At 36.6% G+C, this 72089-nt stretch overlaps 5 protein-coding genes across 11 annotated transcripts; all 5 read right to left on the bottom strand.

Annotated features, from left to right (window-relative positions):
• Positions 1-33073: 33073 nt before the first annotated feature.
• LOC113308907 (secoisolariciresinol dehydrogenase-like) lies at positions 33074-34051 on the bottom strand. The gene is made up of 2 exons (XM_026557356.1): positions 33967-34051; positions 33074-33863 (listed from the first exon to the last, which is right to left on the bottom strand). The coding sequence occupies exons 1-2, from the start codon at positions 34002-34004 to the stop codon at positions 33074-33076; spliced, it is 828 nt and encodes a 275-aa protein (XP_026413141.1). The 5' UTR covers positions 34005-34051.
• A 970-nt stretch (positions 34052-35021) lies between these two features.
• Positions 35022-41182, bottom strand: LOC113308101 (phosphatidylinositol N-acetylglucosaminyltransferase subunit C-like). Of its 7 annotated transcripts, XM_026556584.1 has the most exons (4): positions 40916-41182; positions 36488-36642; positions 35983-36171; positions 35022-35883 (listed from the first exon to the last, which is right to left on the bottom strand). In XM_026556584.1, the coding sequence occupies exons 3-4, from the start codon at positions 36098-36100 to the stop codon at positions 35189-35191; spliced, it is 813 nt and encodes a 270-aa protein (XP_026412369.1). In that variant the 5' UTR covers positions 36101-36171; positions 36488-36642; positions 40916-41182; the 3' UTR covers positions 35022-35188. The 7 variants fall into 7 exon arrangements, with proteins under 7 accessions (XP_026412369.1, XP_026412363.1, XP_026412365.1 ...); XM_026556578.1 differs by having other exon boundaries at positions 35022-36171; XM_026556580.1 differs by having other exon boundaries at positions 35022-36171; positions 36488-36614.
• Positions 41183-41667: 485 nt separating this feature from the next.
• On the bottom strand, positions 41668-42445 carry LOC113313940. The gene has a single exon (XM_026562715.1). The coding sequence runs from the start codon at positions 42270-42272 to the stop codon at positions 41904-41906; it is 369 nt and encodes a 122-aa protein (XP_026418500.1). The 5' UTR covers positions 42273-42445; the 3' UTR covers positions 41668-41903.
• Positions 42446-50761: 8316 nt separating this feature from the next.
• Positions 50762-51739, bottom strand: LOC113308790 (WUSCHEL-related homeobox 5-like). Its single transcript, XM_026557244.1, has 2 exons — positions 51362-51739; positions 50762-51161 (listed from the first exon to the last, which is right to left on the bottom strand). The coding sequence occupies exons 1-2, from the start codon at positions 51732-51734 to the stop codon at positions 50911-50913; spliced, it is 624 nt and encodes a 207-aa protein (XP_026413029.1). The 5' UTR covers positions 51735-51739; the 3' UTR covers positions 50762-50910.
• A 6884-nt stretch (positions 51740-58623) lies between these two features.
• Positions 58624-62540, bottom strand: LOC113313217 (eukaryotic translation initiation factor 3 subunit F-like). Its single transcript, XM_026561958.1, has 6 exons — positions 62161-62540; positions 61850-61929; positions 60264-60493; positions 59389-59510; positions 59154-59267; positions 58624-59050 (listed from the first exon to the last, which is right to left on the bottom strand). Exons 1-6 carry the CDS (start codon positions 62380-62382, stop codon positions 58961-58963), a joined length of 858 nt encoding a protein of 285 aa, XP_026417743.1. The 5' UTR covers positions 62383-62540; the 3' UTR covers positions 58624-58960.
• Positions 62541-72089: the final 9549 nt, after the last annotated feature.

Genomic DNA, 72089 nt, shown 5'->3' with positions numbered 1-72089 from the left:
GACATGGGTCTCTCATCGAATTCTCAACGGAGAGTACTTTCTCTCAGAGTACATGTAGATATGTAGTCTCACGACTGGACAACGACATATCTCATGAACACTGACTACTTTCAGTGATTATTTCTATATAGCATCACAAGATGGACGGCTCCTAGACAGCTTGCTCTGCTAGTATAGAGCGATAACGTTTTCAGGAACAAACAACAAGTTTACCCTGACTATATAAAGGATATGACTTACCGGCAAGCTCATATCGGGATAATTAATGCTCCTAGACAGCTTGCTCTGCTAGTATAGAGCCACAAAGTTAATTATTCCTAATTACAATTGCTCTTATTCCATGGTCGAATCCACGAATGGTCCCATGGAATGGCAATAACGATTGTTCTGATTCTATGATCGAATCCACGACTTGATCCTATATAATAGCAATAACTATATTATCCCATTACTCCGATTTCATGATCGAATCCACAACTGGTCTCATAAATTGTAATAGATAAATCTTAATTACTCTGATTCTATGGTCGAATCTACGATCCCGTGGAATGGTAATGCTCACTTTATTATTATGAATTCGTAGTCGAATCCTCAGCTGATCCTATGAATTAATAATAAACATCTTATTACTCAGTTTTGTGAATTATTCTCCACTGAATTCCACAATTAGTAATAAATAATCAACAACCCGACGTCTGAGCTACCTCTAAGTAAGCCCCGATTCAAATGGTGAAGGTGTATTCAACGATGATACACTAACAATCACCGCACGAACGAGTATTTCAAAAATACAACGAAACGATGAACCTATGCAAAATAGAGAAGAAAATAATAAATAATTAAAAATATTGACCAGGGTGCTGGGAGCATGGACACAAGACCGACCGACCGTGTCGTGGTCAATCCCACGCCAGTTTTATATTTTTAATGCATTTTTATTATTTTCCATGATTTGATGAAAATTCTCTCATTTTATCAAATCTCATTCATCTCGAGGAAACTCCTCGGTTTCATGGTACTTCCATAAATCCATAAAAAATAATATAAAATTAAGGAAAGGAGTGTGGGGCGTGACCATTGGCCAACCGGCCATGCCTTGGTCCCAACGGGCCCCACACCCCACGGTTCCTTATTATTTTTTATTATTATTATTATTTCTCTAATTTCATGAAAAAACTCCTTGATTTCATGGTATTTTGCACAAATCATCAAATAATAATAAAATAAAATAAATTATGAATACTTGTGGGGCCGGGCCTTGGTCGTCCGGCCATGCCCTAGCCGGTCCCACACGCCCCTTTGTTTTATTATTTTATTATTAGTTTTCCTTGAATTCATCAAATTCCTTGATTTCATGGTATTTCTCTCAAATTGGGAAAAATTCTCTCAAATCATCAAAATACCTAAAAATATTAAAAAATTAGGGAAACTCGTGGGACCGTTCCCTAGCCGTCCGACCATGCCTTCCACGGTCCCACACATCCTTTTTTTTATATTTTAATTTTTTTTGCTTCCTTGAACTCATGAAAACTCCTTCAATTCACGGAAACTCCCTAAATTCATCAAAATTCCCAAAATTCATGAATTTTTCATAAAATCATCAAAATATTATAAAATTAAGGAAAAGGCACCACGGAACCGTGGTCACGACCGGCCGACCATGCCTTGACCACGGCGGTCCCACGCCTCCTCATTCCTCATTTTATAATTATTTTTCATCATCTCATGGTTTCCCTCAGTTTCGTCGAAACCCTAATTTTGGCATATTTTCTCGAATGGATGCTCAATTGCACGCCAGAAAATATCAAAATTCTCAGGACTGAGACGCGGACGCCTTGGGGACACGAGCATGCTATCTTGACCGACCAAGATTGGCTCTTTGGCTCACGGAAGCCGGTCCCATTGATGTAGTTTTGAGATAGTGGTAAAAGTGGTTCGATTCTCAGACTTGCGAAGGATAAAATATAGACTTAAATTCTAAAACTAAAATAGAAAACAAACTAAAAATTGTCACAAACTCAATCAAAGATGATATCAATATTAAAAGAACACTGAGGCTAAGATTCCACTATTTTCCAAGTTCAAAGTGACTTAATCCCAATATTTATATTTATGCAATTTTCTCGTTCAAGTTGATTCTAACTTATTGCAACTAGTAGATTCTCAAAATAACAAGTGTAAATCCAAAGCATAGAACATCAAAAACCTAGGTCCAAGTATGTTCTATCAAAAGAAATCACAAATCCTTAACAAGGATCATTCAAACAATTTTCAACCAAGGCAAATAATCATAAAATAATTGCAAATAAATAAATAAAATAGAATATACCACTTCTTGTTGGAAAAATAGCTTCCTCTATCGCCTCAGCAATGGGGTTTAGCTCCTCAAATTAATCACTTGCTCAAAATACATGTTTGTTGCTCAAAATTTGATTAAAGATGAAAAACTATAACACTGGATGTTTGCAACCATGTATTGGCGTTGCAAGACAAAGGACTGACTGTTACAAATAAGTCACTATAGCAGCGTTACAAGTTTGAGACATTGTTCTTATTTGCAGCGGATGTTCTTCAGCAGCAGCAGCAGCAGAATACGGTTTCCTGCAACTTGATCAATATGGATCTGTAGTGTTTCTAACTCCTCTGCAACTGCTCCAATAACTTCGTTACCTTTCCTGGGACTTAAACACACCTTTTATACTACTCAGAAACCTAAAAATAGCGATTAATTCTCGCTTTTTCTTTACGTGAAAGTCACGGCAATAATCTCTTCTGCCGACTTCCCTAGCCAGTTCTGAGCTTTCCCGATTGTCTTAAACTCTTTCTTAGATAGAATACTACCTTAGGAAACAATTTCACGCGTTTAGTCTCCCTGAATTACCAAAAATCAATCCAAACAGAGACCCGTGCAAAACTCAAACTCTGTTTCCTTATTTTGGATTATCCAGCCCAATTCGATTGATTCCAGCGCACATACCAGACTTGTTTAGTTGAATCACGTCTAGCCCAGAAAATTTCAGCGATTCAATCTCACTCAAACATCTTCGAAATCCAAACGAAAATTTGGTTGCTCACTGGTTATTTTTCCCGCCAAAAAATATTCGAATTTTGAGAAGAAAGTGACTTCCCCATATCCTGTGGTGGTCTCCCTTTAGCAGCTGCCTGGAAATGGATGCCCCTTAGTTATTAGGTCACCCCTTATCCAAAGTGAGAGTCCGTATAGTAATTTTCTCCCACGAGCGCAAAAACCACTTTTTTAGCCAATTTCGCCGCAAAAGCTTATTTCTCCAAAAATACCTACAGGGACATAAAAAGCCATAATAAATATAAAATCGAGCACTAATAATATATACAATTGAGATTATATAAGACACAAAAATGTGCCTATCAAATACCCCCAAACTTATTATTTGCTAGTCCTCGAGCAAATCAAATAGAAAATAAAATCCTAACTCACTGTCGCAGGCATCGTCGATTGCATTTAGCGTATGCAATAAGCCTTTAAACCCCTAAGTGTCCCTAGTGGCGGAGTGTTGTCTCCGGAGGGCTTACAAGAGGTATACCCACAAAACCTTTACTCCAGACCTTAGCTATCTACGCAGAACCTTGGAAGGCACTAAAGAATCTCCTTGGTTGGCATACTTATTGACTACAGGAGAAAGTACCCTGATGCGAAATTCCAATTGATGTACATGAGTTTGCACTCAAGCATACTAAAATTCATATCAAGTGACAGAGCTCCACTCAAATAGTTGCACTATGGACATCAATATCCGGAGTCACAACTAATCACATGGATAGATCAAGAAGATGGATATAGAAAAACATAGATGGTTTTGATGTTTACTAAGTGAACGGCGTTTCCCATATCTGTCTGAAGGCCTCCACCAAAATGAACCTATCCTAATGGATTGAGGTATTAGTCTGACTAATATCAACACACTAGCATATACAAGGGAACCAGTGGTCGATAACTTAACTCTAGGTCAACACAACTGGCATATACAAGGGTAAAAGTGGTCGACTTTATTGAATTTATTCCTTTTGGTCAAATGGTCTGGTCTCAATTTTTTTTTCTTTGTTTTTTCATAATAATTTTTTTTTCAACTTTTTGGTAACTACCATTTTTTTTTTCATCTCTTTTTTTTTTTTCTCTTTTTCTTTTTCAACTTTTTTTTTCATGGTTTCTCAATCACTCTAATTCACCCTAGAATTGGTAACAACTTGAATCGTGAGCCCCACCTAATCACTTAGAGTACATAGTTTAAAAACAAAATAAAATAAAAATAGAAGTGAAAAGGACTCAACGAGATATGGTGAAACTACCATGTTATTTCTAACACCTGAGCTCTGTGCTTTTATGAATAGACTCTTTAGATGTTTCCATCTAATCAGATTGGTTTCTCAACTCCTACAACCAAAATGCTTCCATCCACTTAGATTGGTTAGTGCCATCCTTAATAAACATAAATTTCTAGGCTCTGGAGTTTATTAATGCAACTAAAAAGTTTCTCCCCTACCCCCAAACTTAAATCTAACATTGTCCTCAATGTTCTAAAGATGAAATTAAAAGCATGAACAAGGAGAAACAGTTACCATTGAAGCAAAAGAGTTAAGGAAAGATATTACCGTGTTGCATGAGATTGGGTTACATCCCAAGAAGTGCTAAGTTTAAAGTCTTCAGCCAGACATCGGAAGGAATTAGTCACCTCATAGAATCATATAGAAGTAGCCGGAATAATTGTGGGTCATCTGGATCAAAAAGTGTTAACCACAAGAAGAGGAAACTGTAACAGACCAAGAAGATACCGAACATACCCTTATTTAACTTTTTGTTTTGAGATAGTGGTAAAAGTGGTTCGATTCTCAGACTTGCGAAGGATAAAATATAGACTTAAATTCTAAAACTAAAATAGAAAACAAACTAAAAATTGTCACAAACTCAATCAAAGATGATATCAATATTAAAAGAACACTGAGGCTAAGATTCCACTATTTTCCAAGTTCAAAGTGATTTAATCCCAATATTTATATTTATGAAATTTTCTCGTTCAAGTTGATTCTAACTTATTGCAACTAGTAGATTCTCAAAATAACAAGTGTAAATCCAAAGCATAGAACATCAAAAACCTAGGTCCAAGTATGTTCTATCAAAAGAAATCACAATTGCTTAACAAGGATCATTCAAACAATTTTCAACCAAGGCAAATAATCATAACATAATTGCAAATAAATAAATAAAATAGAATATACCACTTCTTGTTGGAAAAATAGCTTCCTCTATCGCCTCAGCAATGGGGTTTAGCTCCTCATATTAATCACTTGCTCAAAATACATGTTTGTGGCTCGAAAGTTGATTAAAGATGAAAAACTATAACACTGGATGTTTGCAACCATGTATTTGCGTTGCAAGAAAAAGGACTGACTGTTACAAAGAAGTCACTGTAGCAACGTTACAAATTTGAGACATTGTTCTTATTTGCAGCGGATGTTCTTCAGCAGCAGCAGCAGCAGAATGCGGTTTCCTGCAACTTGATCAATATGGCTCTGTAGTGTTTCTAACTCCTCTGCAACTGCTCCAATAACTTCGTTACCTTTCCTGGGACTTAAACACACCTTTTATACTACTCAGAAACCTAAAAATAGCGATTAATTCTCGTTTTTTCTTTACGTTCAAGTCACGACAATAATCTCTTCTGCCGACTTCCCTAGCCAATTCTGAGCTTTCCCGATTGTCTTAAACTCTTCCTTAGATAGAATACTACCTTAGGAAACAATTTCACACGTTTAGTCTCCCTGAATTACCAAAAATCAACCCAAACAGAGACCCGTGAAAAACTCAAACTCTGTTTCCTTATTTTGGATTATCCAGCCCAATTCGATTGATTCCAGCGCACATACCAGGCTTGTTTAGTTGAATCACGTCTAGCCCAGCAAATTTCAGCGATTGAATCTCACTCAAACATCTTCGAAATCCAAACAAAAATTTGGTTGCTTACTGGTTATTTTTCCCGCCAAAAAATATTCGAATTTTGAGAAGAAAGTGACCTCCCCCTATCCTGTGCTGGTCTCCCTTTAGCAGCTGCCTGGAAATGGATGCCCCTTAGTAATTAGGTCACCCCTTATCCAAAGTGAGAGTCCGTATAGTAATTTTCTCCCACGAGCGCAAAAACCACTTTTTTAGCCAATTTCGCCGCAAAAGCTTATTTCTCCAAAAATACCTACAGGGACATAAAAAGCCATAATAAATATAAAATCGAGCACTAATAATATATACAATTGAGATTATATAAGACTAAAAAATGTGCCTATCACCCATCAATTGACTAACAAACCACGAGACGTCAATCGTGTCACTTGGGGGGATATCACTTAGGGTTTTGGTCTTGCGGTCTACGGCACGTGTGTTCAAACACACGATGGAATGTGAACAAGTCGTGCAATCAGTTGAAGGAATTCACGAGGTAGTGGGTGGAAAATCGACCAAGTCTCCATACGTTGAGCAACTGGTTTCAAACACGATCTCCACTTCCCCACTCCTTGATTCCATCAACTGTCACACTTCATGGAATCATGGTGTATATAATTTCAACAATATAAATAAGTCTCTGAATCATGATTGAATCAGCATCAGCAGTATCATCAATCTCACGTCTCATCGACAACACGAGATCATTAACTCGTCAATTGAGCAACTACTCTCAATTGAGCAATTTCAATCATTCAGGGCTTATCATATTCAGGATTCACACACCAGAATCTTTGATTACCATTGATTCCACACATTTCCCAGCTTCCCTCCTACAGATCAACCCATCCTCTCTTGTGACTGAATTTACTCTGGAACGGTCATTGTCTTGATTTAGGCCGGAGTACTACAGATTGATCTCTCGAATCTAAAGCACCCCCTTTGAAGCGGTGGTTTTGTGAGGTTTAACATTTCGCTCGGTTCAAGGAGTCTCCTCCATACGGTCGTCTTCTCAATTCCTTAAAAACCAGCAAATCGTTTTTCCCCATCTACATATTGGCGACCACAGTGGGAGATCATTCTCTCGGTTGTAATCTTACAATTTCACAAGATGGTTGATCTCAGGTCAGGTTCAGTTACGAATCCTAACACAAACCGTGCTAGCACTAGAAACAACAACAATCAGAATATCACGGGGACAATTCCGACCTCCAACACTGATGGTGGTGACACTACTCCTCCTCACGCCGAAGGTCATCCACTGTCCGGAAGACACCCTGAAGAAGTCAGAGGAGATCCACCGCCTACCATTGCTGATCTTATCAAAGCGCAGGAGACTTTTGCAAAGAACCAGACTGACATGGCTGCTAGACAGAAGGAGCTGTGCAATTATCTCAAAACTCTTACTGACAAGATGTCAGAGAAGACTCAAGAGAAGGGAAAGGAGAAGGAGAAATCCTCAGACGACAGTCCTGAAGTAATTCCAATCCATAAAGTAGAAGACGATTAAGTCCACAAAACTGCTGCAGACAACTCATCAGCGAAGGGACCATCGAATTTCATCACTCGCGAGGATCTGGAGCACCTCTTAGAGAACCATGGAAAAGGCAAGACATCGCATGACCATCGTCATCAACCTCTTTATCCTGCCGCCACGCAGAGGATTCCACTCCCCAAAGGTTACGTTTCTCCAACTTTCACCTTGTATGATGGAACTGGCAATGCTCGGGAACATGTCTCTCGTTTTCTCGAAGCTCTAGGAGAACATGAACATAATCATGTCGTCCGTCTCAAGGAATTCTCAAAATCTCTGAAAGGCAGGGCATACACCTGGTATAACAGCATCACACCAGGGACCATCAAAAATTGGGGAGAAATGGTTAACACATTTTACAGGAAATACTTCTTCGTGTCAGAACAAGTCACCCTCTACAACCTTGGAAGAATGTTTCAGAGGGTCAGTGAAAATCCCAATGATTATGTGAAAAGGTTCAGAGTCCAATCCCTGGATTGTCATGACCCAAACGTCACGGAGCAATAAATGGTGGACTTGTGCATCAATGGCATGCTCCCGGTCTACAGGGCCTTGCTGGAGAACCTTCGATTCCAGACTTTCTCAGAGCTTCACGAAGCTGCGAAAAGGTCGGCAACCACTGCACTCACTCTTTTGTAAAGAGCAAAGTCTACAAAGACTGAAGATTCAAAAGACACTCGAGGAAGCAGGCGTTTGATCAACAAGCAGTACAACCTGCAACCTTCAACAAATGCTGTCGCAGAAGGGAGTAAGCGAAAAGCAGAACCACAGCACAAGCAGACTTCCTCCACCCCTTCGAAGGCACACAAAAGGGATAATTCGAAAGTCCCTCCTCAGCATACGGAAGATCCAGAAGCGCCTTATTTTCCCTGTTCAATGGAAGAAGTTAATGAATTACTCGATGCCTAGATCCAAGATGGTGCAATCAAATTGCCTTATGTCAAGAAGGAACCAACTAATGAAGCCATGGAAAATCCTCGGCATTGCCGCTTCCATAGATACGTCATCCATCCCACAAGTGATTGCAAAATTTTGAAGCGCATATTTAAAGAAAAGGTCGAATCAGGAGAGCTTAACCTGGGAACTGAGGGAGTACACAAAAAACCCCTCCCAGTCAGAACTTTTACCATCTCTGAACCTCCTATCAAGGAAGCGGTCCAATCTCTGATCGAACATGTCTGCGAGTTGTTGTATCTTTCGAAAGCTCAAAGGAAAGACATGTTTTCTGCATTGAACCACATCGTGTCCGGAAGACGTCCGCTGATCCAAGAGACCACCACCGGACCTTCAGCCACCGACACAGAAATGTATGACTGGGGACTGCTCACCATAGTGCACATTAAAGAAAATGAGTTCAAGAGGGCGTTCGTCGATGTTGGTAGCGCTGTCAACATCATCCCTTTGAAAACTCTCAGAGCTGCTGGTATTACTCGACGGGAAGACACCCACGCTCCCATAGAAATCAAGGACCACGAAGGAATCTCCAGAGACGCATACGGCTTCATCACTCTCAAAGTTACAGAAAGATTGATCTTCACTGAGGCCAAGTTTTTCATAATCCGGGAAGACCCTGGATACGACATGGTCCTTGAGAGAAATTGGATTCATGCTGGAAGGACAACGATGCCTTCAACACATCCTGTCATCGACAAGGATTCCGAGTCGGAAGACGAAGCAGAGGACGAACTACTGTTTGAGCATCTGGAAGAAGTAAAAATTCTGATGGGGCTTACGCAGGAACTTGGAGAAGATCCGCACACCTTTGTCAGAAGGTTTCGAGCTCAGGCAAGTCTTATTCCTCCTCTTGCTCCAATATTACCAATGCTCAACACGCTACTATGGTCCAGGGACTTCTCCCCGTGAACAATTTAGAAGTCATCAAAAGCTACGAGTGGGTAACTTCACCTCAACAATATTACACTCAATGGTTGGGTTCAGAACTTCTTCAAATCGGTCGCTCCATTGAGAGGTTTATTGCTGAAGACTTGGCTAAGCATGATCAACACTATGTTGGATACTCTCTTCTGCGCGAGTGTCCATATGTGCCACAATCGTGGAATTCCATCAAACAGGGAATTTCGAGTTAGCGGAAGATATTCAAGGCACGATCGATCAATCCTAACAAGTTTCATGAAGGGGACCTGGTTCTCAAAGCAGTTCAGCGCGGTCTTCATTCTACAAGGAACTCCAATTGGGAAGGACCATTCATGGTCGCTGAGTCCGTGGCCGGAGGATACTACAAATTGATCAACACATATGGCAGAACCCTACCAGTAATTCACGAAAATTGGTTCAAGGCGTTTATATGAAATTATTGGACATTTAAGGTATTGGGCGTTTGAAGCATTCATGGCGTTGGGATTTAACATTTAGGATTTTCTTTCATTTGTATTTCAATTCCTCCAAAACATTTGCAATACTTGCAATCAGTATTTGAATTCAGCAATTTATCAAAATTCAGTTCATATTTCGTAAAAGAAAATCTCTATCAAATCTACAAGAAAATCCTTAACCATCAGTCAATCCAAAACCATCCAAATATCAAAACCCAAGTATAAACCTCACATCTCTCATAAGTTCAGAAGTTCAAGAGATCAACAAGAAAAGGTTTTTGCTCATCAGCATCCTTCAAGATTTGCAAAGCCGCCCTCTCCTTATTCAACTCCTCGGTCAGCTTGGCAATCTTGTCCTCCTTCTCCTTCACAGCATCATTGGGAAAGGGTATGTTCTTCTCACATTAATCCTTGATAACGTTTACTTGCTTACGAAGCCATTTCACATTGAGGCCAAGTCTTTCTGAATTCTCCAAGTTAAACTCCCAATCAAAGAGTATATCTGGAGTCACGGTATTCCTGGGTCTCGTATGCATATAACTCACGACACGCAAGATAACGCCTACTTGCATGGTTAAAGCATAAGCACGCCCAGAGTTCCTGTCAACGATCATGTGGCCAAACTTCTTCCATATCGTCTCGTACAAGCGTGCATATCCAATGGGAACGTTGAATCCACCGACCAGTTCATGATACGGGAGTGAAGTGTTAAAGGGAGGATCGAAATCAACCCCTGCAGTTGGATATTCATACACTATTATACGGTTCTCAGTCGCTGGAGCAGCTTCCAAGACCAAAGCAACAATTCCTTCGGTATTCTCCGTTGCTATCTCGGTTTCTTCTATCACTGAGGCAACAACCATCTGGTTTTCCATAACATCAGCAGAGACCATCTCATGGCATATAAGTGCAGGGATGGTTGTCTCTTCATCAATAACCTCGGAAGGGTTAGAGTTGTCATCATTGGCTCCAGTATCCTCAACTTCGGTATTTAACACCTAATACGAAGATTACATGAGGTTAGAGTCACGAAGCCAAAGAAGATTATGAAACACAGTATACCCGCAATAAAATATCATCAAAGTTCATCATATTACATTCAAGTCACGAGCAAATAACATGAAAGTCATGAAAACACATTTTACGATGAGTCCGTCTGAAGAAACTGAACTCTGCCCTGTACTAAGAGACGAACTGGGAGCAATCTACAAGGAATCTGAGGATGGGTCATATTCCATTCTCTTCGTATGGATGTCCTCTATGACATTTCAAGATTTCATGACAATTCGATGAACGAGCGAGTATATGTGGCCAAAATATCAAGTGACGTGCACTCTGAAAAAGTTCTGGAAGTCTCCTAGAAGTTTACTATTTCGCCTTTTTCAGGCTCTTAACGTGCTCAAAACTTAAAAATATTCTCTTCCAAAGCTTGGAAATTTTCCGGGATTGAATTTTCACATGCAGATCATCAAAATCCGACTCCAGACGAAGATTCTACAACGTTTCTACTAAAACGCTGGGTTCAGAATTTTCTGACGACAAAATTCGACTAAGTTTTCACATATTCACATGGGTTCTCATTCATTCATTTACAAGTCAGCACTTTTATACTTTTATGAAGAATGTACAAGATATATACTTACTCGAGGAGTCTCCAAAGTGTCCAAGGGGTTGGAATTGTCCGCATCAACGACAAGAGGAACATCACTTCCATCCGGCTCCGAATCTTGGGAATTACCTCCATTCCCATTCCCAGAGGATGATTGAGTTCCAGAATTCTCCATCTCCATGAAGACATCCTCTTGTACACGTCCTTTACAATCAATATTTTCATCTATGAAGCACCCATTTGAACATGTGAAGAAATACTTACAGTTTCTTCGTCACTCAAATCAGCGATTGCTTGTTCAGTAGCAGAAAATTGAAGACCTTCAAGACTTGATGGAGTAAAATTCTGCAACAAAATTAACAACGTTGGCTTCATGATTCTAATGCTAATAGCAATGAAATTCACGGTGAGAAATATTGGGAACTCACCAAAGCACCAACTGGGGACTTTACGGTATTAGGTAACAGCTTATAACCTTTATGCATGCCTTCTCCGCCATGAATAACCGCCTCAGTCTCTGAGAAAAATACACCGATTCGAGGTCGTATATTACGACCGTCCTGTGGTGAAATCCAGTAATATAATCAGAATACAGTTCTTATAATTTCGTGAAGATTATATGAAGAAACATACCTGAGAGCATCCTGGAGACGACTTTCGTTTATCACCAGAAAGATACTTCAATCTTGGTCGACTGAAAATCATCTCAGCCGAAGGAAGATCCTTGAATGGAGGTCTGAGAAATCTTACAAAGCCACGCAAACGCCCAAGTTGCTGATCCCAGAATTCTACATAACCTGGGGTTACATAGGCGAATCTATCAGAACCAGGAAACCAGTAACTACTCCCTTCCACGTGAGTATGATCCAAATGAGTCCTGAGTTGCTCAACTGATGGCTTCCTTCTCCTTATGGTTGGAACACACTGATCCATACCCATTTGTCGAGATGCTCTATCAATATTATACTCCCCCACTGAAAATTCTCCAAACGTGGATGATAGCAAATGACCAGGGGTGCAACTCAACATGAAAGATCTTTCGCCATCACTCAGATGCGCACCATACGTCAAACTCGTACTTTCTCCAGTATTGAAAGTCATCGGCTGAGAAACATAATCAGGGACTGACACCCACGGGCGAAAATTGAACTCAGATTCTTCATCTAACACATCAATGAAGCGTATTTCAGAACGAGGTTGTTTTGTGGACCAACGCATGATCCTAGCGTTATTTTCTCAGGGAAAGTATGGCGCGCATCAGTATTCGGTCCTTGCAGAACATTACGTGGAGTAGGTGCATAATTCTTAAAGTGCTCCCACATCAAAGCTTGAAGAAACATCGTGTTGGCATAACACTCAATCTTCATAGAGCCGTTCGACACACTGGAGTCTATAATCAAGGAGTCCAGGTTGTAATACAAGGAGCCTAAGAATAAACTACCTATCAGAAGTTGCTCTCCTTGAGCCATCTTAATAGCAAAGGGAATCACAAAAGGCTTCAAAGTTTCCACGTCTTCAAAAACGTCTCTGGACAACCATAAACATAAGAAAGCAGCAATGGGTAACATACCGTCGATGGGTTTATCAGAAACCTCGTCTTTGGGCCACCAGTGTGTCAACCAGGAAGCATAGCATCCTTTACTACCAGCCTTATTCGCTTTCTCCATTGCAGCTGTCAAGACATGAGAAACGGCGGTCTCCTCATCTGAAAGATCCCCAGGAAGATTGCCCGTGATCGGGAGATGCATCAGAGCCGCCACGTCTTCCAAGGTAATGGTAAACTCTCCCCATCTACATATGAAAGTGTGAGTGGGAATGCACCAGCGAGCAAACAGAGCCACAATACCACTTGCGTCATGATAAATGAACAACTCTCCAGAAGCTTGAATAGCTCTCGTCACCTGCGCCTGGTCGAGCATAGTCCTCACATGAGGAAAACCCAACATATGCCTCGCCCAGCCGGCAAATTTCTCCAAAGGTCGTCGAGAAAGCTTAAACTCTATGATTGATGAGGCGAAGACCCTCGTTCAAGACAAAATCGAATCACTGTCTTAGGAGTCACCAATTTCTTCTGAGTAACAGTTCTGGGATTTATCAAAAGACGATACACTGGGGATTTCAAATGTTGCTCAGCTCCTGGAATATCTTTTTCAAAGAATGCATCATCTATGTTCGGGACATTCTTAATCCCAGGGATTTCGTCTTCGTCTCCCCCAACGGAAGTTTCATCCATGCATGTCTCATCTCTGGAGATACCATCATCAACGCACATCTCTTCCCTCGAGGTCGTCAGCTTGGGAATTGGACATCTTTGCTAAGTAGCTGAAAAGGTTCACACTACATTCTACTTCAGTATGCCGTTCAGATATAAATCAAGGAAATACAAGAAAAAAAATGGTAATTGTTAACTCTTACCTTTTATACTTCCACTAACAATAGTGATAGTAATGCTAGAGTTAACACCTCAAAATCGTTCGTCTCTTCGGAAACTGCAAAAAATGAACGAGACTTTATTAATTTCCGAGACTGATTTTCATGAAATCGCGAACACAATTTTCATAATGTTAACATTCACACAAGTGACCTATGAAGTTTATAACAATAAAATATTTCATCATAAATATATTGTCTATCTTCGAAGGTTCCTCAAAACACACGTTTTGATTTTTTTCAAAAACAGCAATTAATGCAACTTGCATACATAAATTCTCAAGGATTTTTATCTAATGAAAACAAATTCATGCAAATAAAATATACCATCATATTTTGCACAATATATGTCGCGGCTGCATATAAAAAAAACTAATTTTCCTTCGTATCGTTGTTATTTGTCTTTAAAACGAAGGTTTATTTCAAAAATATTGTGAAATCTCACATCTCATACATATGATAAAGTTTTGTATTTACATGAAATCTCATAGGCAAAATTTTATCACTGGACACAAGTTCATCATACATATTTTCCTTCGTGTCATCATTATTTGTCTTTAAAACGAAGGATTATTCCAATTTCATGAAAATTCACTTCTTTTATGATGAAACCTTGGTATACATGAAAGATCATACACTAAGTTTTATCACTGGACCTAGGTTCATATTTAAAAAAAAAAATCTCTCCTAAATCAGGGATTATAGTTAGTTTTCAAAACTAACGATCGAACGAACATACGTTTTCAAAAACGAAGGTTTTTTCAAAAAACTCACACTAATATAGACACATGTATATAACTTCATCATGATCAAAACATGAAAAACTCATGAGGATCATAAACATCAACATCAAACAAAAAAAAATACACGTACCTGGTCGGCCGGAATTGCCGACGACAACGACGGCGACCGGCGGCGGCGGGAATCTTCTCCTGCTGGCATGAAGGTGCAGAGATGATGGAGAGCTGGTCGCAGGAAAAAAAAAAGGATTAATCCCTTTTATATCAATTTTATTTCCAAAACCTAATTTTCTAAGGATTTCCTTATTGGGCCCGACTCGCGAATCCTAACCGACCACGGACTCGTCGTCCAAACCAGCGGTTCAACACCAATTTATGCTCATAAAATGACGCTCCAACCATGACGTTGAAGCCTTCATCAAGTCGTTGTTTGCTCATGCTCTCTAAATCCGGTAATGTCTCAACTTACGACTAAGTTCAATTACTGGTATTATTATTTACGGCCGGAAAATCACCATTTAATGCTGACTGAGGAATACTTTCAGTGATTATTTCTATATAGCATCACGAGATGGAAGGCTCCTAGACAACTTGCTCTGCTAGTATAGAGCGATAACGTCTTCAGGAACAAACAACAAGTTTACCCTGACTATATAAAGGATATGACTTATCGGCAAGCTCATATCGGGATAATTAATGCTCCTAGACAGCTTGCTCTGCTAGTATAGAGCCACAAAGTTAATTATTCCTAATTACAATTGCTCCTATTCCATGGTCGAATCCACGACTGGTCACATGGAATGGCAATAACGATTGTTCTGATTCTATGATCGAATCCACGACTTGATCTCATAGAATAGCAATAACTATATTATCCCATTACTCCGATTTCATGATCGAATCCACAACTGGTCCCATAAATGGTAATAGATAAATCTTAATTACTCCGATTCTATGGTCGAATCTACGATCCCGTGGAATGGTAATGCTCACTTTATTATTATGAATTTGTAGTCGAATCCTCAGTTGATCCTTTGAATTAATAATAAACATCTTATTACTCAGTTTTGTGAATTATTCTCCACTGAATTCCACAATTAGTAATAAATAATCAACAACCGGGCGTCTTAGCTATCTCTAAGTAAGCCCAGATTCAAATGGTGAAGGTGCATTCAACGATGATACAATAACAGTCACCGCACGAACGAGTATTTAAAAAATACAACGAAACCATGAACCTATGCAAAATAGAGAAGAAAATAATAAATAATTAAAAATATTGACCAGGGTGCTGGGAGCACGGACACACGACCGACCGACCGTGTCGTGGTCAATCTCACGCCAGTTTTATATTTTTAATGCATTTTTATTATTTTCCATGATTTGATGAAAATTCTCTCATTTTATCAAATCTCCTTCGTCTCGAGGAAACTCCTTGGTTTCATGGTACTTCCATAAATCCATAAAAAATAATATAAAATTAAGGAAAGGAGTGTGGGGCGTGACCATTGGCCAACCGGCCATGCCTTGGTCCCAACCGACCCCACACCCCACGGTTCCTTATTATTTTATTATTATTATTATTATTTCGCTAATTTCATGAAAAAACTCCTTGATTTCATGGTATTTTGCACAAATCATCAAATAATAATAAAATAAAATAAATTATGAAAACTTGTGGGACCGGGCCTTGGTCGGCCGGCCATGCCCTAGCCGGTCCCACACGCCCCTTTGTTTTATTATTTTATTATTAGTTTTCCTTGAATTCATCAAATTCCTTGATTTCATGGTATTTCTCTCAAATTAGGAAAAAATCCCTCAAATCATAAAAATACCTAAAATTATTAAAAAAATTAGGAAAACTCGTGGGATCGGGCCCTAGCCGACCGGCCATGCCTTCCACGGTCCCACACGCCCTTGTTTTTAATATTTTAATTTTTTTTTGCTTCCTTGAACTCATGAAAACTCCTTCAATTCACGGAAACTCCCTAAATTCATCAAATTTCTCAAAATTCATGAATTTTTCATAAAATCATCAAAATATTATAAAATTAAGGAAAAGGCACCACGGGACCGTGGTCACGACCGACCGACCATGCCTTGACCACGGCAGTCCCACGCCTCCTCATTCCTTATTTTATAATTATTTTTCATCATCTCATGGTGTTTCCCTCAGTTTCGTCGAAACCCTAATTTTGGCATATTTTCTCGAATGGATGCTCAATTGCACGCCAGAAAATATCAAAATTCTTAGGACTGAGATACGGACGCCTTGGGGACACAAGCACGCTATCTTGACTGACCAAGATTGGCTCTTTGGCTCACGGAAGCCGGTCCCATTAATTTTCACAAGTTTTGACCTAATTTGCACAATTGCTCGTATTAGGTCCAAAACTCTCCCAAACACTTTGGTATTTCATGAAGTGATCGTCAGGCGGTCACGAGATAACCCAGGGCCGGTTTCATGACTCCATGGTCGGTCTCTCGCCTCGTCATAATTAATTAGGTTTTCTCACCTAAGGCTCAGACGAGCATTTTTGAATAAATGATTAAGCCAGCATTTAATCATTCTTCCGCCAACAAATCGTCATCTCTTCAGGAGTTCTTCGTATTTGCTCACGTGAGCATATGGACACTACATGGTTGATCCACGGTCCCATGTAGTCGCTCCCTCCTTCGTCCCATGGTTGAAATTCTGACGAACCATGAATTGATCATCAATTGATCAAATTAGGGTTTCTGAATCCAAGGATCATCATTCCAGATTATAACCTTAATAATTTTACGACGAACTCATGGTCATTAATTTTACTAATTATGCTCGGTTCAACGACCAGTATTCTAATTAATATTTTGGTACACTGCCAATAATCCATCAGACGAACAACACATGCTCAGACGATCAAATATTCAACAATTCATCACATGAGCAACACTTGCTCAGATGATAAATATTTTTTCAAACCAAGGAATATTGGTTCAACAATCAATATTCAACGATCCACCGAATGATCAATACATGCTCACTTCATCGTAAGAACTGTACCTCTGTCTCATGACATGTTCAATTCATGAGTTTCAGAACATCATGTTCGACAATCAGCAACTACATGGACTCATCGTCCCATCAAACCACGAAGTCATCAATTAACTAACAAACCACGAGACGTCAATCGTGTCACTTGGGGGGATATCACTTAGGGTTTTGGTCTGGCGGTCTACGGCACGTGTGTTCAAACACACGATGGAATGTGAGCAATTCGTGCAATCAGTTGAAGGAATTCAAGAGGTAGTGGGTGGAAAATCGACCAAGTCTCCATACGTTGAGCAACTGGTTTCAAACACGATCTCCACTTCCCCACTCCTTGATTCCATCAACTGTCACACTTTATGGAATCATGGTGTCTACAATTCCAGCAATATAAATAAGTCTCTGAATCATGATTGAATCAGCATCAACAGTATCATCAATCTCACGTCTCATCGACAACACGAGATCATTAACTCATGAATTGAGCAACTACTCTCAATTGAGCAATTTCAATCATTCAGGGCTTATCATATTCAGGATTCACACACCACAATCTTTGATTACCATTGATTCCACACATTTCCCAGCTTCCCTCCTACAGATCAACCCATCCTCTCTTATGACCGAATTTACTCTGGAACGATCATTGTCATGATTTAGGCGGGTGTACTACAGATTGATCTCTCAAATCTAAAACACTCCCTTTGCAGCGGTGCATCTGTGTGAGGTTTAACATTTCAATCGGTTCGAGGAGTCTCCTCCGTATGGTCGTCTCCCAAATTCCTTAAAAACCAGCAAATCGTTTTCCCCCATCTACAGAAAGTCATGAAAAGTTTCAATCACTTTGAGAATTGCTCTGACGTGAATCGGTCTGTGAATAACGGCTACATAGCGTCCTTTGAGAATGTCTCAATGATTGAAATGAGAGTTTAGATTACATAACCATGTATTCCTTGTACCGAAGTTTTCGAACTTTGTTGATCAAAAGAAATCGGGAGGATTGTGGAATTGGCTTGCCAAGTCCGCGAACCCAGTCCGCAGACTCAGTCCGCGAACTGTCGGAAGTTCTCGACCGAGAATTTCTGCTGGATTTTCCAAAAACTCGTTTGTGTGCTAAGTCCGCGAACCTAGTCCGCGAAATGGCGTAAGTTCTCTTTCCAAGAATTTATGCCGAGTTTAGAAAACTCAACCGATTAAGTTAAGTCCGCGAACTTGTTTGTGAACTTAAGAGGTTATGATCTAAAGATGTGCTCTGAACATGAAACATTAAATTACTAAGGAATGTTTTATGCAAACCGTGGCTATAATGTTCATGAGCCGATTCAATCGAATCGAATCATCTTTGTTTTAATTGTGTCTTGTGTAGTTACATAAGATCTCATAGCAATTGAAAAACTCTTTAACTAGTTCATTTGAGTCAATTGAACTAGTTATAGTGAAGAAGAACAAGGTTAATATGAAATGCTCATGTGGTTAACCTTTTGGGTTACTATGTTGAACCAACATACACGTACACGTTTGGGCATGGTTTTCACGAACCCAGTAAATGTCTACCCAAGTGTGTGTGACAAGCTAAGTTTTCGATCTAACGGTTGAGAAATATTAGCTTAAATCCAAATCAGGTTTTCATCTAATGGTGAATATGGATTGCTTTGTAACTAAGTCAAAACCCTGATTTGAAGCCTATATATAGGAGACATCTAGCATTGTGCAAAACTAATCCCCACACGTCTGTGTGCTACTAGTGCGCCGCTAGAGTCGATCTCCATTAACCTTTGATTTTCTTCTCTAAAATCAGGTTAACAACTTAAAGACTTCATTGGGATTGTGAAGCCATACCGATACTACTTTATCGTAGTTGTGTGATCTGATCTTGCATCTTCTATCGTACGAGTACAATCAATTGATTGGCTTGAGATCGTGAGATTTCTCCGATAGGCAAGATAAATAAGTCACAAACATCTTCGTCTCACTGTTTGTGATTCCTCGACAATCTGCTTGTGTATTCAGGAAGGATTGTAGAAAGGTGATTGATTAATCTAGGTTGTTCTTCGGGAATATAAGACCGGATTATCAATTGGTTCCTGTTCACATTGATTTTATATCAAAAGACGGAACAAAACCTAGGGTTTATCTGTGGGAGACAGATTTATCCTTTGATAGACTTTTCTGTGTGAGACGGATCTGTTTATTATCAAGTCTGTGATTTTGGGTTGCAGCAACTCTTGGTTGTGGGTGAGATCAGCTAAGGGAATCAAGTGCGCAGTATCCTGCTGGGATCAGAGGCGTAGGAGTACAACTGTACCTTAGATCAGTGGGAGACTGATTGGGGTTCAACTATACTCCATTCCGAAGTTAGTTTGCAGTAGGCTAGTGTCTGTAGCGGCTTAATACAGTGTGTATTCAATCTGGACTAGGTCCCGGAGTTTTCTGCATTTGCGGTTTCCTCGTTAACAAAATTTCTGGTGTCTGTGTTATTTCGTTTCCGCATTATATTTTATATAATTGAAATAATATAGGTTGTGCGTTCGTGATCAATCAATTAGAAATCCAACCTTTGGTTATTGATTGATATTGATTGATCCTTGGACATTGGTCTTTGGTACCGTCCAAGTATTCCTAGTATTTGATAAAGACCCGCTATTGTTTTTAGCTTGAGTAAAAATCAAATCAAGAGAGAGATATTAACTCCTTGAGATACTTTTTATCTAGATTGAGTCTGACTGTCTAGTTGATTCTCTAGCAAAGTATTTCGGAGTTAGTCCATACAGATTGCTAAGCGAAATATTGGGTGGTGTTGTTAAACTCCCGCTTTTTCAAATACAACAACAAGATATTTACTTGACAATAGTTATGGAAATAACTGATTGACTTTTAAGACCAGTGTCAAGTAATTCGAATTAACGTACGTCTGTAATTTAATTAATTATAATAACAATTATAATGTGGATAACAAAGTAAATGACACAGCAAAATTTTATTAACGAGGAAACTGCAAATACAGAAAAACCCCGGGACCTAGTCCAGTTTTGAATACTCCCAGAATTAAGTCGTTATACAAAATATAATACCAACTTCGTATAGTTGAGACCAAGTACACTACCTCTAGCTACTTAGTTTCCTTAGTATCCCTGCGTCTTTGCTTTCTAGAGTCACGCACGTGAATACCAAGTCCTTTGGATCGTACAACAAAAGAAGAATCTGTTTGGTAACCACTCTAATCAATCTTTGCTATAATGATATGTGAGTAGTTGACAAAGTATTTTCCAATTAAACTAATGAACCCCTTTTTCTGGTTAGATCATTCTAAACTTTGATTACAAAAATAACCAATATTTAGATTTTCAATCAATCAATATTAATCTCAAAGATAAACAATAAAGCGATGCCGATCTCATGCAACTAGCAAATCAAGTCTATCAAAGATAAACACGATTCTAGTTGGATCCCAGCCAATCAAGGTTTGTGCACTAAATGCACAAGATACGAATAATAATAAGAAATCTTCTTCGTCTTCAAATCTTATATTGTCTTCAATAACCTGCACAATACAACTTGAATCCTCTTGTGATTAATCAAACACCGAACGAAGTCTGTGAACAGTGGATTATGACAAGATGTCTTTAGATCCGAAAATGGTTCTAAAGATCCCGTCGATACTTTGATCTAGTTTGAGTGAGCCTTATATCAGAAGAGAAGGTTCTCAAGAATAATCAAACTAGGTGCAATCAAAGTTTCAACAACCGTTAGTCAATCAAATCAATAATCGAAAACTAACATAACAATGCAATTATCTAGTCTCCCACCAACAGTAATCGTAGAGCTTCTTGATCCCACATAAGTATTTGAACGAGCGGTCATAAGAGATTTCGCCTAATTAGGGTACTTTCCTCTCCGGATAGACGGCTTCACCAGAATGAATTTTTCCTAGCTCTTAGGGTAGTTTGCAAGAAATGCAAACTCAAGTATTTATAGACCAAGGTTGTTTGGACAACAAGGAAATTCCAAAACCAAAAGTATTCTCAAGATATTAACATTAAAGTGCCTAATTTCGGTTTTCCTATTTCCACTTAAATGCCAAACCACATTTTCCGAAAGCTCTCATAAAAAACTTCTATTATTTTTGTAGCACATAAACTAATAATATTTTCCATAGGATATGCTTTAATTGTTGGTAATTAAAACATATATGATGAAAATCATAATTAAATGCTTTTCAATTTTTCGGTATGGGATCTCCTTGAGCATCAAGGATTATCTTTGAACAATTAATGATAAGAGTTATGTACATGTTTAAATGATGTTGACATCTAGAAATTTCTTTCAGCAAACCCTAATTCCAAGTTCACACAAAACATAAAGAGATATGTGGATATTGGAAACTCGGTTTTTCTCTTTGGGATCAGTTGTACCAAACTCACAATGTAAGTTGTAACTGGTTATACCATGCTTCCAAAACTAGGTTGTGACCGGTTACACCAAGCTTCCAAAAGTAGCTTGTGATCGGTTACACCTTACTTCCCGAGACAGCTTGTGATCGGTTACACCTTGCTTCCAAAGGTAGCTTGTGATCGATTACAACTAACTTCCCAATGTAGCTTGTGACCGGATACACCTTGCTCCACAAAGTAGCTTGTGACCGATTACAACTTGCTACATCCTATAAGCCATGACCGTTATACCTCAATTCTCAGCATATGTTATGATAGGTTTTACCTTGTCACCTTGTATTGGTCATTCAAAAGATATTCAATAAAGAACGTGACCAATCATGATTTCTTTTCGATTACCAAACAAGTTCGTATGTGTACTTCCTTTAAAAAAAATGTTACAAAAGATTGTTTCCTAGGATAAAATCAACACATTTAGTTTACACATAATCAAGTAACTAAATACAAATATTATGGTGATGTCGTATTTACGAAGTTCCAAAAAATAAGCGTTTATACTTCGTAATAATAAATTTCTTGACACTATGATCATAATGAAATGACCAAGTCTAATCACTAGAGTATTATATATATATACAGCTTCGCATGCTATGTTTTCAATATAATACAACTTGAAGGATACATTAGGAATGGAAACAAGTTAAGTTAGTATTACTAACCTCAAGTGGAAGGTTGATTTCCTCGTTGCAGTCGTTACTTCTTCTCATTCTTCAGGTTTTTGGACTAATTATTGTACGTCTCAACATTCCTAGATTTTCTAGTCTAACCTAAACGAAGTTGTCTCTAGTATTTAATCAAGCGACTCTAGATGATTTTTTATACCAAAATATGACAACCAAACTTGACATACCAATGCTTGGTGAGTTCAACCGAGCTATGCTCTAACAAATGTCATATTTTATTGGACTTGAATCCTTACAAACATGTGATAAAGTGTTTGTCTCTCAGAAGAAGTATGCATATCTTGAAACAGTTCAAGATGAAATCATGCCACCCAGTCAATAATCCGGATAAAACAAGGTTTTGTTTGTCTACTGTCTGTAATAGTGAACTTGTTAATATTTCTTATTATCGAAAATTAGTAGGTAGTCTTCATTATTTGGATTCTATAACACTTGATATTGTTTCTGGAGTTGAAATTATAAGTAGGTTCATGGAAACTCCTAGGCAAGTTCTTTGCATACAACGAATAAGACTTTACGGTAAGTCAAAGGCACAAAATCATGGAGTTATATATTGATATGCTAGTAATTGTGGTTTAGTCGGTTATACAAATTGTGACTGAATGATAGGAATAGTAGTTTCATATAGGTTCAGGTGTGTTTTCCAGTCGCCAAAGAAACAACAATTGCTGCTCTTTCTACTGCCGATACAAAGTATATTCTAGCCGCTTGTAAAATTGTTTGGTTAAACAGTTGGATAAGGTACAAAAGTTCCCCAAAAATTATTTTATATGATAACAAGTTTGTCATTACTTTAACAAATAATCCTATATTTCATGGGAGAAGCAAACACATCGACATCAAGGTTCATTTTATTCTTGATTTGGTGAATTTGACAGTTTTTAAGTCAGAAGAACAAGTTGATGATATATTGACAAAGAGGATGATGGGAGTTGATAGTTTGGATTTAAGGGAGGATGAAGAATTTCAAACTCAAATCTAAATTACCCAAATTCCCGATTAGCAAGAACTTTTTGTTAAATCATTCTCGCACGTTTCATTATTTCCTTAAGTCTAGCAAGTTTTGTTAGTAGTGTTACAGTTAACCACTAAAGTTGTTAGAGGGTATGTGTAATAGGTCATAACTTAGTTTGTTTTTAATCGTGTTTATATGATTAATCATATTGTAGTAGATGTAAAACATGTAAAAATCTTCATATACATAATGGTGATCTGATTGTCATCTTATTTAACTGAATTCATAAAGTCTATAAGTCCAGTAGAGCTTTTGTTCTTTTGTCTGAGTTAAAATTATACAAGTAAAAATAGTATAGTTGGTTCACTATTTTGATTCAATCCTTTTTTCCCTTAGAATTAGCACATTAAGTTCTAGCAATTTACAAATTTCTCTTCTAACTTTAACTATGTTAAGACATGGAGGGATCAACATCATTTCTGAAAAACTATCAGTTATGCTGACATGAGGTGGAAATGAATGATCTTTTATTTGTGAACTTCACTTATACGCCTAAAATCTGGTGACACTTCATCAAGTTGTTCAAATTTATGTTTGGTAGCGCCCGCTTCTCTTCTGAATCTTATTGAAGCATTTCGGCAGTATAAGTTCAAAAGAGATGTAAGATTGTGTGAGAGAAGATTCATCTTGCAGTGGTTTGGCATATTTGGTAGAGCTTTTGGTGCAAGATGTATGAGTGTGTCCGAGCCTATTTATCTTATCAAGCCCTCTTTGTCTAAATGACATTAATACCTTTAAGGACATTGATTTTAGGTCCATTTTGTTTGATCGGAATATAGTTCCCCACTAGTAATTATGAGTGTTAGATTTCTTCGCCTGGTTGTTTGCTTTTAATATATTTTTTTTGCTTCCCAAAGTTGTTTAGGTTAATGATTTTCGAAACAAAAATCCTAGCATGACAGAGGGTATCTCAGGAAAGAAATCCTGCATGAGACAAAGTTCAGACCAATTTTAATCCATTATATATCCCAATGGTAAAACATACATGAAGACGAATTTTGATAATTTATAGTACGTAACTATTCATTTTAGTTGATGTATCTAGGTTATTATTGATTTTGAATGATGAATATAGAACTTTCATGCTTTTATAATCTACACCCTCCATTTCAAAATAATAGGTTGGTTTTATTGTAATCGTTTCAAAATAATAGGCTGGTTTCATGTTTAACCAGTCTATTATTTTGAAATGAAGGGAGCATGTATTAGCAATATTAAATATTTCTACTTTGTATGACTTTCTAGTTTTATAAACTAGGGATTCATGAAAAATAATACTAACTCTGTCCCACTATTAGATGATCTAGTTCAGGTTTGCATAATTTTCAAGACAAGGAATGGAAAGGAGCGTTTTTAAGTATTTTTTACAATTATACCCTTATGGATAATAAAATGTAAAAATTAGAAATGATTTATCTCTCAAACTATACCATGGATTTTCGTAAACTTTGTATTTTTGAAAAGAATTTTAAAACACCTACGTAACGAATATAAACATGGATACCAAATTATACATATTTCTTATACTAATGAAGATCACTCAAAAGGATAATTTTAGAAAGATCCCCTTGTTTAATGAGATAAGTCAACTAATAGTGGGACAAAATTTTAAACTAAGTAGGTCATCTAATAGTGGGACGGAGGGAGTATTTTACTCCTGAAAATGTGGGGGTACCAAAATACACCACCAACTTTTTCTTAGACAACCTATATGGACTAAACTCAAATATAATTCTGAGAGTTTAACTTAATGAATCTCAATCAGGAAAGATATGAAGAGTTTATATCTCTTTCTCTCACAATCAGAATGTTACAGAAACTAGTCCGTAAACCTGATTATACCGTGAGAGTACTTGGACGATTCCAAATATCAATATCCAAGAATCAATCAAGCAGTCGTATCCAACAAACAAGGATGAATATATCTACTTTGATTGATTTCTGTACAACCTGTGCTATTTCAATTATAAAGATAAACAATATAATGCGGAAGAAGAAATAACACAGACACCAGAAATTTTGTTAACGAGGAAATCGCAAATGCAGAAAAACTGTGGGACCTAGTCCAGACTTGGACACCAAACTGTATTAACCCGCTACAGACACTAACCTACTATCAGCATTTCGAACTGGAATGCAGTTGAGACCGAATTAAACAGTCACAATAATTCAGTTACAGTCGCGCTCCTTACGCCTCTTGAATCCCAGCAGGACTCCGTACAATTGATTCTCTTAGCTGACGTGCTTTACAGCCTAGCTAAGATTTGCTTCAACTCAATTGGAGACTTTAAACCAATATGCCACCCACAGATAAGCCTATATGTGATTTCTGTTCTGATCAAAGATCAAGGTGAGATAGGAAATTTATTGCAAAAGACAAAGTCTAGCAAACCTCAAAATCCGGTTTTATGACTCCCGAATAGCATCCTAGATTATTATTCACCTCACAAATACAAACTCGTGGAATCACAAAGTCTGAGACAAAGAAACTTTATGATTTCTATCAATCTTGTTTGTTGGAGCAAAGCTCAACAATCAAAACAAGATCAAGATACACAAACTATCAAGATAACAATAGTTGGACCTGGCTTCATGAATCCCTAGTTGAAGTCTTTTTAGTTGTTAATCCCTAGAAGGGTTTTAAGGAGAGGACGACTCCAGTTTAAAACTAGAACATGCAAGAATAGTGTCAGGGATTCAAAAATCCCAGTTATTTGAGGTTCTCCTTATATAGAACTTCAATATCAAGGTTGCTTTAGGTTTAAGCTAAGATATATTTAGAACTAAGCAATCAATAGTTACCGTTAGATGAAAAATTTGACTTGAGATTAACATAGTAGAATATACACTCTGGTTAGGATAAACCGTAATCAAACCGTGTACAATGACATGGTCATGAAGGTTAGCCGAAACTATCCAATTGAACGATAAGCTTAACCATTTTCATATAACACTTTAATACTTTTCTTGAATCACACATATGATCAAAAATGTCTACATAGTGTTTTTAGAGAGTTGTTCAAATGCCGATTATATCATAGAAATAATTTTGATGCATCTGAAAATATTCGTCAAGGTAAGTATGTGTACCTGGTATGTGTACTATACCTGTTAGTGAATATTCTTTTCACAGTACGTGTACCGGGTATGTGTACTCTTGATACAAAAACAAGTTCATGAACTAACAAATCTTTTATGGCATGCGTACCTTTCCGGTTTTGAAACCAACAGATCTGTTCCGGTTTGCATACTAGATATGCGTACTTTTCCTGGTTCATGATCAACAGAATTTTTATGGTATGGATACCGGATGTGCGTACCAAAATTCGCTGCTGAACTATAACTACGCCGGTACATGTACTACGACTCTGGACTTATAACAGTTCTCTCAGTATGTGAACTGGTATGCATACTGTCATGTATCCAGATTAACAACAGTTTTATATCTATCTAATAATCAATATGAAACATTCTCGAATAACATCAATGACATATATCACTGTTCCAGGCTATTTTTCAAATGATTAAATCTCGAATCAATTAGGTTATAAACAATAAATTGTTCTAAACCAAATTCATCGAGTATGAACAAATGTTCTTAAGCTTAGTCATATTTCGAGAACGATATTCAAGATAAACTTGACTCGAAATTTCTATTATGCATGTATTGTCTAATTTAGTCATGCGACAATTTCTCGAAGATAAAAAGGTGAAAACTTGATAAATAAGTGGTTAAGTCTTCACTAACTTTTTGATGTTGAAGTTCTCCAAAGCTCTTCGCCTTGAAACGGTAGAACACAGTGATATCCGAATCTCAACCACAAACTTCTATCCTAATCCGAAACCTGACTAAATATAGACTAGATTTGACAACAAGCTTGAGATAGAAACACTTGTGAGTTCGACCGAGCAATGCTCTAACAACTCCCTCCGTCCCACTAGTAGTTGACCAATTCATTTTTAATTTTGTTCCACTAATAAGTTATCTATATCAACATACAAGGAAATATTTCTAAAACTATCCTCTTAATTGATTATTATGTATAATTTGATACCCATGTTTATATTCGCTACGTAGGTGTTTTAAAATGTTTATCAATGATATAAAGTCTACGAATATCATGATATAGTTTGAGAGACAAAACATTTTTAAATTTTACTAATTATTATCCATATAGGCATAATTTGTAAAAAAAATACTTAAAAATAGTACTCCTCCCTCTTACCTGCCTTAAAACGTGTGCAAACTTAAACTAGGAGGATCCATGGACACTCTTAGATGGACAAGGTCGGACAAGGTTTGCGTCATTTTCTCCGGCAAACTCAAATGACAATGAATTTAAGTCTAATATTTGTTTATTGTTTACTTCAACTAAACGTCTAATTGACAGACAATTCTGCAGGAGAGTATGGTTGTAATAATGCACATGTCTATGAATCTAGGCTAAATTTAGTAGACTCACCTGCCTGCCCGTTTTTGGTTTTAGGTCGATAAATGGGACGAATTATAACGTGTGCAAACTTAAACTAGGAGGATCCATGGACACTCTTAGATGGACAAGGTCGGACAAGGTTTGCGCCATTTTCTCCGGCAAACTCAAATGACAATAATTAGGCTAAATTTACTAATTATTATCCATATAGGCATAATTTGTAAAAAAATACTTAAAAATAGTACTCGTCCCTCCTACCTGCCTTAAAACGTGTGCAAACTTAAACTAGGAGGATCCATGGACACTCTTAGATGGACAAGGTCGGACAAGATTTGCGCCATTTTCTCCGGCAAACTCAAATGACAATGAATTTAAGTCTAATATTTTATCGATATGTTTCTATTATAAGACTTTACATTCCTACCAGAAATGAAAGCAATTCGAGATAGCAAACCTGACCATCTACCGATCTTAATTTTAACTGTTAATTTTGAACGGTTGATATTCAAAGGGGTAGATGGTAGTTTTATACATCTCGAATTGTGCTCATTTTTTGTAGGAAGGTAGAGTCTTATAAGAAGAATATACTATCAAAATATTAGACTTAAATTCATTATCGTTTGGGTTTTGCGAAGAAAATGACGCAAAGTTTGTCCGACCTTGTCCATCTAAGAGTGTCCATGAATCCTCCCTCTATATTAAAATAGGACAGAGGGAATGTCAATTTTTGGAAGTCATATCAAGCCTTTTATTACTAGTTATAATATGCTACTAGTCCACCACCATATTATATCGAGTTTGATAGATAAATCCATGCCTACAAATTTAGTATGACTGTTAATAAAGTATACCAATTTTTCTGGGGTTGCATCATTCCAAAGACGAAGAATATTTTGTCTTAAACTGAATTTAGTACACACAAGTAAATTGGTGCCCTATTAGTGATCTCGAAATTTAGAAGCACACAAGTAAATTGTTGCCCTATTAGTGATCTCGAAATTTAAAAGCTAAAATTCAAGCGCGTGAAATAAATGGGAAACCCAGAGAGGGCCTTGTTACTATTTGCTTTTATTTTGTGGTCGACTTAACTTGGAGGACTTATAGGTTGTTTGGAAAGCACATCGGAAGTAGTTTTTCGATTTCTAGAAGTTGATAAGTCATAAGTTAATTTGGCTGTCAGATTTCAAAACGACCTCTAAAAATCGAAAAGTTAACTTTTTGTGAAGGAAAATAGTTTTGTTTCTGACTTTGACTTTTGAAGAAGCAGAAGTCAGAAACAGATATATCCAACTGCGCTATTAAAGTCTAGGACCCAAGAAACAGTCATTGTGAGGCATGGGTGAGCAAATCTTGTTGAAAGTTTAATGAACATTCTTTTCTTTTATTTTCTTACAACTATTTGTTTATTGTTTACTTCAACTAAACGTCTAATTGACAGACAATTCTGCAAGAGAGTATGGTTGTAGTATTGCACATGTCTATGAATCTAGGCTAAATTTAGTAGACTCACCTGCCTGCCCGTTTTTGGTTTTAGGTCGATAAATGGGACGAATTATAGCTTACACAGTATATGGAGCAGTTCCTTTCTTGGTATGACACCTGTGTTTTCTATTTTCTTTGCTTACTTGATATGACAGGGTGTATAATTGGTGGGGCTGGCTGTTCGAAAAATCTACCGGATCTGTACACCAAAATAATACCCCGCCTATGTGCCCTCCCTCTATTGGTCCCCGAAAACTCCCCCAGACCCACCATTTCTCATCTACGGCTGTGATCTATGACACATAAGGGTGTATTTTTGTGGTGTAAGGAACGGGTAAATGTGTAGCAAAGTCGGTGGCTGTTAGTTGAGAGATATGAGAAACGAAACACAAATAAGAAATTACATGTTTAATATCGTGCAGTTTAAAAATAATTATCTTTATAAAGCACTTTTGGATTGTTGTTTATGAAGCATTTGAGGTTTATTTTTCAACTGCTGACATATTAATGATATATATAAAAAAAATCCTTGAAAATAATTAACAAAATTAGTACTCGCATCTAATAATTGAACGTGGACATCATTGTCAATAGCAATTTCACCTTTACGAGATTTTTCTATCAGATGGTCCGGGAGAGACAAACAAACAATTGCCACTACAAAGCCAATATCGCTTATTTGGATTACTACAAATGTTGGGAACATTAAAATCGACAATAGTTCCATAAAAACAATAATACTTCTGACTTCCTCAATCATTTAACTTTGCTACAACCTAAAATCAAATTTTAAAGTTTAAGTAATCATCAACAATATACATTTTCTATGTCAAAACCAACAAAAAAGACAATATACATTTTCAAATTTACTAGTTCACTTTAGTATAAATTTTGCATAATTTTTGGATTAAGCTACTCTGACTAAGGTGAAATTCAGAAAAAGATCCCTTAAAAATTCTGTAACGATATTGTTCGATCTAGACTTTCAATGACATGCATCAATACACCCACATTTTTCTATCAGGAGCTGAGATGCTGACATAGTGACATTACCCACTAAATTTCTCACAAAATTAAGTCAAATAGTTCACTAGTAAAAAGTAAAAAGTGTTGTGTAATTATTTAATGGAGGTTATTAGGCGCTTGCTTAAAAATGGTTTTCCACATGCCTTATAACTTAATTTGATCAAGGAATTAGTTGATCTAACTTATACATAAAAAACTATATCTAATACGAATTATTTCCCATATTCTAGTATTGTAGGTATTAATTAGTGGTCATCCTACTAATTGGGTAATACATTGGCGTTAGTACACTATACAAGGCACAGAATGATTGTGTGGTATATGCCAAAACGATCTCAAAGAGAATAAGGCATATCGAATCCCCATGGAAGTATCTAATGAAGTATGCTCTCTATACAGTGTGGTGGTTATCTCATCAATGACTTATTTACGATAGCTTGTGAAATTTATTAATTATGAAGTAATCGTCCTTTTTGTCTTAGGATTTACATACATATCTTAAATTGGAACAATGGACCACTTTGGTGGCAATACATTAAAAATAGAACGTAAACAAACATTGAATGCTTCTAAAAATCATTGTGAAATAATATCGTTAAATTTATTTCTGATTTTAGAAATAAAAAATTTACTTCTTAGCGTATAATAAAACATCATATTAAATTTATATTTTCTAGTCATGGTTTTTGTGATTCATTTCATTTAAATATTATTTTTACAGCGGAGAGAAAAATGTTGCAGTTTTTTCTTAATCAGAGGCCCGTGGTAGGAGAATCTAATGCTCCCAAGCAATTATTTTACATCCCAAAAAGTACGCAATTTTATAAGAGAATGTCTTCTCTAAGGTTGGATTTTCTAAAAGACAAGTTGGCTTGCATAGCTTGACATTGTATTTGAAACCTATTTTGAGGCATACTGAATTTTTTTGAGGCATACTAAGATGCCAAAACAGGCTCACTAAATAAAAAACAACATCACCCCTTATCCACCCTTTTTGATAATGGCATAACTACCCTTACATAATTGGTGTTAATGATTATGATTAGATTTAATTAACTAGGAATTTTAAGGATTTATTAAAAATTAAATTATTAGTGATGAATTAGTAGATAAATCAAATTATGTGAGAGAGTTGGGATTTTGAAAGGAAGAAGAAGAAGTGAACAAAATTTGGGTTTTGAATTTTGAGATTTTAGTGATTATAAGTGACAAAAATGTGTGATTCAAATCGTAGGTAGACTTCTATACGAGGTTTAATTTCTTTTTATAAGTTGAATCTGTCAAAAACTGAATCTTTAAAACCCAGATCTACTGACCAGATGAACAGTTCAGCTGATAACTTTTCAGCCGAACCTCAGTTTCTTGAAAATACACCTAGGTTCGGCTGTCAAGTTATCAGCCGAACCTAGGTATATTTTCCAAAAACTGAGGTTCGGCTCAAAAGTTATCAGCCGAACTTTACTCTGTAACTGACGAATTTTGGTTCGGCTGATTCGAACAAAATCTAGCAAAGTCGCATTAGCCGAACATAGTGTTTCTCTAAATCATACACTAGGTTCGACTCAAAATTGATACTCCAAGATCAGCCGAACTGATCTTCTGAAAACCTAATTTCATCTTTGAAATCATATTCTATTGATCAAACAAAATAAAATCAATCAAAAACAAGATGGGTTTCTTACACATACATTCTAAAATACATCTAAGAGCAATTGAGATTTGGATTTTGCACTCCAACATCGCTCACTTCGGTTCGTGTTTGGTTTGCTTGATCAATTTGTTGATTGAATTGGAGTCCAAGATGTTTGAGTTTAAAGTTTTTTTTTGATTTTAAATTTTTGAGGTTAAAGCCACTCTAGTAATTTAAATTGTTTAAGGATAAATAGGTAATTTCACTACTTTTAGACATCCCTTATAAATCACCCTAGATGGTTTAATGAATGCGTATGCCTCAAAAAAAAAAGAAAAGAGTATGCCTCAAAAACAGATTTCTTGTATTTGTGATTGTGTTGATAATTTTGATTTTGTTGGATTTGTAAGCCCCCCCCCCCCCCCAGAAATTGGTCTTCTAATATAAATCTGTGTTCAACAAAAATTTATGCATTTTAAAACTTGTACCATCGTCATCAACAGATTACAAGATCAAACTTGTTAGATTCTAGCCTGGAGATGAGTATCGTTTAGGATCGGAACCATCGACACCAGGAGTTTAATTAAAAATATTTATCTTTGAAACTGAAATCGGCTTCATTTTTATTTTTGGTGCTTTTATCGACCAAGACATCAAAGATGATGAACGGCAACTTGGTGATAAAATTACCAATTATGGATAGAGCAATCAAGAATCAGGATATTTGAACATGGCGAAAGAAGGATTAACAATGCTAAAGCCCCCATCGACGACAAGGTTGTGCCCACTCAAATACCTCGAATCATCCGTGCTCAAGTAAAGGGCAGCCTTTGCTATATCCTCTGCCTCAAGTATCAACCCCTTGAGATTAGCAACTGAATGCAAATGTTCTCTTAGCACCTCAACCTCGATCGTACCAAATTTCCTACACATAGGAGTCACCACTCCATAAGGGGATATGCAATTCACTCGAATACCAAACTGTCCTAACTCAACGGCGGTGTTCTTAGTTAGCCCCAATATGGCATGTTTCGAAGACGTATAAGCATGAGATGCAAGCCCAGCAGTAATCGAACTAATGCTGCATGTTGATATTATGCTACCTTGGCGTGCAGGGATCATAACACGGGCTGCGTGTTTGATTCCGAGAAAAGTTCCGGTGACATTCACTTTTAGGACTTGTTCGAAATCTGATAGATCGTTGTCCAAAATTCTTGGTTTGGGCTTGTCTATAATGCCTGCATTGTTGAACATAATATCCAGCTTCCCATAGTTAGCAACAGTTGTATCAATCGCATTTCGAATTTGGTTCTCATCCGTGACATCAAAGTGGATATAAGATGCTGATCCAGGGCCAATATATTTGCATACCAAATGACCTAAATCATCCTGTATATCGGCGATCATGACTTTAGCACCATGTTGACTAAAAAATTTAGCCGTGCACTCCCCGATGCCACTAGCCCCTCCGGTGATCAATGCCACCTTCCCCTCTAATCTATATATACACAAAAGGAAAAAGAAGTAATTACACTAAATCTATTATTCGCATCATTTGGGCTGTCAGGATCACATATATGATTTTAAATCGAGAAACATACCTTCTTGCAAGTGAAGAGAAGAGTGATGAGCTTCCCATTGTTTGCAGTACCCCAGCTAAATATGAAGGAAGAATGTGCTTTAACCTAATTTGGTGGTATACACTATGGAGTTGTGTATATCATTAGAATCTTTTGTACAACGGCATCAAAATTTGGGAATTTTTCATTCCAAAAGATGACAAGTTTGGTAGGTTAATCCGCTCTCGGACAAAACTTTCAGGGTCACCCCAAGACAAGAAACGGCCGGTCAGGAATATAAAATAGGATCAAAGTTGTGTTTTCTTTAAACCTTGCCTACTAGACTGTGTAGAGTTCAGGTCTGGACATCATGGATAGCACAAACCAAGACATGTAGAATCTTTTCTCAAATTTCCATTGCTTACTGAAATGTAACCCGATCTGAAGCAATCCCACAGCCAATTTGGCAAGATTGAGTAAGACCAGATTGAGCTGTATTTATATATGAACGAGAAAAGGAGCAATTCGGCCCAAATCCATCAAACTCCAACTTGACAATAGAAAAAGGCATGTCTACTCAAGGCATCCCCAAGTTGAAATATTTCAAAAAGCGCAATACAGCACGATTGTGTTAAGGGTGTAAAATCGGGTTTAATTTAGGGGTGAGGGTCAAGTTTTGTGGATCTTTGGTTAAGCTTGGTAACTAGGGTTTTCCTTGGTCAAGGTTTTACCACAGTGGGTTTTCCTTGTCAAGATTTTAATGAGGCAACAGGTGTAAGTCTAATTTTTTTCCGTTTTTACATCTACTTTTTATGTTTTTCATTTGAAGTTGGTGATTTGGGAGCTTGTTGGAGACCATCCCTGTCCAGAGTAAACTCTAGTGAGCTTTTAATCATCTAGCTGGTTTTTTTTAATATAAGTCCCCAATTCTCAAAAAAACAAACAAACTAGGGAACATAGAAAAAACAAGTTCAAAGATGTTCATTATTGTAGAAAGGATAAATGGGAATAAAAGACAGTGTTAACCAACTAAACATAAATCAAACGCATGTGGTAGTGAAGACTACATAGAATGAGACTATAATGTAAGGGAAAGCTACAGAAAAAATAATGGAATATTTATATTACTTCTCTTTCATATTTAATTTCCTGATAGAAATTTACAAATGAGAAACTTAACAAAAATGTGAGTACAAGGTATCTTGAACTGATTTACATGTCAGTTATGGGAGTTGTATCTAAAGGCGACGAGAGTAGCTGGTGGTTACTCAGTTATATCAAAGCAAAGTTTAGCTTCATCCCAAGGACCATTGATCTCAAATTTGTATTCCTGAATTTTTATAAGCCAATATGGACAAATAACTGTGACAAACACCAACAGACTCAACAGTAGTACAAATAACAGACGGTGCAACGTGAATACGAACCCTAAGGTGACTACCATTAACCCAAATGAGAACAAGAGGTGAAGAACAAAAGAGTACTTCTTGATGCAATAAGTGATGAGTGGGGCAAAGAGGAAAACCTGCAAGGAGAACAGAACAATTGCAAACACTTGTAGTCTTGATGGAAGACGAGAGGCAATTAGAACGGAAGCCACAATAGAAGCATTTAAAGAGATGTTGCTTGTCAATGTCGGATTAGTAAGTGCCCCTGGTGGTCTAATTGTGGATCCTGCGTAATCGTGCAAGAAGAGATGTAGTACAAGAAGTGAAGCCGCAAGTGCCCAAATCGAGTCAGAACTGATTGACCTGGTGAGTGTGTGGTAGATAGGAGCTAATATGTATAATCCGCTAATGAAGAAGGAAATGTTGAGAAGATAATTACAGAGAAGGCGAATGGAGAGTTTTTTAGCAGTTAAGAGAAGAACTAGAAATCCTGATCCTAAGAGACCCACGTCAAGGATCAACAAAGAAGCCTCGCTAATGTTGGATTCTAGTGTACAGGTCCAAACACAAACTACAAGAGAGACAATACACAGATATTGAGATATGGAAATCGAGTCTTTCATAACTTTAACCAAGTCACGTTTTACGACATTCACGTTCATGACCATACCTTCGAGGAACGATTCATCTGTGTAGTTGTCGTCGTACCCAGGTTGCATTCCTCCATATGCAACTTTACGCCACTTGGGCCGAAAAGGAAATAAAATCTCTTCGCACATTTTATCCATTGGAGTGAATTCAAATATATGTTTGAAATCACAATCTAACCAACCACAGGCTCTCACCAAATCCTAGAACCCTGTTCAAATAGTTCAATGATGTCAATATAATGAAAACAGAACAAGCCTAAACAAAAAGTAAAACTGACTCACTGCATCTTACAGTATGAGGAAAAAAAACAACAAATATTATGAGTTTAACTAGACCAATTAATCTAATACTAAACTGAAAGAAACACTAAGGTCCTGTTAGGTATGATTTTTTCCTTGTTTTCATTTTCTTTTAAATTTTAAAAAGACGTTTGGTAGGAAAGCAAAAAACTGTTTCAAAACTACATTTAAAAAAAAAATAGTTATGAGTTACGACCAAGAATTCAAAATCAGTTATAAGCTTACATGAGTGTTTCTACACTTCTACACATCATAACAGGTCCATATTTGTACAAGTTCTCCATAAATGAGTCTTCCGAGTCCGAGGATAAGTTACTCGATGAACTTGTCTCACTGAATTCCCATTTTAAAACTGAAATCTTAATAAGGGTTCTTAGTACCTAAGAAGTAATTTAAATCAGTGAGAACAAATTTATGAAGAAGTAAAAAGATATGATTAGAATGAGAACAAACCATAAGTACCAGAAACTAGAAGCACAAGTTAAGCAGTTATTTCAATAACACTTATAGGGGAAAGCAAATTATTAATTAAGAAATAATGATTAGCATGGAAGAAAGAACTGCTCAGGTATCACAAGCCGAGTTTCTGAAGAGCAGCGTTACAACAGAAGATTGTCCTTCTGATGGACTTCCTGAATTTGCACCTAATGTTTTTGGATAATTATAAAATACTTTGACATTAAGAAAACTGGAAAAGAATAAGCTAGACTAAACGAATGGTCAAAGAAAAAGGGCTGTATTAAACATCGAAGACTATCCCATCTCCTATCATATACGCCATAATATAAAGAGAATCACTTTTTTTCGTGAAGAAACGCACAAGTGATACAGATGTTATGAAAGGAAAGAAATTTCAAGTTATAATGATATATTGTTCGGCACTTCGGCTAATATCTGTCAAACACAGCGTGTAATGATAGTTTACCTATCATTTCTTAAAACATAGTAAACGATAAAATGTAACTCAGTAGATAGCTTCAAGCAAGCTGATGTGGCATGAGATTCTTTAGGATCCATTGCCCCATCATATATACATTATTCAATCCAAACCAATATTCATTTCATTTATAATCTCAGGTTCCTACAAAGCCTATAATCTCATTCTGAGATAACAGTAACAAATTTAACCAAGTGTAAACATAACTAACAGGTCCAACATCAGGTATCCGAAAACAAGTTATAAACCCCATGTTGAACCTTTGCTAAACTGAATAGTATATAATTCATTCCAAGTACAAATAATATCTTCTCTTGAGGGTTTACCATGAACAAGTACTTCTCTGAAGAGACAAGAACATGTGACAGGACAACCGGATCTATCCATGTACTTACACTCAAGAAAATATAATTCAGTATAGTTAAATGAATTGGGAAAAAAATTCTTAAGCCAAAATATCCATTTTTGTCAACAAGTTACCAAAATACCAAGGCACCTCAGAGTTGTCAACAGGCCCAACACAGATTTATATGAACTTGGAATCATCCTCCACCTCCAGGTTAATAATGTCTTACTTGTCTAAGTTTTTCCAGTACTGGGTAAACACATTCCTAGAAGACACAATCACAAACACCACCAGCATTGCACCAATTTCATGTTCTAAAAAAATTCATTACAGATTCTTAAGCCACATTTGCAAATTCCCTATGCATTATAAGCAGTCGACTGAATTTGGTTTTCAACTTTGGAACGGTGTACCTCTTACCAAACATAGTAAAGCTAGCAGTGTCTATTCCTACCATTTTTTCTTCTCCAATGTATTGGTTCTTCATGAACCAATTCAACAAAGTAATTCACAATAAACTGTCGCCATGTGAGACATCATCTACATTATCACCACTAGATGCAGAAGCCATCTTTTGTTCTACATAATAGTCTATCAAAAACATAAGCTTAAAGAGGAATACATTACGAACATTATGCAAAAACACTCAAACTCAGAATTTCTATAGCAACAAAATTAAGAATATAAGAGAAACCCCAATGAAACTTAAAAACATCTATACTTAAGTCAAATAAGAAAACCCAGAAAATTGAATTGAATATTCACACATAGAGATTGCAGCAAACCCTAAAATTTGAGGGACCAAATCAGTTGAGCCATCTGTTTTAAAATCAAAACCACACAAGTTAAAAGAGATATTTAACCATATAGAATAGAAGTCGCATCCTACGCAACTCCTTTAGCTATCGTTTTAGAAGAAGAAGAAGAAACACGGAAAACGATTATTTACCATTTTTGTTTCCAAAAACAGAAAACACAAAGAGAACGTTTTCTAAAAACATACCTAACAAACATGTTTTCTCGTGTTTTCCATTTTCTATGTTTTTCATAACAGAAAACCGTTTTTAAAACTCGTACCAAACACGGCCTAACACTTGCAAGTTCTAACTAATCTTCCGATTAATGTGACTTCTAGTCTCTATAGGAAGCCTGAATGATATATGGCCATCATCTTTCATACCTAATATAATTTTCTACAAATGTTTGTTATATTTCTGAACTAGCCTCAGGCATGTAATACGGCCAAATAGTGTGATACCAGACAATATTAACTTTATATTCCCTCCTAAGGCAGAGCTCATATGCAAAATGCAGAAAGAACTAAGCTGATGCCCGTAGCTGAAAAGCTATAATAATTTCTACTTCTAGCTTATCTTGATGTAAATCACCAATGCTATTAATTTCTTTTTTTGCAGTTTCACTATGGCTCCAGATAGAGACCCCTGCGTATCTGTAACGTTCTGTAGTCCTCATTACAAACTAAATAAGATTGTAATGTCCCGTAGTATTATCCTCGTTACCACTTCACAAGACGCTTAACTTCATCTTAGATGCCAACTCTAAAATATCAGACTTTGTGTTTCTAGATAGGAAGGCAAGACGGGAACCACAAGCTTCCTCTTTAATAAAAAAGCTCATATGAACCCGATCTGCTGCTGCAGTTCTATCTTCCACTAGATCGATTTAGCCAATACCAGTATACCACTGTCTTGTTTCCACTTCAGAACAATCAACGCCAACCAACTAATCCTAGTTCAGCAAGCTTCCTTAAGACCAGTTAAATATGTAACGTTCTGTAATTCTACAACATGAAGAAGCTGGTGTATCAGGATTATCAATACCGAATCTCCTATGCTAAACTTCTGTTGGGCCTTCAATATATATGGTAACTTAATATCAGATCTGTGACGAGCTTTCAAATGAGTGTAATTGTAACTGGTTCAAATGACACTGAGACGTATGAGCATCAGTTTAATTTTGAAAAGACAGTCACAATGTCATGTGCTATGCAATGTGAATTATTTTCAGCAGGCTGAAGTCCATCATTCATATTAGAAAGTAAACTGAAATGTGTATATATATATATATATATATGATTACGATGACATGATCAGTATGTGAATCAAAGTAAGATCTAGATATTTGGAATGCGTTTCTGAAATGTGAAACATCCTACAGCTTATCTTAGCCCTAATTTCATCTTTCTATTTAAATCCAGATTAACAGGACTACTAGAGGCAATTCTAACTGTTGCTTTGATTATATATTCTCAGAGAATTTTAGAGAACTCAACTCTAACACGATAAAAGTTTTGCCCTAATTTATATTCTCAACAGAACCCGAACCATACAAATTCATTTCTACCAAATTAATAAGATGTCATCAATTCACAAACCAAATGGTGGAGATAGATGACCAGAAGGTTTCCACTGTCTTCTTTCGATTTGTCGAGAAGAGAGGGTTTCTCTTTCATTCAATCTTGCACTTGAAAATATTAATGTTGTTGAATTTGCTTTAAGACACAGCAAGAAACAAAGAGCTATATATAGGGAGACAACACAGAAATCCGTTAATGACCTATGTTTAGGAATGAAATTCAATTGTTATTTTTCAGTGTAGTGTTCTCAGTTAAAACCAAATCCTATTACAATTAGACAGTTCAGAATTCGTTTGGCTAGTAAGATACATAAGATAGTTCTTTCTGAGTTCAGCTTAAAATTCTATAGTTACTGTAAAAATGAAAAGTGATGCAGTTGAACCATGCCAATCCCTCAAGGTTGTACTGTTTGCTAAAGCTTAACCTCTCTCATAATAATAGAGTTTGGTACTAATCTCTAGTTCCTCTATTAAGCTATTCTACATAAACTGCAACTCAACTGTGATTTCTCATATACTCCTATGCCTTTTACGATCCTTAATTCAGCTAAATTAAAGAAGGCTGTAGCGACTGCCAAAGTCTATGTCAAAAGTCAAATTGGTTATTACTTATTAGACATCTTGTAATTCGATTTAAAAAGATATATACCTCAAAATTCACAGTCAAATTTGTTTAAACACCATTAAAACCAAAAAATAACCTCTTTGGCATTTCCACAAACAGTTACAGCTCATAAACTTAGTTCTGAGCTGAAAATAAATCAGGGAATCAAACACTGAACCAATAGTAGTACAAACCAGAAAGTTAAATCTAAGAGTATGTTGTTAATCACGGATTGCCCATTCATCGATTTTAGTAACTCTACAACGATCTAATCGACTACCATAAGCTAACATTGAAATTGTACGTGTTTCATCGATCAAAAATAAAAATAAAACTGGAAGTGTTTCACAAATGTAGGCTTAAGCATCATAATGTCAAGAGTTTACTAACCAAATTGAGAAGTGAAGAATATTTGATCATAATCACCTTCTGCAAACATCCGTCAAATGCGCAGCCTTTCCATGGTTAAATCTCCTGATAGAGGAATGAATTTATGTTCTCGAATCTGGATTTGGGATTTTGTGATTCGAATAGGGTAAAAACAAAAATCTAGGGTTTCGACGGAAGATCAAGAGAAACGGGATAATTCATAGATGGTGCGGGGGGCCATTGCTTGCTGGGTTGAAATTGTTTTGGATGTGGGTAAAGAGACGAGAATCGCAATGTCCTGTGGAATTTGTTAATTCCAAGGAAGAGGCTTTTATGTGAAAGTTGAAGGTCGATTAGGGTTCCCCCGGTGAAAATTAACGGGTGCCCTTAGTGAAATGGCACGCTGCCATACTTAAAAGTTTTCCAAATGCATTCATAAAAAAACTTCCGAACTTGAGTGAAATCACCTTGTGTTTTTCCCTATTCCACTAGTGAAATCACCAGGTGGTCGCCATTAAGCATATGTTAATGGATCAACGGGTTCATTGGTGCAGAAGCATGATAAACAAATATTATGCTCTAAGTAAGAGTTTTGTCACAAATGAAGTGATTTCTTTTACTTCATATATAGTGTAGAGTGACAATAGAAACGGTTGATATCTCCTTTGATTGGAGTTGCTCGCTATTTTTCAATCAAATGATAAGTTTGGTTTTTATCAGTAGCCCGGCCGGCCTGAATATTGTATAACTTTTAAAGCATCAACGACTGAAAATGCAGATAACATATTTTCATATAGGAGCACTGGAGCAGTTCATAAGTACATATCCAACAAGAACACAATAAAAAGATTAATGATAAATAAAAACAAAATAAATGTTCAAATTGATTTTGAGATTATTATTTTTTTCTCTTTTCTTTCTTTTTCTCAACTAAAGATTAGAAATCTAGATGGAAAAGAAATATGTATAATCGGAGGGAGATAGCTTCATAAGAAAATCGACCGACCCATCATTTCTTGGCGAAAAGATCACCAAAGCCACCGAAACCACCAGACTTTTTAGGTGGAGGAGGAGCAACAGTACCCTTGGTAGCAACAGTACCCTTAGTAGTCTTGCTACTCACAGCAGAGCCATTGGAGTCGTCAAATTTTTTGAGAATAGGGCTTGTTTCATATAACTGTTCTTCCTTTGTTATTCCTGTAAAGAAAGTCTCCCAAAATCCTTTTTCTGGAGCAGGTTTAGCTGAAGATGTACCCTTTGTTGCACAAGTAGTAGTGCTAGTTGTTTTTGTGGTTGTTGGTAGAAATGCTGATCTGTTTCTTGATGTTATTGCGCCGGCTACTGGTGGAGCAAGTGCCATCATCGTCATTGAGACCATCTTTGTATCTCTGTAAGACTCTTACTTACTCTTTTCTCTATCTGATTGGATCGACTGAATTTGGTTGTGTAGCTTAAGTGGAGAGGAATGAAAGAACACCAATTTAGTACATAAGGAGGATCGTTTTGGACACAAGGTCTCCACAAGTGTCTTATCCTCTCTATATCCCCCCGTTCATCTAGTTGCTATTCCTCATTTTTTTCTCATTTTTAAGAATAAATAAATTATGGGGACTGAATTGACACGTGGCAGCATAATGTCCTCTGCTTCATGATTTAAGAGCTCAGATTAGAAATGAAAAAGAGTAGGGATTTCTTTAGGTCTTCTATCTAAGCGTTAGTTCGAGTCGTCAAGAGCCAGATACAATGTCAATGAGCCTACTGTTCGCGGTTTTCTTGACTAGCCTAACAAAAAACATATCGGTCCCTTATGTGACGTCCGTAGGTAGAGCTGCCAACAACACTGTTACATATTTTAATACACAAAATTGGTTAAAAAAACCAAAATCAACAATTCCTAGGTGAAACGGACTTGTAAAAATAGATATTGTTTATATGGACACGAATAAAAAAAAATTGTTCTATTAACAAATTTGGGCAATCTGCCCAGAAAAAAAAAAACAAAAACAAATATTGTTTACCTAAAATATCCCTTAAACAAAGGATATAGATTTTGAACCACCGAACTCTGTTTTTTACCATTGACTGAAACTTCAGAAATATCACTATGACCTGCAACTTCAATTATCCGCCTGAAACAACCTCAAGTCAATCTTCTATTTAAGCCCCACACAACAGCAAGACAATAATTCTTCAACTGCAGCATCAAACAAACATCAACACCCTTTATATCATGTCCACATGCAACTCAGACTACACCCTATGAGCAAACAACACCAGAATCAACTGATTTCTCTTCAAACCCTATGATGCCCCGTCTTTGGATATCGTCATAATGGTACCTTGAAGCAGGAACCAGATCCACTCAAACGTCAAGGGAAGGCTAGATAATTTCTTTTGTATACAGGAACTACAGGGATGAATCTTTACCATCGTTCAATATAGCTATTACCAGATGAAAGATGGGAAATTATATTTCCAGATCAATGTAAGAAGCACAAAACCAAGCACAATCGTTATGGTTATCGAAACCACATATCTGCAAATGTCATCATTACATTGTTACAAGACCACTACTTGAAACAAAGAATTAAACAAGAGAACTTCAGGGAGCAATGGAATAACAAATTCTAAACGTCTTTCACAGTTTAAAACTGATTTTCATCATGCATATTCCGATAAAAATACAGTTATATCATAGTCTATGACTAAATAAAATTGGTTTCCTCCTGCATATTTTAACGAAAATAAAGTTATATTACATTCTACAACTAGATGAAATTGGTTTCATCCTGAGTATTTTGACAAAATTAAGTTATCTCAATGAGTAAACTATATGAAACTGGTCTCATCCTGAGTATTTTGATGAAAATACAATTATATCACAGTCTATAACTAGATGAAACCAGTTTTATCCTAGTATAACATGGATGAAAATAATTTCAGGTCAACCCAAAACAGGAAGATATTGGTTTCATCCTAGTATTACATGGATAAAAACAATTTCAGGTCAATCCAGAACACATGAAACCAATTTCATCTTACTATCAAACATTGATGAAATCAATTTACATATATCTTTCATGAAATTAACGCACAACAAAAAAATATCAATTCATTGTAAAGCTAGTTAAACTAAATCTCATAATCAAAAAACATGTTTTTCCTAAAATTACAATCAAAGACTTGAATTAGGGTTAAGAAACTTACGTGTGTTCGTCTTGAATGGATGGATGATGACAACATAATACTATTCGTTTCAACAAATTAGCGAATTAGAAGAACATAAAATCACAATTGGTAATGGTGGTGGTTGTGGCGATGATGGAGTTCATTCCGTAATGATGGTGGCGATTTTTAATCCAGTTGATATCTGTAATGGTGACGGCGTCACTGGTGAATCCGAGAGAGCTTGGAGGTGTTAGTGTTTGTGGTGGTGATGATGATGGTCTTGTTTGTCGATGGCGATGGTGGAGAACTCAGAGGAAGTTTGGATCTGGTTTTGATGGGGAAGAGGAAGAAGGTGACGAAGAAAAATGGGTTTGTGATGGGAAATGGGAAAAGATAATGAAGAAGAGGGGGTATAATGGTCTGTATGAATTTTTATTCTTAACTTTCCATCTCACCCTGACCTTATTTTTACACGTCTAGTTGAACCATAAATAACACTTTCTTGGTCAAATGACCCATTCACTGATTTTAATACCAATTAATCATACGACAAGTTGTTTTGTGTAGCACTCATTTGATAACGTTGAGCCAGATAAAATTAGCCTGGTCAGATGGCCTATCATTTTGCATTTTTCTAGACTAGCCTGAGAAAAAGTATATCAGTAACCGGTCTGTTGTGTCTGCAAGTAAAGCTGATATTTACTAGCTTCCGGCATAGAGGTCATCAAATGGAAACAAAATTCTTATATACACACCACACGGGTGGCTTAGGAGCGCATTTAGAGACATGCTCAATTCCATTGACTCAATCCCTAATAGCGCGTTTGGATACAAATCTGTTTCTGACTTATGTATCTCTTGAAATCGAAGTCAAAGAAAGACTACTTTGCTTTACAAAATTTTAATTTTTTCGACTTCTAGAAGTCGTTTTGAAATTTGACAGGTAAACTGACTTCTGACTTTTCAACTTCTAGAAATCAAAAAGCTACTTCTGATGTGCTATCCAAATAGCAATTAGGAAGTGTAATAAATCATGTTCTTACTTACCTTTCAATTAAATGACTTACTGTATTTGGATTGTAAAAGAAAATGCATGGTTCTTAATATGAAAAGCATATTCATCGGCCTGATTGAGGTTTACCAAAACGTCAGGGACTACATAAATTTAAGTAGATTTAGAAGGTATGCTGAGGGGTATCTAGATTGTGTAAATTTATCTTATTATCTTTACCAAATTCTAATTCAAAGTAGTCCCCTGGTTTTTATCAATTTCATTTCATTCATTCTTCTTCTTCCACTCAAAAAACTGCTCCTCTCTCCCTCTCCATCATTTTTCAAACGGAGAGAAAAAACTCGTCGATTAATTCATTTGTAATTGTCGATACATAAATTTCATCGTCGATTAATTCTTTCAAACATGAATCATTTTAAACAAACTTTTTGAGAAACCTATTGGTGATGACCTTCAAATTGGAACGGCAATGCAACAGTACGTTGGTGAAGAGGAAGAATTTAAAAGTGAAAAAACCAAGGAAGTGACAAGAATGAGAAAGTAAGTGATGACATAAACTCAATATAATACGTTGCTTTATTGTTTGAATGGCATATTAGGTCTGAAAAATTGAAAATTTTGAATTACATGCAGTTTTGTGGTTGTCATGGTTTATCTTCAACTACCATGATGACTTTTCATGTTTATCTTTGGTTGTCATGGTCGTAGGATGAGTATCTTGACGACTTCTTAAAACTTTTTCATTTTTAAAAGAAAAATTGACAGAGTCGTCATGGTCTTCATCCCTACACTATAAATACTAGTGATGTTGTATGATATATCGCCGTTGTTGGAAAAGCTAAACTTTGACATTTATATAAACAAGTTATTCCGGTGTCCAATTTATTATTAGTTGTCATGGTTTTGAAAATATAACTTGACGACTAATAGATAGTCGTCACTGCATTGAGTTTTATATAGGTAAAACATTAATCCTACGTCGTAATGTAAATATTTGATCAGGAGACAAGTTTAAGTTTGTTGTCCAATTTTTGGATTATGAGGTAGATTTTGTGTTGCTATATATATTCATGATCACGTGCCTAATTAGGGACCATGAGACATGAGTTAGGTTACAATGCAGATTATGAGTCACACTTAGGGGGCAAAGTCTGAATTGCACGACAATTTTGAATCAATAACTCAATAGTGAGTCATATGTTTTTAGGGCTACGAAGCAAATTTTAGGCCTGCAGATAAATTTATTTCCTACATGCTCATTTGTATTTTAACACATTCTATGTCACAAGTATATTTTGGTTTATAAGGTACATTTTAAGTCACTGTTCAAATAATATTAATTTGAGCCCCACAACAAATACACATGGTTACTTTGGGGATTACTCAAATTATTTAAAGCATATGGATTTTGAATCCCACCTCGAATAAGAGGATAGAGGTTGTTTAAATTAGGAAACTATAATAAGTTAACCTCACCATTAAAATAATATCTTAAGTCTTTTTCTTCTGAGTTGGAGACTTATATTCAAATCATTTGTCTCATAAACTAAAACTAAAACTAGGGTCTAACTATATCTATAATTTAAAAGAAAACATCGTTCATTGCAACAAATTACTCTTAATTCTGCTTGTATTTGGTTTGATCGTTCAAAATTGAAAATTACGAGAAATCTTGGTTTTCTGTATTTAACCAAAATCGATCGTTATTTTGTCGATGTTCATCATGACCACATCGACTAATTGTTATTGGTTGAAGAACATCAAACCAAAACCGGTTAATATTGGCATTCATATTGGTTGATTCTAGATTAAAAAAATGTTCAACTTTTTTATAGATTTTTTAGGCTATAATCGGCCAATATAAACTCCTACATGTTTTGTTTTCAAAAATAAAGAACCTTGATTCCGAACCGGAAAATATACTCCTCTTTAATGTCGATTTATACGGTATGAATCATACTCATTAAATTTAGTATGATCCACATTCACTTGATAATCTTAAGGACACTCTACAATCGACTGATCGTCGACCGATTTGGGGGTGATGTTCTTCGTCCATGAAAAACATCAAGAACAAGTAAGGGAACCCAGCAATCAACGGAGATAAGGAACAATCACCTGATACAAGTTATCACATCGGCCAATTTAGGGTTGATGTTCTTAATCATGAAAGAACATCAAGAGCAATCAGTTGTCGTATATACGCCATATCAGCCTACTGTTCTTGAAACCATCAAAATTTAGAACGGGCTTTTTTATAAAGTACCTTTACTTTTCACGTTACACTAAAAAAGTGCCTCCGTTTTTTACAAATTTGCTAAAGTACCCCGTTTTATTCAAAAGGAAAATTCCATCCAGTTAAGTGCTAGGTGGCAGTTATCTTTCCAATTAAAAGTCTTATTTACCCATGAACTATATCTCCTTGGTGGGGAGGGTAAATGATCCGACGATCCTGAAAACGGTGTAATGATCCTGAACCGGGCTCGAAGAAACTGAAAGTGTTGTCACGATCCTGAACCGGGCTCGACGAACCTAAAAAATGTTGTAGAAGGTCGATTTTTCTCCAACCAAAAACCCCAAAACCACTTGAAATGGTGAAGCCTTTTTGGGAAATGATGTAACAAACCTGAAAGCAGTGTAACGATCCTGAACCGGTCGACGAACCTAAAAAATGATGTAGAAAATCAATGTGGCAATAAATAAAGGGAAAATATGCAAAGTAAATTAGTCTTAACTAACACTAGATGGAAAAACTAACGTGAGGGTACTTTAACAAATTTCAAAATAACGGGGGCATTTTTTTGGGTTCCTGAGAGAGGGGTACTTTATCAAAATTCTCATTTAGAATCTTAGTTTGATTTTTTTTAATTAATCAACTATAGGAACTATAATGTATAGTCGAATTTAATCTAACAAAACTAATTTGACAACTTACTAACACTAATTAATCTGAAACAAGGTGCAAGTAACAAAAATAGTTAGTAAAGGTTTGTTATTTACTTCAAAATGATCATGTTTTTCCTTATTATGGTAAGCCTCAAATTAGCTAAGAAATTTTAAAGTCACAATAATAACATAGACAAAATTGGTCAGTTAACCCTAAAACAACAATTCATGGGTGAAAAAGATTTGTAAAATTTTATACTACTTAAATGGACGACAATCAAAACGATACTTTTCTATTAACTGTTTTGGGTATTCTGCCCAACATAATTTAAATAAGTTTACCTATATGTCCCTGAACTTAATAGTTAATAGTTAAAACCCAAAAATCATCAAAAACCGAAATCATTGTTCTTCTCCATCATCAACAGAGAAAAAAAATGAGATTTATTATCCGATCTTAAGTTTACTGCGGCTTTTGTTATCAGAATCCATGTTCTTATCTATCATCATATTCTTTTCTAATCTTTTGTTCAATCCTGTAAGCTTAATTTCTAGGGTTTTGAGTTGATTTTGAATCAAAAATCATATCTAATCCAATCCAATCCAATCCAATTCGATTTTGTTTTTGTTTGATAAAAAGTGTAACGTGATCTAATCATCAATTCAATATAATTTGAAGTTTTCTTAACTATTTATGATGTGTTTTAGGTTTCTGGAACTGAGTTTGAAGTTGTTGACGAACAGGAAAGAAGAGATTCAAGTTCTTAAATGAGTAGAAAAGACGGGTTTGGTGATGTCCGAAGTTTCAACTGGGGTTTTGATGTTGGCAGTGATGCAAAGATGGAGAAGGAGATTAAATGGTGTTCATTCAGTTTGAAAAACGATGCAACTCAGTTTCATTTAGTTTGAAGTTAGATAAATCTGGATTCACCCAAGAGTAACACACGATCCAACCCAGTTTCATCCAGTTTGAAGTTGGATAAATCTGGATTCACCCAAGAGTAACACACGATGCAACCTAGTTTTGTTCAGTTTTTAAGTTGCATAAATATGGATTCACCCAAGAGTAACACACGATGCAACTAGTTTCATTCAGTTTGAAGTTGGATACATTTGGATTCACCCAAGAGTAACACAAGATGCAACCAGTTTCATTCAGTTTAATCTTCAATAAATTCAAATTCATCCAAGTATAACACAAGATGCAACCAGTTCGTTCAGATTAAGCTTGGCTGCATCCAAGAATAGCACAAGATACAACCAGGTGCATCCAGTTTAAACTTACATGAAACTGGCTATTTTTTTCACTTAGTGGAGGTTTTTGGCGGTGATGGTGGTGTATTAACCACAAGAGATGGTGTTACTAGTGTTTGTAGTGTTTTCTGTGAAGGATATCACAGGTTATACTCATTCAAGTTTGGGGAAACAATTTTTTAGAGCATACTTGTTTGGAATTTTAGTGGTGGCAGTGATTGAGTTAATGTTGTGGTGACAACGATCGAGTTAATGTTTCTAGTGGTAGGGTTAGAATACTGGTGCTAAAGGCGAGGATATCACGGGTTACTGAAAGGTTATGACAGTTGAAGGGATAAATTAGACAGTTTTCATATTCAAATGTTCTCGTCCATTTGACCCAGACCAAAAATCTTACTCGTACATATTAATCAGGTTTTGAATGTTTCTGGGCAAATAGCCCAATTTCTCTAATAACATAACAATCTTGGATTATGATAGGTTGTGAAACAATTTTGTAAATATATTACAAGTCCGATTTTGGTTGTAAAATTCTTTTAGCACCATAATATTATTGCCCAAGACGACAATTTTCGGCCACAGGTATCCGCTAATCTCGTTGAAACACATCCTGCTAGCGCTGCTCAGATCTTATCGGAGTTTAGCGCTTGGACCCTTCTATAAATACAGAAACATAGAACCAAATACACACATTTGGTTTTCCTAGTTCCAAAACGTATCCAAATCGGGTCACATTAGCATTACCTTATTTTACTAGCTGCTACTACTACAATACTACATGAAATCAGGCGATGATTTCAAAACTCGTCCACTTAGTTGACTGAACTTCAAACTTTCAGAGTTCGATGTTAAAAGCATGTTTGTTTTCTCATCTTTCAAGAATGTTCTGAGACAACCAAACCCCAATAATGAACAACAAACGGGTACATGAGTTGAGTTACTAGTTCTTAATAATTTTCCCACGTAGTACGTAGCATGTAGTGTGCAGTTTTCAATGACATCCAAATGGACCTAACTGAACTGAATCATCACTGATTGAGATCAATCAATTTCGTTTCTGTACATGTCCATGTTGTGTACGTGAACAAAACAGCAACATATTGATAACTTGCCCATATCATGTCGGTTTTACGTACGTTGGATTCATTATTACGATCACTAAATCTTTGCATGCATACCACATCACTCAGTCACTCAAATCTTAGTAGTAGTACTCTCTGTTCCGATCTGATTTAGGATCAATGAAAGTAAAATCTTTGGAATCAGTGTTCATAAAACACCATTAATATTCCAATTCAAACCATGCATAATATATAATATTTATAGTACTGAAATAGTAATTCATTTTAATCTATCTCTTGATCAGAAAAAGTGTTCAGAGTTTCTAACAGTCCAACAGAGTAAACACAGATAGATAAAAACAAAGAAGAAAGAAAATCAATACATGTTTCACAGGAGAAGATCAGAATGTTGATTGTTGAACTATTTTGAAACTTGAAACTTAAAACCCTAACTACAAAGTATTGAAACAAGAGTGGAAAGACTAAAACTCAGAATGATGAAATAGTACTTCTTTTATATATAGATTTCTAACTAATATGATCTCCCCCAAACCCTAATCAAACTAAATCCCTAACAGTGATGATTTATTTTTTTCCCTGAAATCTCTACTGGTTAACAGGCCTATTGGCCTCTATTACATAAAGCTTAAGCACAAATCTAATGGTGGATGATCATTTTCTTTCCCCATGGAATACGAAAACATCATTTCCTTATTGTATTCATGATTCGCGAATAACCTCAGCTGCTTGTTCTCTGGTTCATAATGATGATGAGATATTTCTTCATAAGAATTCAATGGAAAGAGTTGCAAAGTTTCGATTTCTCTTCCAGGTTCTGATATCTGATGGTATTGATGATGAGTTATATCAATAAAATCTCCGAAATCTGGCAAAACAAACATCGGAATTATAAGACTATATGCACTGTAGTTATTCCATCCAGTAATGCCTATGGGCATTCTGCTGGGTTTGTAAAGCTCTTTCTCGCTTACTTCTGGTAAGGCTTCAGTATAGTTTCTAAGTTAGCCGATCAAAATTGAAAAAAAAAAAAGAAAAAAGAATATTGATATTTTAATGATTACTTACGTTTAGATGGAAAGTATGATCTGTCTTCCTTACGCTCGATACAGAATCTATCTTCAGGAAGACATTCCATTAGAACTCGGTCTACATCAACTGCGACAGATGAGACACGTCTACGTTTCTGTCTCTCACGAGCTTTATGATTTTGAAACCAGTAGAAAACATTTTTGCTCTCAATCTTACCATAAAAGCTTAACTGAGTGGATATCTTTTGAATCTGATCAGTACTTGGTGTTCTAAGACCTGATCTAAATAAATCAGTCAGAACTTTAACTTGTTCTGCTGTCGGATTCCAACGTCCGCACTTTGTTCCTCCTCTACTTTCTCCTCCTCCTGTTTTAATACAAAAACCTGACATCATTCCTTCTTGATCCATATCTGTTTCTTTCTTTCTTCCTTTCTTTCTTTTCCTTCTTTTTTCTCTGATCAGTTACTGAGAAGATCAGAGAATACTGAACTCAAAAGATACCAGTATGTGTACATATATATATAATAATGAGTCGTATAACCTAAACCTAGCTAATAACTTAATAATATATGTGATAAATGGGGAACTGATGAAAGGATTTTATGGAGGTGTATGTTTTGTCTAGTTTTTTGTGTAGTTATAGAGATAAAGTTGTGTATGTAAAAATATTTTGTACCGATCATGAAATGTACACTAAAAAGAAAAGCTGCAAGTGTTCAAAGTTTCGATCCGAGAGGAGACAATACCGTGAGTTTCAAGAACTTTAGTTTTCTTTAAATTTGCATATATATACTTTTATACTTCGTAGTATATATTATAAATTCCCAAGAACGAGTACTTTTGATGAAGACCATAGTCCACACTTAAAGCCAATGAAGTACATTATTTATGTGATCGATTATTTTAACTAAAGAATCCAAATGTAGCTAGATTTGTAACTATCTAGTTAGGATAAGCATCATGTCGCAGTATTACTAACAGTAGTAGGTGAGGCGTAAGCATATAGCATGAGCCTTTTATGTGAATAAGAAACGATTAAAATTGTCGAGGTTTCTGTCTATATACAGCTCTATTTGTGAGCCTTTTATGCATGGAAGGGATAGCCAGTTAGCAAAGTTGTCCAACCCTAAGAGCTTTCCAACGGGCCCGGCCAGTAAAAGAAGAAGAGAAGTGTAATGGATCAGAGGAAGCTCTCATCACTGTTTCACGTGTCTTTTTTTTTAATGATTTGACATTGATTTTTTCTGTTATTTTTCTCTTTAATACATGAATATTTTCTTGACAGAAAAGCTTAGTCTTAGAGTTTCAAAAATCTCCGTGAAGAATATATTCTGAATTGATATCTTTTATGTTCTTTACATGTGATATATATAGAGATTTATCTATACAGATTATCTAAAAGATATGTTTCCTAATCTAAACAAACTCTGACTGGAATACAAGTTTTAACAACAACATAAGACTCGGACTGTGAGTTGAAGACTTGTTCTGGTGGTTGTGATGCCACTGCCGTGGCACACAATGTGTACACGTCCAATACCCCCCTCAAGTTAGAGCGGGAGGATCGTGAGGCCGAACGCCCAACTTGCTGACAAGATGTCTAAAATGATCCACACCAAGCGGTTTAGTAAAGAGATCGGCTAATTGGGCTGCAGAAGGAATGTGAGTTGGTTTGATAAGTCCAGAGATGATTTTTTCGCGAACAAAATAACAATCGATTTCAATATGTTTAGTCCGTTCATGAAATACCGGATTTTCAGAGATGTGAATAGCAGCCTCATTGTCACAATAGATTGGAATTGGCTTCGGAATATTGACACGAAGATCAGTGAATAAATAATGTAACCATTGTAACTCAGAAGTTACCCTGGATAGATCTTTATATTCTGCCTCAGCAGAAGAAAGGGAAATAGTGGGTTGTTTCTTGGATTTCCAAGAAAGAGGACTAGTACCCAACATGATGAAATAACCTGTCGTAGAGCGACGAGTAATTGGACAACCTGCCCAATCCGAATCACTGTAACCAGCAAGAGAAAGTGAGCTAGTGGCAGAAAGAAAAATGCCGTGAGCAACTGTACCCTTTAGGTAACGAACAACGCGGTAAGCAGCATCTAGGTGACCATAACAAGGATGTTGCAAGAATTGACTTAAATAATTCACAGAATAAGTAATATCAGGACGAGTTACCTGAAGATATAGAAGACGACCAATTAAGCGACGATAAATACTTGGATCAGAGAGAAGATCACCTGAGTTTGGTAATAATTTTAGGTGTTGCTCCATAGGAGAGGCCGCAGGTTTAGCACCTAAAAGACCAGAATCCTGAATAATGTCTAGAATATATTTATGTTGTCCAAGAAAAATGCCATTTGGAGAACGAGAAACTTCAATGCCCAGAAAATATTGCAAACGCCCTAGATTTTTGAGTGAAAATTTGGCTAGTTTATGTATGAGCTGCTGGATAGCCAAATGATTATTTCCTGTAATAATGATATCGTCGACATAAACCAAAAGATAAATAGAGATGGCGTCGGAATGAAAAAGAAAAAGTGAATAATCAGCACGAGACTGGATAAATCCTTCATCCAGTAAAGCATTAGAAAATTTAGCAAACCATTGACGAGACGCTTGCTTAAGACCATATAGAGATTTATTTAGTTTATAAACACGAGTATCACCCTTTGTTTGAAAACCAGGGGGAAGTTTCATATATATTTCCTCATGAAGATCCCCTTGTAAAAAGGCATTATTGACATCGAGTTGATGGAGAGGCCAATTGAAAATGGCAGCAACAGATAATAAAACACGGACAATAACTAATTTAGCAACAGGAGCAAAAGTGTCATGATAGTCGATACCTTCCTGCTGTGTGTATCCTTTGGCAACGAGACGCGCCTTACGACGATCAATATCACCATTCGGCTTATATTTAATCTTGAATACCCATTTACAGCCAATAGCAGATTTTCCAGGTGGAAGAGTGGTCATAGTAAAGGTATCATTATTAAGTAAAGCAGTATGCTCTTGGACGATGGCATCACGCCATTCTGGATGTTTAATGGATTCCGTAAAAGAGCGTGGTTCATCATTAGAAATAACCGAAGATAGAAAGGCACGATGTTGCGGAGTAAATTTATCAAAAGAAACGTAATTTGTTAGAGGATATAGAGAATTAGACATACCTTTAGAAACAGAGCAAACATAATCTTTCAGGTGAGATGGACGAGTATGTGTTCTAGTTGACCTGCGTAAAGTAGTATCGATGGTAGAAGTCACTTCAGTAGAAGAGATGTCCGGAGAAGTAGATTCAAGAGTAGGGTCAGTTGTATGAGAAGTATGATCATCCAGAATGTGCGTGGGAGAAGTCGAGTCAGCAACTGGCAAAGAAGATAAATTAGGTGATTGAATATCAATGACAGAATTTGAAGGAGAAACAAACATGGAGTCTTCATAGAAAAAATCAGTATCTGTAGAGAGTGGAAGCACAGTGTCAGAAGTGAATTTAGCATCTTTGAAGGGAAACAAATGCTCATGAAAGACAACATCTCTAGATACAAAAGTTGTTTTTGTGGAAATATCCAAAACAATGTAACCCTTGTGGTTATGAGGATATCCCAAAAAAACACCAGGCTTAGCCCGCAGGTCAAATTTAGAATGAATCTTTGTGTTTCTAGCATAACATAGACAACCTAAAACACGTAGATGACGATAATTAGGGACAGTACCAAGAAGAACTTCATGTGGAGTTTTATGTTTCAAAATAGGAGTTGGCATTTTATTAATAAGATAACATGCCGTGAGTAAACATTCGCCCCAATAAGTGAGTGGTAAATGAGATTGAAAACGAAGAGCACGAGCTACGCTGAGAAGATGACGATGTTTGCGTTCCACAACACCATTTTGTTGAGGGGTGGAAACACAACTTCGTTGGTGATGGATGCCATGGGCTTTGAACCAGGATTGCATGTCTTGAGATAAAAACTCAGAACCATTATCAGATTGTACTCTTTGCAATATGGAAAGAAATGGAATTGAATTACCAGTTGATATTGTATCTATTTTGTGAGAGTTGGCAGCATACAGGCAGATAGCATGAGAGTTGGCAGCATACAGGCAGCTAGCCCTGATATCTGGTTGACAAGAGTTTAGAAGCCAACTTCCCACGAGATCATCACATCTCTTCCAGCATTGAAACTGCAACGGATCTGTTGGAGGAGGAAGGGAGCCATCAACGAAACCAAGCTTGCCCTTGGCATTCAGAGACTTGGTGATTCCCCTAACCCAGGAATCGTAGTTGTCTCCTTGTAAAAGAGGAGAGGATAGCACAGTTGCAGGGTTATCACTGGGATGAATGATATAAAGGTCTAGAGTTCTAGGATGAGCTGAAGAATTGATCAGAGTTTCATTGTTGTGGGAAGGGATGTTGTCATGCACTGGAGAGTTGGGAGAAGATGGATTAGAGCCAGACATGATGAAAAATATGAATGATAAAAGGAGACGGAGGCAGAGATGAAGCGGAAGGGAAGATATGTTTCCTAGGATCTACAAAGATACCATTTTAGAGTTTCAAAAATCTCTGTGAAGAATATATTCTGAATTGATATCTTTTATGTTCTTTACATGTGATATATATAGAGATTTATCTATACAGAATATCTAAAAAATATGTTTCCTAATCTAAACAAACTCTGACTGGAATACAGGGAAATTTTAACAACAACATAAGACTCGGACTGTGAGTTGAAGACTTGTTCTGGTGGTTGTGATGCCACTATCGTGGCACACAATGTGTACACGTCCAATACTTAGCAATGCTATCCATTTCCATTTCCAAGGGAGTCATTAGTGTTGCTAACCCCTTGCCAATTTCTAAATAAGGCAAATTATAATTGAAAAGAGCACGAAGGACCTAGGTTGAAAGACTCGCAATAATTACCAAACCCGTACATGGATCATAGATGAGTAGATTTTCTAATTTGTAAGCAAATATATAATCGACCCAGAGAACCAGTATCAGTGTGATTTCAAGCTAGCCAGCTGAACCAACACCATTATGTGATCAAAGCTGCTTTTTATAATCTTAATCAACTTGTTGTGTAAGGCGATTTTTTTTTGTTTTTGAACTGGCCGTGTGAGGCGATAATATAAGGATGAATCAAATATTTTCATAAAAAGGAGACTGCATGCATGATATATTAGTTATATATACTCGATTTGGTTGACTACTTTGACCAGTCAGTAACACAAAAAATTCACTCATTCGTGAAAACATACAAATTAAACACCTTTTGAGGTCCTAGGGTGATGTGAACTATATCTAGGTTAAACCAATTTGATGATCAAGATAACATACATATATACAGCCAACTGAAAAAAGGAAATAGGGATTTTGCTTTCTACTCAGTGTCCTCTATATCTTACTAGTATAGTTGGAGAAAAAGACATGCTGATCTCAATTAAAGTTTAAACAGTGATCATGAAGATATGCATAATTAAAGAAACTCCCTGAAGTATCATTTTGTAGGGTTTTTTTAAATGCAAAAGTAGGCCTATACACAGCTAGTGATCATCTCAGCCATACTAACGTAGTGGTGTTTATAATATATACACGGAAAATCCGTTTTATCGTGCTTAAATTCTACAATTCCCAAAGCATATGTATATTCTCTTCGATCGATCGATCTCTTACACTTTGCATGGATTGCCTGTCTCCACTATCAATCTCTTTATTAACTAGTGTGCATGTCGTGAATGAGGTTGACAGTAAACCTGGATTAAGGCTAATGGTGGTGCAAATACTTGATTATATCTATTACTTAATTGATGATCACAGAAACCACTCAGAGCAGCAAGCTCATACATGCATGGGGATGCTTACTAAGCACTCCTTACAAAATCTCATGAATCAATTTAGTGATGGTGCTTTGCACGAAACTAATTTCGGTGATGATGATTTTGCATGAGAGAAATCGCTTTAAGAATAATAACAATAGCTCTTTCAAGTTGTTGGCCGTGTTGCATGTTTGTATCAACTTTCTCGTTTGAGTATGATGATGGCATGGAGCTAGAGCATCCAAATTAAATGTTTGTTGCGTCACTTGTTTTAAATTTTCGCATCGCCTTATAATGGTGCCCAATATGTTGCCCTAAATCAGGCGTCTTTTTGGATGTAAGCAAAAAATGAAGGCTAAAACCCACTAGAGCAATGGGAATGGGAATGATGGAGACCCTAAAAAGAGGATCCCGTTCATCCGGGTGATGTGCAAACATATAGGTTCGTGCAAGTGGGAATTAGTAGAGTGAAATTGGTAATAGGTAAGGGGCAAATGGATATTTGTCCTCTTAATTTGTCTGTTGTACGAGGTTTTTGATGCATGTTTTCAGAGAGAGATCCAAAAACATGGCCGGGAGTCCCAACTCAGATTCATATTACTGCTGCTATTCTCTAGTACGTACAGAGAGACAGAGAGTTTGAAATGTTTTTCAGTGAGAACCGGCAAACATGACTCACTCTACTAGGTTAATTAAGATAGTACTAGTAATTTAGGATTCAAGAGCTCAATAAAATTTTGGTTTTGTTTGGGTTGAAGTAAATACATGAAGTATATAATTATTATAAAAAAGGATGGGCACGCGTGAATTTTAGGCCGCCCGAATTTCTGTCTTGTTCTTCTGTCTGTCTTCGAGTCAGGCTTCGTCGGAAGCTTACCCCAAAATTTTGGTTTGTCTTCTCTTTTTCCCTAAAACGATAATTACAACACAACCAAATAACGGATAATTCTTATGTGATACTTTGATGAAGCATAAATGAATTTCGATATCAAGCTACCTGTTATTTTGCCGTTATATTAGACAAACAAACAATGAAGATCTAAGATATAATTGATCATGTCTTTGTAAATTGTTTTATTTTCTAAATATCATCCGATCCTCACACAAGCAAGTCACTCAAATTACACTTTACTTTGGTATGATTCTGGCTTGTTCTCATGTATTGAAGATGAGTACCAAGATTTTCAATAGAAGATGGTCGATTGTTTTGAATTTTTCAGGGAAATTTGTTTGGAGGAAAACACTGCTAGAATATAAGTCTAGCGCCTCATTATTCAAAAAAAAAAAAAAAACAACAAACAAAAAGGCTAAATAGGTTTGGCATGCTGTTCAGATTTGCCAACTCGGGAGGTGGGCGTAGAAATTTAGTCTTAACTACGGTCAAACAAGCTGACAAATTTGCAAGTTCAAATTTTGCCGTGAAGCCCTGTCAGGTCAGCTACAAATTTTAAAATACAGTTTCTAATGTCAGAAACATCCTCAAATAAATTCCCTGCAACAAGGCCAAAAAAACAAAACGCAACATCACTAAGAGTTAATATCCATCCACTACAATTTGAAAATCTTCGATAGTAACTACAGTAACATGACAGAACATCCTTCGGGATAATATGTCCTCCCGCCATCTCTTCAAAAAATTCAGACAAAATTTTACACGTCTAGCCGTAATTAAAATGATGTCTCCCTAGACAGACCTAGGGCACAAATGATCGTTGACAATACCAAAATACTCAGCCTTTAAAACTACCAATTTCAAAGCTTAACTGGTGTCCACGGAGAAAGGGGTTACGTATTAGATGAAGTTACAGGATCTGAGCAGCTGTGTTCAATTTTTCAGCTAAACCGAGTTGTGCCCTTGTGAGACTAGATAAATACAGTAGTAGCAAATGATCCTGAAAAGAGCAGATAAAAAATAAGAGAAGTGTACAGAAAATGGGAAACCGCTAAAGAGTAACAAAGAAGGTCCAACTGAGATAAGCTTTTCACTCTTTTTACCTGAATATTGTCATTGATCAGCTTATCAAAAGCTCCAGGAGATATTTTTGGAATGGAAGCAACAGTGTCGGCTATGAACCTCCCGATCTTATTATCAGGAGCAACACGTTGTTCCTGAAAGTTTTACGTTTAGCAAAATTAAAGACTAGACAAACACATAACACTTCACTGATTTGCTCAATTTAACTATAATAGACAGCAAAAAAGTGATTGTGGCAGAAAAGGGTCTCCTTACCACTACGTCGTCCACATATTTGTACACATCGTCAATCAGGGAAAGAAGTCTCTCCATCGAGGCTTCCATTCCTTCCAAATCACTGGGAAGCTTGTCCACCATTGTGCTCTTCAAAATATCGACTGTCATAACATATAACCAATTCATAAGTATACTTCCACCAAGTAAGATATGGTCATTAATGGTTTTCATCATACAGTATTATATCATAGAAAACCTTTCATGTATTTTTTACTATTTTCGCATCCATGCTGAGAGAATAACAGGATCTATTTTTATAACATATAACAAATTCATAAATAAACTCCCACAAAGTAAGATATGGCCATTAATGGTTTTCATCATATAGGATTATATCATAGAAAATCTTTCATGTCCTTTTCACTATTTTCACATCCATGCTGAGAGAATAACAGGATCTATTTTTTCAGCTGAAACGTCAAATAAGTGTTACTGTTAACAGCATTCGCTGTATACAGATTCTTACAAATGGTTCCTCTATGATACATCACCAAACAGTCAAATGGATCATTGAACAGCAACATTCAGACACTTTCTCATAGCTTAAGGCATACTAGAATGTTCTAGAACATACAAACATAGAGTTGATAAACATATTACATATAAGTAAAGCGCAATCGTCGATCAACTACAAATGAAAAAGTGCCCTGGAAAGGAATTGTTTTCTTTAAGAGTGAGAAAACATACTTACGTTCTTGCTTGAGCATTTTTGTTTGAGAATTTTATGTAAGAGCAAACAAAATTCTTGAAAGAAAAAACCAACTAATTGTGCACGTGTACATATTGTAGGATGTGTGAAATGATGCCACCAACAGATACAACAGGTAATTAAGAGCATGAAGTAAAATACGTACATCCAACTCGTTCTGCTTCGATCATGCGCAGGTCCAAAGGAATTTCATGGAACTGAGCTGCAAGCTGGCGATCTCCTAGAGTCAAGTTGACTGAAACAAAAGCTTTAATACTAGCTTCACCATTTGTGAATCCCGTATCAACAGTCAAATGAACAGGATTTGGTACTTCTCTGGAGTAAAACTCATGGATCAAAGCGCTACCACCTGACACTCCAAAGCCGGTAGAATACCTGTTTAGTGCTCGCAGAAAGATGGCATTAGTTAGAAAAGAAAATTAATTAGAAGGGGCGCAGTATCATCATAAGCAATTGATTCTACAACTTTTATACATTAAGGGTCTCCCAAACAGAACTTATGACTACATCCCTAACTACCATCAGTTTTCAGGAATAATATGTGGTATCTGTTGGTAACCTGGTCTTTGTTTGGGTCACTAACTGTTGGTCTTTGTTTGGGTTACGAGATGATAAACTACTTCACTTAAACAGAAATTTCTTGGTTAAAGAAGAAAGATCAAAACATTATCACTGATAATGGTTTTTCGACTTGTGTGTGCAATAGCTATAGCTCACAGATTAAAGATCAAATGGACACATATCATATTATGACATCATTTAAGATTGGCGGAACACTCTATACAGATTGATTAGACCTTCAGTAAGTTATTTCTTGCTTTTATAAACCACAGGCAATTTGCATCAAATATAGAAAAGAATCATACAAAAATTCTAGGGACGTTTCTAACTCCAAGTATCATAACCTACAAGAACCAATTTACCACCGTACTACAATAGGCTACAGGTAACCAGTTAAAATAATCAAGTTGCAGGGTCGTACGGAAGAAACATAAGGTTTGCTAACTACCAGAAGCTTCTTCGGGTTAATTACATAGTTTAGCATGAGATTCGCAAAGAGATTTTGTTATATCATTACTCACTAATTATACAATGTACAGTCACATGTATGCAATAAGCTCGAGCAAAAGCCATTGTGCTTCCACAACGGCTGAACATGATGAAACATGTCAAAAACAAATAAAACACAAATCCGCAGAAAAGAAGATACCAACACATATCAGATAATCACAGAACATTCTCTACAGATCGATTAGACCTTCAGCAAGACATATCTTGCTGTTACATTGGTTAGAAGACAACCTTTATAAACACTGGCAAACAGCATCAACTTTAGGGAAAAAAGCATACAAAAACTCTAGGAACGTGTCGTTTGTAACTCTAAGGATCATAACCAGTAGAACCTTTTTATCACCGTCTGTAAAGGCTACAGGTAACATGTTAAAATAAACTTAGATCCGCAAGTCACAGGAAGGATTATCGGAAGAAAACATACCCATGAGCTTCTCAAGTTTAGTTCGAAAGTATAGTATGAGATTCTCAAAAATATTTGGTACATCAGCACATATTAATACAGTGTACTATGTAGGTCACATGTATAAGATAAGCTTAGATAAAGGCCAATCAATGTGCCAAATCAGGATGAACCCAACTGAATACCAATGGACACACTAGACAAACAAATTATACAGTGTAATTAGTAAAGAATAACAAAGAAGAAAAAGAATTTACCATCCAACAATGACTTCCTTAGGGTTAACCTTCTGGTGAGACAACAGCATATTATGATGGTAATCGATATCCAGAGCAACCTAAATACACAAAATTCAATAAAAAGTCAGATAAAACCCACTTAATTCTCTCAACATACGTTTCTCAAAAGATAAAATTACAAATTCCAATGCCCTAAATCTCAAGAATCTTTCAAAATCTCAATCCAAACTCTAATTCAAAACACAACCAAAATCAAATACCCAACAATACTAACAAATAAATACAGAAAACCCTAAGAAATCAGCTGAGTGAAAAGAGAAGAAGTAAACCTGATCAGAGGACTCATTATGAGGAACAGCATAAGAGTTGCGAATATCAACAGTACCATCAGAAGAAACCGAACCAAGAAGTGTACCAATTACTCTCTCAGCTTGATCTGGACGCCTAACATAACAATCACAGATATTGAAAATAACTACTGGATGAACTTTTGCTGATAGGCTTGTTGAAGAAGGATGGAACTGCAGCACAGTTTGTTCGCCTCCTGTCATGTTCGCTCAAAATCTAATGGGAGATTTGAGCGAAGAAGATGAGGAAAACAGTATGAGAATGACGACGGCCTGGTTTTAGTTAGGGTTTCCTTTGAGATGTACCGTTTTTCTAATGGAAGAAAAAACAAAGAGAGAGATTTGGGCTAAAGGATTTAGGTTTTGTGTGTGCGTTAGATCCGTTTGGTTCGTTTCGCTTCACTAATTTGGACCGGGTAAAAACCTCTACTTAGTACGGGGCGGTACTATCCGTGAAACACCAAACGGCCCAACTTATACTTTTAGGAAGCCCCGTTAAGGCTTAGTTTGGTATTGCTGCGGCTTTTATAAAATCACTTTTCTGTTGTGCGTTGTTGTGTTGTGCTATGAGAAAAAGCAGTTAGACGTTTGGTAAAATATTAATTAAAGTTAAAGCCGATCAAAACAACAATCAAAACGTGTTTGGTAAAATATCAGACTCAACCATTATTGTTGCGGCAAATGACAAAAATAGACATATCTTTAAAAATAGTTTTATTCAATTTTATTGTGTTTAAAAATAATTAGCTTTTTACTATTAGATATAAATTTATAAAATATTAAATTTACTAACTGTTACTATTATTATAATTGTTAAAAAATTTATTTTACTTAACCACATTTTAATATATATATATATATAGGGCTGCACAAGACCCGCCCACCAAACCCAAACCCGCCCGTACCCGCTAAACCCGTGGTTTTTTAGTCCATACTCGCCCGTTATGGGTGCGGGGTTGGTTATGAAGAAAAAAAAAACCGCTGTCTGTGGGTGCGAGGTTGGTTTAAGCTACTACCCGCCCATACCCGCCCAAAACCCGCAGATTTTATACCATTAGATAAAACTAATCCTAGCCGTCCATTATGAAACCCTAATACTAGTAGATAGGATAAGTGATAACCCTCATTCACTTTCTACACTCTTGTCTATGTTCGGCCTCTCCTCTTCTTCCTCCTCAATTCTTCTTCTTCACCTACGAACGACAATTACCAGAAATCTTCACCAGAAATCAACAACAACAACTTCGAATCTTCACCAGAAATTGACAACAATCGAAAAATCAACAGATTCAACACTTAATCTTCATCTGTGAACTTAAGTAAAACATGTGTGTGTGTGAATGAGTATTGAATTATAAAGCGGGTCTAAGCGGGTTTAAACCCATACCCGCCCAACCCGCAGCGGGCAGGTAACAAAACCCGCCCGCTGTTTGTGGGTGCGGGGTTGGTTTTGAAAAAAAAAATCCGCAATCTGTGGGTGCGAGATTGGTTTGATCTTATACCCGCCCATACCCACCCATGTGCAGCCCTATATATATATGTGTGTGATTTCAACCAAAAAATCAAACGAAAATTAAATAATTATTTATTTTATTTTTATTTTTAACAAATTAAATGAAATGGTATTATAAAATAGTTTGAAAATAAAATATAATGATATTTAAAGACTAAAATATAAGAAATAAAAAATAGATTGTATATATAATTAAGAGTAATTTTTGTCACATACAAAATAAAATAGGGACAAAAAGGATAAATCAACCATTAAATTTTGGTGGGACCAAAACTTATACTTTTGTAGCTTTTAAAAGCTCCTCCTTCCCAGCTTTTGAAAATTGAGGAATTTGGGAAATGCTTGGGATGAAAAGCACTTTCATTTTTTTTTACCAAACACCAACTTAAAAAATTATTGATATGCATAGGTTTTGAAAGTGTTTTTGAGAAAAAAAAAAAGCATTACCAAACCCATCCTAATTTGGGGATTTTTTTTTGTTTTTTTATACAAAATTACAATGAAATTATACAAAAGATTACAAAAAACTTGTCAGGAGCCTTGCCACAAGCTGAGCTCTGACACCTTTTTGAATAACAACTCCAATTCTATGAAAGAGATAGTTCCCCCTTTGATATTAACATCACGCCTACGAAGGAAATTAGTCAATCTTTTCAAAAAATCCACAGTTTCTTCACCTAGCTCGCCTAACGTTGAAAAAGTCAGGACACCAAAATTGTAACCGTTGGCTGTGCAAATTTCTAGATATTTTTTCTTTTGTTTTGTTTTTTTTAAGGAAAAGGCAATCGTAATTATATTAATGCGAAATTTTGTTACAAAAAAATGAGTAACACTGGATTATAAATTCTGAAACTCAAAAGATACGGAAAGCGAAAATTGTATTAAAATTTTACGTTCCGCCGAAAACATTGACACCTTGATAATGGTTTCAAATAAGGGTGCACACGGTACGGTTCGACTCGGTTCTTACCGAGGCCGAGTACCTGTACCTCCCTAACCTCGGTTCTTAGATTTTGGACCGGTACCTGTACCTGTGCCCTCGGTTCCGGTACCATTTGGGACAAGTACGGTACCATGCACGGTTCCGGTACCAGTCGGTACTTAATGTACAATCGGGACGAAGGTCAAAAATGGTGAGAATGGGGGAAAACACAGGAAGAAGGTTAGAGTTAGACTCGAAGACCACGTTCAGGTTCCCATTTTTCCTGACGGGTTGTCGTTAGAATTTTACGACGAGTGCTTTCAAGAATACTCGATAAAGATAGTTGTGGAACAACTTCCAGAGAGTAGACCATCGTGAGAAATTTACATATTTAAGTACCCAACAACAAATGTTACTGGGACACATTTGTTCAAGCTTCATCATGCTCTGGGGGATGGTTATTCACTAATGGGTGCTCTATTCAGTTGTTTACAAAGATCTGACAATCCATCTCCCCCTTTAACATTTTCTAAGATCCGACCTGAAAGAAGGAACTAAATGTTTCAGGACTTATGGCCATGCTGAAGAATACTGTCATAAACTAATTAAGCGACGTACTATCCAGGCACAATTTAGAAGTTCTAATATTGAGTTAACTTACACAATTTGATGACTGTTCCAAAGAGTTGAATAAGTGTGAAAATCTTATGTTGGATCAAACCAAAGATTGTGCCTCATTTATATGTTTCCTACGCCAGTCTTGTATACATTGGTTTGAATTACGTACGGTTCACCTGTTCTGTTTCCCAAGAACTCAAAATCTAGCTCATCCCTCTCTGGTGTTGCATCTTTATCAGAGCATATCTGCAATTTAGCATCCAGCAATTGTTTTTTGATTAGTCAAGGCCAAAATGACTATAACACTGACACACCCATATATGCACATGGAATTATTCAATGTTCAACTTTATCTTTTGTACCCATAATTCTTATAAGGAGTAAATTATGACTTAGGCAACTTGATGGAATAATTAGAAAGATGAAAGTACACTAATCATAGAGAAGAACTGCAATAGATTAAATCCCTAAATCTAATGGTTATTATTACTCGGTACAATCGGGACGGTACGGTACGGGACATGCTTAGGACCGTGTACATGTACCTCTCTAGGATCGATTCTCAGTTTTAGAATCGGTACACCCTTCCTCGGTTCGGTACAAAAATAGGTACGGTTCCACCGGTTCCGGAACGGTCCGTTTTTTCGGCTCGATTCCTGTGCAGCCTTAGTTTCAAACCATTTTGTTTCTTGATTATTGACATCACGTGTGTCAAATGCTTCCATCAAAAAAGAAGTAATCTAGCCGAATTTATATCATAGCAATTGATATCGGTCTTATTTACCGAATTAGATCGCCTTCTTTCAAAATATATACTTATTAATAATGCAGCAACATCACCAGAAAATGCCATACTGTCATTAAGGCTATTATACAACAAGTCCTGGTAGCATAGATAAGTCGTTAGACCACTCAGAAAAAAAAAACAACCTAAAATCACAAAAATGCAGAAACCCAAATTTACTCGAGAAATCTAATATCTCATATCAAATCTAAGCTTAAAAATGAAAAAAAGGTTGTAAAAAAAAGGTTTCGGATTGTTATTTGGGGAAAACGGTTATTAAAAGAGGGGTTTGTAGAAGAGGATGGTTTTCCAGATGAACCAATATTATATTACGTGATCAAATCTCGATGTGTAGACATTCACTCATTTTGGTAACCGTTTCGATTAGAGAAAATTATAATAAAACAAAATCATGTGGCGTATTTAGTTGCAGGGGATGCAATCACTTTTCCTAGAATACAATTCCATTTCCATACGGTAAATATGGTAATAGGAATAGAGTGGACATTGAATTACGATTCTCTAAATTACGGGAACTTAAAATCCATGGGGTAATGGGTTTGGGATTCTCCTAAGGATTCCCGAGGATTAGATTTTCTTCCCACCATCCAAACATGTCAATAAATTCATTAATATCTTTTTTTAATCTGGTTCGGATTCTGATTTGGATATTTTTTTATTTTTACGATGTCTGAAAATTCGAAGGTACCGAGTACGCCAAAAATTGTGAATTTATTTAACTATATAGAATATACTTCGTATATGGTCTTATTCGAGATAGAATAAATCAAAGTGTCCACGAAGATATATTTGACATTCAGATGCTTATACTTAAAAGAAAAAAGAAAATGTAACACTTATATTTTAATTATAACAATTCTAATGGGGAAATAAAGTGAATCATGACAGAAGAGATTTTGTTAATGAGAAAAACTGTTTGGCAGAAGAATCTCGGGACCTATTCCATTTTTGAATATAGTCAGAATTAAGTTGATTTACTCTTACTATGGTTGTCAATGGGCCCGATTACCCGAAACCGAACCGAACTCGAGTCAATCGGGTCTGGTTACGGGTCCTAAAATTGTACCCATTAGCGAAATCACTACCCGATAGGTAGAACCGTTAGGTACATATAAACTTTGGATTCATAACGGGTATTACCCGTGTACCTGCTGGTATCGGGTACCCGGGTATTTATCTTTTTATTTGTTACTTTAACCTAAAATGGAAATTTTTCGTCCAATTTTGCTTAGATTTTCTTCATTTTTCATTTATTTTCTTAGATTTAGTCTTGATATGAGAACATTTTCACAGACATAATATTGACTTTATATGGAAAAAAATTACAAATTCAAACCAACATAATGAATATGAAAAATAGTTAGCAAAACTTAAAGTTGATTTAAGAATGTTGGGTGCAATAATCAAAAACAGGGAAAAATCAAATAAGAAAAAGTTATTGATACTTAGCTCCTTTATAATGAAGTGATAGATTTGACGAAACGGATGAGTTCCCCAGATCTCTGCAACAGCAACAAGGCAAAACTTTGAAAACAGAGTGAGTCACGTGTTCAACACGTTGCCCTTAAGACATCAGCGCTCGGCTACACTCAAGAGTGATGCTATAGCCCTCACAAGACGGATATCTCTAGGATAAAATACCCTACTACACCTACTACTAGCATATGTAGTAGATGCTCAACTTGAGCTTCGCAACTACGAAAAAACCTTATGGAAAATCGCGAACATTAAAGAAATCACAATAAAATATTTTCCCTTGGGGGTCTCTCTAAAAAATAGAGAATCCCCTTTTCCATAGAATTTACAAAAGTATTGAATTTCTTTATATAATGAAATAATACAACTTAAAAAGATGAACTCCCCGATGTGGGACTAAAAAGCTTATATAGTCTCTTAAAACAACTAAAAAGTGGAAACTCCACGGTGTGGGACTAATAAGTTTTTCATTCACAAAAGAAAATAATAAATTATAATTTTTATTAAAACTTTAACAATCATATTTTATTAATCGTTTTCCAACAATCCCCCACATGAATGAAAACTCAATAAAACACGAAAACAGAGATAGATCTTGGTAAATCAACAACCCAATCTCACAACCCGAACTGACTGAACTGACAGACAGATCGTGCATGTTGAAGTCATACTAGTCATTCCAACGTCATCTCCCTCACACAACAGTGTGTTGACCCCAGGGTCATACTATGGATTGCAAAAATCATATAGTATAGAGAGCTTTCATCTTTAGTTCCTCACAAGTGAGACTAAAGGTTCCTTTTACCAAAGTGAAAAAGCATGAACTAGTGAACCCTTGATGACCCTTAGGTCCTAAGTTCCAGTAATACCAAAACCATCAAAACGAAAATCATATAAAAAGCGCAGGAAATACCATTTTAGGCAGAGGTGTCCATGAGGTCTTGAACCTTTGCTTAGTGAGATATTACCGGAATTACTTGCTAGAGACAGTGAACTATGTCTCGAACTGCTAGCATTTGATGTAATTCGCGATAACGACCACAGATGATATCTCCAAGGTTGCTGCCAAGCTCGTGTCGTTTTGTCCAATTTGGCCCTGGACATATCATGTTTCTCAGAATGCTCTAGAAAATCAAAGCTCATATTCTCATAGGAAGTGGCCCCACTTCCTCATTCAGATAGGTGAGTTTCCATAAAGAGTGTTACTGCTACACCACACTTCAATCTTAAATTGAAACTATAGAACTCATTAAGACTTCTTAAAAGTCATCCTTCACATGCAGTCACACTATCACGTCTACACCACAGGGAAGGGACAGAGAATGAAATTCTCTGATAGTGTATACCTTTACCTACCACAAATTAGTTGTCTCATTCAAAACCTTGATCTTGGGATCTCCAGTCAGCAAGGTTGAGTATCCTTCATGGAAATTTTAATTTATGAGCTTAAGCCCCACCCCCCTCGATGCATTTTTAACTATCTCTTTGGAAAAACCTTACATCAAAGGTTGCCCGATATTCTCCTTGTATTTTATCCAATCAATAGAAATAACGCCGATTGAGATTAGTTATTTCTATCTTTAGCAATTATAGCTTAGATGACGCAATGTATAGATATAGATGGCACAGGCCTATGCCAGAGAGGAATGTCTTCTAAAAAGCATCTTAGGCACTAAGCCCCCTCTCGTACTTTATCTAACGCAATACTCTCAGATTCCATAATGAATGAGCAATATATGTCTGTTTGGAAATCTTCCAAAAATAAACCCTCCTGCTATAGTGAAAACATATTCACTCGTAGACTTAGACTCCTCTGAGTCAACTGTCCAGTTTGCATCACAAAGTCCCTCAAGGACAGCAAGATACCTTTCATAAATCAAACAAAAGTTAATAGAGTATTTTAGGTACCGTAATACTTGATAGGTGTCTAAAACACCTTAATATTTATCTATTGTTTATGCTTTCTCTGCTAAGTTTTCTTGTAAATTATGTATCTTATGTTTGTTTTTGATTGTTTAGGTACTTTGGAGTCAATTGGAACAAAAGAAGAAGAAACGTCGCTTGAAAGGAAAAAAGGTGCAAATGCTGTTGAAGGCGGATTATTTCTCATTATTTGCTTTTATTTCTTTAACTCTGTCTGAAAAGTATGTCGGCTTTAGTGATGCAAATTTCTGTCTGAAAAGCACGACTACTTTAGTGATGAAGAAAAATTGAAGAGAAGAAGTAAATTTGAGAAATAAGAGAGAGACGGCTGCTGTTGGTGGAGGAACTCGAAAGAAGAAGAAAGCTTTCAATTGGGAGCATAAGGACGCAGGCGAGTGACATGGTAGTCGAGTTAAATCAACATACGGGCTGCCATTTGGTTGGCCCTTGTCCTATTCACGGGTGCCTAGAGTCATTCTGGGTATCCCGTATCTACTTCACTTGAGTGGGGTTAACCAGTTTTATTTCCTACACATACCCTAAATTTCTCTTATCATTATCATTAGCCGTCTTTCCTACATCACCTGAAATTGAGAGAGAAGTTACGGAGGCAAAATTTCTCAGAGAAATCGAGAAATTTAGAGAAGATGAACGGGAAATCAGAGAGATTCAGGGGAAAAATGGTGAAGAGGAGAGATCAGGGATGCTGTGGATTCAAGACGAGCACAGGGAGGAAATGGTGTTGTTCTCAGATTGAAGAATCAGTAAAAGAAGGGTTTTGCAGAGTTTGAGTTGAATAGTGAAGTTAACAAGGCTTGAGATCTGTAATGATTAAGAGTCGGGTTCAACTCGGATTCAAGTCTCAATCGATTTATGGGTGAATGGCTTGGAGAAGAAATTAGAAAACTAGGGTTTTAACTGAATTGAAATTTTGGGAAGAACATGGATCTGATGTTGTTGTCTTGGATGAGATATGCACAGTTTAAGAGTGGGTTTTAGCTAGATTTGAAGCTGGCAGAGGTTGATGCAATGAGAAGGATTTGGCACTGGTGGTATTTATGATGATTATGTGTTTGCAGTGAAGCCAAGGAGATTGAAGTGAATCTGTAGGTGCAGGGGCAGGGGAAGTGGCAACTGCGATGATGTTGAGTGTGTGATTTGAGTTGTTGCTGCTACAAATGTGTTGTTGGAGTTTGCAGTGAGAAGTAGATGGAAATATACAGAGAATGCTGCCATAGCCTTGAGATGCAGAGACTGGAGATGAAATTGGTTTCGATTTGATGTTTGCAGAGATGGGTTTGTTGAGTTTTAAGCTCAAAGTGCAGGTAGAGAAGATGAGCTTTGAACTGAGTAGACGCACTGCAGTCTTTGATGTTTCAGTTCATGGCTGAGAAGATGATGGTATTGAACAGTTCAGTTGCAGGTCAACAAGAACAAGCAAGAACTGGTGTAGCTATGAAATAAGCTTGTGCAACTGCATTTGCAAGTTATGGAAGGGTATGAGCTGTTACTGCTTCATGAGTGGTGCTGGTGGTGATTGAACTTTGAGCAGCGGGTGTATATGGAGTTACAGGCTAAGTGGTTACCGGTGCTATGAGACTGTCAGTTGGTATGAGCTGAGTTCATTGTGCAGGGGTGAGTTGGCTATGCAGGAAAGTTGCATTGCAGCAGATGGAGTAAGGCCTGATTGAGATGGAGTTGCAGTTGTGACGTGCAGCTGGAAGTTGAGACTGCTGTGATGGAAGTTGCAGCAATTGAGAACTGACGAATGAATGAGCTGATATAGTGCAGGTGGAGTCAATGATTTTCACTGGCTCGAATTGGTGCTGCCAGGGATGAACTCAGGGAAGCAGTGGTAGTTGTAATGGAGTCGCAGGTGGTTGAAGTTGGCAGTGATATGCATTGCAGCTGGTTAGACTGGTGGAATTCTGAAGTTGGAGTTGCATGTGCCAATGGGTGTATGTGCAGATGCAACTGGAGTTGTTTACTTCTGGTTGTTACAGGGAAGCTGTGATGGAGTGAGCTGATGATTGGATGATGCAGCTAACCTGGGATGTAGAGGAAGCAGTAAGTGGTGTAACTGCAGGGATGAAAGATATGGTTAATGGAGTTGCAGCTACAGGTAGCTGCAGTTAAGGCAAGGATCAAATGATGCTGAGAATGGGAAGTGTAGCTGCATGTTAGGCTGATAAAGATGCAACATGAACAGCTGGTGAAGCACAATGGTAGTGCTGTAGTGCAGAACAAGTTCAGACCAGGCAAATGTTTAGGCCTGGTAACTAAGCTGAGTCAGCCTAGTTAGATGGATTCAGAACATGACTCAGTTAACGCCGTTAGTGACTGTGAAGATTGACCGTTATATTTAACGGTCTGCCGTTATGTTTGACCGGTGACCGAGTGGCCTTTGCCGGTCACCTGAGATACTTCTCCGCCCAATTTCCGGCGGTGGACACAGTTTTCCGGCGTATTTTCGGGATAATTTCTACATGGGTTTTTCTCACATATGGGCTTGGTGTATTTTTATCTACTGGACTTTGAGGACTTGGACCTAATTTTGGAACAAGAGAAGGTATAAAGGAGAAAGTTTTCTACAACTTAAAGGATCACGTATTATTCTTGGAGCTAAGGGGAGAGCCGCTTTTGTTTACGCTACT

Source organism: Papaver somniferum, chromosome 9 (assembly GCF_003573695.1).
Source record: "Papaver somniferum cultivar HN1 chromosome 9, ASM357369v1, whole genome shotgun sequence".
Lineage (NCBI taxonomy): Eukaryota > Viridiplantae > Streptophyta > Magnoliopsida > Ranunculales > Papaveraceae > Papaver > Papaver somniferum.
This window is presented reverse-complemented; position numbering and strand designations above follow the sequence as displayed.

Bases quoted from the DNA above. Each gene is read 5' to 3' on its own strand.
- LOC113308101 (XM_026556578.1), bottom strand. From the start codon at position 36,100: ATGGATAAAATGTGCGAAGAGATTTTATTTCCTTTTCGGCCCAAGTGG.
- LOC113313217 (XM_026561958.1), bottom strand. From the start codon at position 62,382: ATGACAGGAGGCGAACAAACTGTGCTGCAGTTCCATCCTTCTTCAACA. The intron at 60,494-61,849 runs GTAAATTCTTTT...AGCACTAAACAG, and splicing joins AAGGAAGTCATTGTTGGATG to GTATTCTACCGGCTTTGGAG. The intron at 59,051-59,153 runs GTAAAAAGAGTG...TGCTCTTTTCAG, and splicing joins TGATCAATGACAATATTCAG to GATCATTTGCTACTACTGTA.
- LOC113308907 (XM_026557356.1), bottom strand. From the start codon at position 34,004: ATGGGAAGCTCATCACTCTTCTCTTCACTTGCAAGAAG. The intron at 33,864-33,966 runs GTATGTTTCTCG...GTGTATATATAG, and splicing joins TTCTCTTCACTTGCAAGAAG to ATTAGAGGGGAAGGTGGCAT.
- LOC113308790 (XM_026557244.1), bottom strand. From the start codon at position 51,734: ATGGATCAAGAAGGAATGATGTCAGGTTTTTGTATTAAAACAGGAGGA. The intron at 51,162-51,361 runs GTAAGTAATCAT...TTGTTTTGCCAG, and splicing joins ATCATACTTTCCATCTAAAC to ATTTCGGAGATTTTATTGAT.
- LOC113313940 (XM_026562715.1), bottom strand. From the start codon at position 42,272: ATGGTCTCAATGACGATGATGGCACTTGCTCCACCAGTAGCCGGCGCA.